The sequence below is a fragment of the Anastrepha obliqua genome, chromosome 1 (assembly GCF_027943255.1).
Source record: "Anastrepha obliqua isolate idAnaObli1 chromosome 1, idAnaObli1_1.0, whole genome shotgun sequence".
Taxonomy (NCBI): domain Eukaryota; kingdom Metazoa; phylum Arthropoda; class Insecta; order Diptera; family Tephritidae; genus Anastrepha; species Anastrepha obliqua.
Genome location: NC_072892.1, coordinates 35030856 through 35102944, shown reverse-complemented (window position 1 = coordinate 35102944; position 72089 = coordinate 35030856). Strand labels below are relative to the sequence as shown.

Sequence of the window (72089 nt, the reverse complement as noted above, 5' to 3'; positions counted from 1 at the left end):
TTTTTGGTGACCAAGTGGATGTACTCCAAGTGCAGTTGAGTAAACTTTTTTCAATTTTTTTTAGTGCATGTGCACACATTTTTATGCGTTTATTGTATGCCACAAATAGCCAGGCACCAATACTCAAATTTTGTTTAAAAAACCCAACGAATTTTACACATTTATAAATTTGCAAGGAAAAATGTGTGAAGTTTTACCATTTCTAAAATTTCAAAAGTTGTTATTGAAAAACCCTATAGGATAAAATATCGCGTTCTGAAATGACACAAAAAAACTGCGAGACACGTAAAATTAATTTTGTGTGATAGATTAAAGATTTGGGTTCCGTTTTTCTGGATCCGGTAATTTTTTCAGGTATTTCGATTTTGAGTTTGCATTTTCTCTCATGACATTCAAAAATCGTTTCGTTGGGAAGAGCATTGCCTCTAGGCTTGCGAATTTCTGTTGGTCGATTGTAACTGAAAAATAAAAATGAAAATATAATGATTTTCCAAGGCAGCTAATTCAAAATATTATATTAATTCAAAAAATCAGATACAAAATATAAAAAAATTTAATACAAAAATTTGGTAAAAATATGTAAAAAAATCACAAAATTGGAATAATTGAAAATCATAACTTTGTAAGCTCCTATGTTAAAATGCTTTTGGGCAATAAATTAATAAATGACTAATTGAAAAGGGGAGTCTTCTAAATGAATGTTGAGTTTTGAAAAAATTTTTGAAAAGAGACTGTAATTTTTTTCGTTAAAATTTGTGTATAAATTGCTTGAGAGGCAGTGCGAAATTCTAATAGAAATATTTTGAGAAAATTAATATATTATAAAAATTTCACACAGATTCGTAACAATAAATTAAAAATTTTTTCCACAAAAACATTTTTAAAAAGTATATTTTTGATTAATTAAAATTAATTAAATATGGCTGGCCTCCAACACCATCACACAGAGGCTACAATCAAAGGCCTCCGCATCATCTGCAGAATGTTCAGGCCGAATAGTGGCAAATCAAACGCACATGCTTAGAAAACCACCAGATAGCATCACCAGAATGGCACTGTACGGGAATCCGCAAGGGAGCAGAGGTCGCGGTTGGCCAAAGATTAATGGGGACCAGTGCATCAAGAGGATTTGTTCTCGTTAGATACCGCATATTTGAGTCAATTGGTGTAAGGGAATGTTGAAGAAACTGAGCCGCGATGGTAAAAAACACGTCTATGACATTGTAATTGCCATGTCGTAGATGTACCACTAGAAAAACTTAAAATAGTCAATTCTCATTAGTACACAACTATTTCTTTGCCACAAGTTCTCGGAGAATTAAGGAAAACAAACCGCCGAAGAGGAGTCATCCTTTACCAAAACTTCATCCTTCACTCCAGAGAGTTTTTGAATATCCAAAACATCGAATTAATAAATCATCCACCCTACAGCTCTGATTTGGCATCTGCTGATTTCTTTTTGTTTCCGAACATCTAAAATAATATGCGAAGTCAAAGTTTTTCAACGCCTGAAGAAGCTATTGAAACCTTCAAACAACTCGCTTTTTATATATCCCTTCTGAGTGGCAAAAGTGCTTTGAAAATTGGTTTAAGCGAATGCAGAAGTGTATTGACTTCCAATAAGAATATTTTGAAAAACAGTAAGGCCATTTTCATTATTATTTTTTCTGTTTTAATTATTGGGCGCTAAATGCAAAAGGGTGGGGTAGGCGGCCGCCGTAGCCGAATGGGTTGGTGCGTGACTACCAATCGGAATTCACAGAGAGAATGTCGGTTCGAATCTCGGTGAAACACCAAAATTAAGAAAAACATTTTTCTAATAGCGGTCGCCCCTCGGCAGGCAATGGCAAACCTCCGAGTGTATTTCTGCCATAAAAAGGCTCCTCATAAAAATATCTGCCGTTCGGAGTCGGCTTGAAACTGTCGGTCCCTCCATTTGTGGAACAAAACATCAAGACGCACACCACAAATAGGAGGAGGAGCTCGGCCAAACACAAAAAGGGTGAACGCGCCAATTACATATATATATGTATATAAATACAAAAGGCAACCCTTGTAAAACAAAGAATAATATTCTTAAAATGCAAGCAATTCGTTTTATTTGTTAAAAAAACAGTGTACAGCAGCTTTAGGTTTATTACCCTGAGGCGAAATGAAACTAATTTACAATGAAAGTACTTGGATCATGCGGTCAATCAGATTCCAAGTTTATTTGAATGAAGCTCAAAATATTTATTTGTTACATTGTGAATTAGATTTAATTGGTTTTAATTAAAAGCATTGTTTTTTTATTTTTATTATTAATTTTTTTTTAAACATTACGAGAATTCAGTTCAAAAGCTCCCTTGAAAGAAATCCTGTTTCCGCGCCTATGTCAAACCTAGTGAAACACTCAAAATTTTTTGCATCATGCAATTGTTTGTATCAAAATTCATTGAATAATTTACCTGAGCGCATTTCAAAAAAGTATAAAAAAGGTTAAATTTCTTATTTGTGTGAAATATCTGATTTGTATTTAGTTGGAAGTGGAATTTTAAAAGGCCGTCCTTTTGGCTCTTTTTTTTGGAAAAGTTTAAAAAAATAATGCATTTGTAAAGTCCCTGGAAGGTTGACTCTATGTTCCTCGAGGATATCAGAACATTAGAAAGTGGAAAAGTTCTGGAAAATCACTTCTTGGAAAATTTCACTAGGGGACTTCTCAGGCACATGAAGTAAAATCTATACTATAAGGGTGAATGTCTGTACGTTGTCCGCGCATCACTACGAAACGACAACACCAAATGACGTAAAAATTTTTATACATTCATATTTTCACCCAATGAAGGTTATAGGCATGTTTTTATGATGGAATTCCCTTCCCACAGCCCCCAGGCCGCGCCACCACCCTCATTCGTCACTAATAATCGAATATTTGCTTAAATTTAATCTAAAAAATCTTGGTTTTTCCTATTTCCCACTATTTATAGCAACTCTAGACTTCATAATCCGCATAAGCTGTTCAACTATGACCCAAAAGCAAAGTTCAAAAACGGTTTGCGATAGAAAATTAATAAAAATAATTTTGCTTGATATTTTTCTGAATGGTTTTTTTGATTTTATTCAACGAGGCATAGCAACGGATGCCGGGTATTGTAATATTATGGTTATTAATAAAAAAATATTTTCTCTGAAATTATTGTTTTTAATTCGTTTATATACATAGACTAAATCCCTCAAAACTACTCCTACGCGAGCGGGGCCGCGGGTTAAAGCTGACTTAAAATATTCCCAGGGAAAATAACACGGTGCTACAAAATAAAAAAAATCGAAAGAACTCTTCAAGTGATATAGTGCACGTTTTAGGTCAAGACCAGTAGAACACAAAAATGTGTTTAGAAAATTCAAAACACCCTCAAATTTTTTATTTATTGTTAAAAAACCGATTTATGGTGTTTTTGATGAAGTTAAAATACATAACTAACCCATTTTTCAACCGATTTTTTATTTCAATATGGGCTTCGGAAGGGGAGTATATGTATGTTATGAGTGTATATAATTTTAAGATTTAACGATTGACGTTCAAAAGAAATTTTCAATAACAAGCTCTGATTTGTGCAATTTTTCCACGTTTTTTTTCAATATGATGCAATTTTTTGGCCACTATTCTCCAACGGGGACCACAAATATATACATATTTTTAAAAAAATTTAATAAAATCTGCTCGAAATAAGTTATTTTACATCTTCATACATTGAAAACTGTAAAAGCTACGATTTTCTTTTTAAAAAGGTTTTTTTCTACATTTTTAAAAATCGAGCTCAACCGAGACTGCGAGAGAATACCGCATGACCGATAGTGCTTTACTGCTCATTGTGGCTAATTTTGAAAGACAGCAATAAGTTTACATAACTATGAATACATCTTACATATCAAAACTCATTATAACCCAAGCTTGCCTAATCCAAATTGACCAACCGCAGCTTGCATGACACTGCAGAACCGTTTGGAATTTGCTGGTAAGCATGTACAATTTAATGAATGTGAAAAATCATCACTCTTGAATGATCAAGACCTATTAAAACTTAGCATAAGTGCATCTAACCTTACCTAACCTTATTTAAATTAAGCTAATATACACATAGAATATGATAGGTAAATTAAGATTAGTTTGGTTTGGGTAAAATCGGGTTAACTTAGGTCAGGCCAGGAAAAGTACTAGGCTAAATTCGATTGAGTTGGGTTAGGGCTAGGTTAGATAACGTTAGGTAAGGTGTAATGTGATCAGGTCAGAAAATTGCAGAAGTAAGCCAGCAAATTGCGTTACTTTTTGTATTATTATTTTTTTTTTGACGTTATAATATTTTTCTACGGTCTCTATTCAACTGGAGAATGTTCTGTTGTTATTTTATTTCTACAAAAACGTTCTTCACTTGGAAAATTTCTTATCAATTTTGATGAAATAATGCTTGCGAAATTCGGAATGGACACAGGTATGAGTAAATGTACTTAATTGTATACGTATTTCGTGAATAATGACGGAGAACCGCATTCAATTTGCAAATATGAAAGTAGTGAACAAAATTTTCAGTTTATTGTTTTTTTTGTTTTACAAAAAAATCCGTTACTTCGACCCATCTTGATCGATTTTTGAAATTAAATGCTTTTTATATTCGGAATAGACACAGCTATAAGACTTTCTACTAATAAATAAACCTTTAATTTCAATATTATCGACAACATCTCGTTAAACTCGCAGAAATTGGAAAAATTGACCACAATTTAAGTTTTGTGTTGAAAAATCAGTGGTTATTTTTGCTTAGCGTGAAAAATAGAAAACATACGTCAGAAGGACTAACATTTACCTCAACAAAACTGTTTCAAGATTGGAAATCGGATAAAATGCAGATGAGCTACGAATTTTTAAGTGTCGGAAAACACCCAAAATCGGTTTTTTAGCGATAAATAAAACATTTGAGGGTGTTAAAAATTTTGTGAAACAACGCAGACTCTGCCAAGATAACATGGCCGCCACAGCCTATCATCGACCCGGAGCGCATGCACTAAACCACAAATAATCAGTTGCAGGTTGCAACCAATTACGAGCGTGGCGAAAAGCCTTTCGCTACCGTGGGTCAGCTACTATATTTAAGCTAAATATGCGTGTTAGCCTAAAATAATAAAATATTGAATTATCCTCATGCTCTAAAACAGCCTTAAGGTACACAAAAACACTTTCCAACCGCAACAGTTACGCGTTAAACATTTCTAAACACTCAGCGTATTAGAAATGTTGAATTTGGGTAAATTGTGCATGACTGTGAAAAGTAAAAGCAGCGACAACCCAAATTAAATCTTGAAATTAGTTTAAAACTTAGCTCAGTTATTACGGCAAACAATTCGCCTCCGTAGAAATGATGTAGGTGCATTTTTAAATGTCTGAGCAATTTTCAACTACACCACAAATTAGGTATGAAAATTAGAAAACACAAATACTTATGCATACCCGTGCATACACTGCTATTTCATAAAACTCTTACGCTCATCAAAAACACATAAAATATTATGAGGCATTGAGTTACAGATTCTATAGACGCAAGTGGCAAGCAAAGCGGCCACGCAGCCGAGGACATTCAAGCGTACCGAAAATTGGAAAAAAGGTGAAGAAGTTCAAGCGCAAGAACAGAAATCATGAAGTCAGTGGCAAAAGTGTGAGAAAGAAATGTTTCCATTTAATAAGCGAAAATTGAGTGCATGGTTTTGGGAAGATTTTACATGTTTGTGTTTACATTTGTAAATATGTATGTGTAAGTGAGTATTTAAATCATGTGGGTGCACTTGTTAGCGAATTGCAATAAGGTGGACGTAGAATTTTCTTAGTGAAAAGTCGTAAAAAGTTGCTTTACTGCCAAAAGTGCGTTTCTATTTTCCTGGCTGACTAGACAGCTGGCGTGCAATTGGTGGCGTCACGGGCTCATGAAAATTTCTCAAGTGGTCAAGTTACGTAAAAAAACCATATTTTCGTATAAACATACAGAAAAGTCATAAAAATCGAAATTAAAACTTTCTATACACACATAAATGTATCCATATGTACATACATATGTATATTTAAATGTTCACATATTGCATGTAGTGGCCAGCATGAAAGGAAATGCGATATTGCATTGTAGTGACGGAAGTTTTATAGCCTTTTTATGTCCTTTTGTCTATGCGCCATGGATTTTCAGTTGGAGTCAATATTTTTGATTATTAAGAAGCAGTCTACCGAAAAGGCGTGGTCTATATACGAAATATCTGCATAGCGCTTAATATGTAACACCATACGAGTAAAGGGTTTTCCAATAAGAGGTGTTATTTTGATAAAAGATCAATGGTTTCGTTACTTGTGTGGCACGTAGCGTCGTCTTGTTGAAAATAAACGTTGTCCAGATCAATACCATCCTATTCCGGACATAATAAATCGTTAATCATCTCTCGATAGCGCAATCCATTCACCGTAACTGTTGCTCGAGCTTTATTTTTGAAAAAGAACGGTAAGTAAAGCGGCCGCCGTAGTCGAATGGGTTGGTGCGTGATCACCATTCGGAATTCACAGAGAGAACGTTGGTTCGAATGTCGGTGAAACCAAAATTAATAAAAACATATTTCTAATAGCGGTCGCCCCTCGGTAGGCAATGGCAAACCTCCGAGTGTATTTCTGCCATGAAAAAGCTCCTCATAAAATATCTGCCGTTCGGAGTCGGCTTGAAAGTGTAGGTCCCTCCATTTGTGGAACAACATCAAGACACACACCACAAATAGGAGGAGGAGCTCGGCCAAACACCCAAAAAGGGTGTACGCGCCAATTATATATATAAGGTCCAACGACTCCGCCGGACCATAAACCGCACCAAACAGTCACACGTTGAAGATTGAGAGGCTTTTCAAAAATAACTCTTGGATTTTCTGAGCCCCAGATCTGACAATTTTGCTTGTTGACGAAGCCACCGAGGTGGAAATGGGTCTCATCGCTCAAAATGATTTTTCGATGGAATTCCGGATAATTTTCATGCATTTCAACAACCCAATCAGCAAAGACACGACTTTGTTGATGATCGGCCGGCTTGAGTTCTTGTGTTAACTGGACTTTATAAGCCTTAAGACCCAAATATTTAGGCAAAATACGGTGTAATGACGTTTGTGGAATGCATAATTCCAAAGAACGACGAGGAATGTACAAACCTGGTGTTTCTTCAACACTTTCGGCTACAACAGCAATATTTTCGGCTGTTCTTGAGCGACGTGCACGGGTTTTATTCCTCACATCACTAGCTTGTCCCAACAGCTCGAATTTTTTGACCAGTTTCTGTATTGCGGTCCGATGCGGTGCTTCACGATGAGCCAAAAATGTTCGAGTTTTACGAACCGTCTCTGCCAAATTTTCACCATTTTTATAGTGAATTTTAGTAATTTCAATGCGTGAATTTTTTTATTTTTATTAATGGCGTAGTTTCTACTTGTCAAATATCAAAAAATGACAGCTTCAAAAGTGACATCTACCGAAATAGCGGGCTATTCAAAATAACACCTGTTATTGGAAGACTCTTTGCTTGCGACAGCGTAACTATACAAAGTAAAAGTATTTAGAGTAAACATTTTTTAGAGCACATGACAGACAATTTTTTTCTTTTTAATTTATATATACTTTTTTTAAAGTCCGGTCACACGTGTATGCACATATAACACTTTTTGGGCCAAAAATCAATCAGTCGCTTTTCACTAATAATGCGTGGAATGCTGGCTTCAGAGTTGTCAATCGCAGTTGGTTTATCAGCACAGATCAGTGAGTACTAGACGTACCAACTAGAGCTCTGTAGACACGGGTATCGAGTAATGGGAGTAGCTCGCTCGAAACTTGTTCACTGCTCAAATGATGCTTGAATGTTTGTTCGAAATTTTCGAGCTCAATAATTTGAGCAACTAAACAAAAAGTTCAATATTTTATTTGTCAGCAGTTGCTTAATTTTCCAATGACGTTAACACTCTGTAAAAATAATTTGTAAAAATTGACGAAAAATATTGGCTGATCTGTAAAAAGATCTCACTTAGACCCCTAGGGTTCATTGTGTTGCCAGTGTCTGGCATATGTCTGGAGTCGAAAATATTATTTTATATAACTCATAATGCAGGTCTTCGCGAGTTTTAACAAGCCGTTCAGTCTTTTGTCAACAATACCCTTCAAGGATGAATCCTAGGCACATTTCTTGAGCCCTACAGAGACCTAAACCCCTTTTTCGGTGCGTGATGTGGGGTGAGACAGTGTCCCATCAGTACGTCAACCAATATTTTACAGACTTTCCTGGACAGTGATAAATTAAAGTTAGCAGTTTTGGTATTCCAAGTCCTTAGCAGTTTTTTAGTGTTGAGTGTTCCCATATCGACTGCGTTTTCAGAGCTAGTTCCTCATTTAGTTCCGTTTTCAGAAAGAAGAGTGTCTGATGTGCTTAATCTCGGCAAGTGAATACCTGTCTTAGCGAGCTCATCAACTCTCTCATTTCCTTCTATTACTTTGCGCCCTGGTATCCAGTAAATAGTGACTTGCCCATTTCCGCAGAGTTCATCTATTTTTGATCTGCATTGTTGAACACATTCCGAGTTAGTGCAAGGAGTTTTAATCGCCACTTGACTATCAATGAAAATATTTGTCTGAGTATTAAGAGCAATTGATGCCAGAGCTAATTTAGCTGCTTTTGTTTGTGGCGGCATAGATTTCAGTTTGAAATGTTTTATAGTAATTTGGGAGTGTCAAAGACTTTTGGAGATCAAATTGCGGACAAAGGACAGCCGCTTCTTTTCCTTTTGCCATTTTGAACCCAGCTGTAAAGAAATTGTGGATGGATTCTAGACCTTTCTGACATCCATTGAGCTCTAGACCTTTTGCCAAATTTAACTTTTGAAATCACGTAATCTGACCTTCCGTTTGAATCTGGTCAGGAAAAACTCCAAATACTCGTAATAAACAATATTGCTGGATTTGGATTGGCGGCTGCTGTAGACGAGAGAACGTAGGTTCGAGTCTCGGTGAAAGACCAAAATGAAGAAAAAGTTTTTTCTAATACCGGTCGTGCCACGGCAGGCTATGGCAAACCTCCGAGCGCATTTATGCCATGAAAAAACTCCTCATAAAAACCATCTGTCGTTCGGAGTCGGCTTAAAACTGTAGCTCCCTCCATTTGTGGAACAACATCAAGACGCACGCTACAAATAGGAGGAGGAGCTCGGCCAATCATCTAACAAAAGTGTAGGCGCCAATTATTTATTTATTTAATTTTATTGCTTGAATTACTGGAAAAAGCTCTATATATTGGAACTCACACTCGACAATTTTCAACTAATGCTCACTTTCCCAGACTCTTCCAAAATATGTCAACAAAATCGAGAGCTCTAGTACCAACTCGAGTTAAATCACCTGACCTAAGGATACCATTAAGAACTCTATTTCTTGCGATGATATGACCGCCTAAAGCTTGTAGGGGAAGTTGTAACGTTTTACTCCAAGTGATAAGCGAGGGAGGCGAGGTGAGGTTCAGCGCACTAGACACGGCTAGAGCCGAGATTCAATGGGAGACTCTCACCACCCTACTAATCTCTCGACCCTCGAACGCTGTTATCGGAGTCCAACCACCACTTATTGCAGACGAAGAGCTTCAACTGCCTCGTAAGACTCGCGTAGTTTTGGTATAATTACGTTCTGGATATTGTAGCAAGTCAAATTCCTACTTATCCTGTTATTGAGTATGTTAAATCAAATCGTCAGTCTATGCCAGTGCCGGTAACTGTCCGGTGTCCCCACTGTGACGGCTCTTTAACGTTTTCAGCTGTCTGCTGCGCCAGTTGTTGTTGTCTGAATTCCGCTTTTCCGGCTCATTCCTCCTCATACTATGCTAAAAGCACACCATTTTTTTTCGTATGAGGTTCACTTCCATTGGGAATTCAGCGAAAGTCTCGAAGAGCTCATTCTTTCATTGTGAAAACGTGGGCGAATAAATAGAAGTGCCTTGCACTTTCTAGTGCGTCAGGACAAACAGGGTCGTTTTTTCAAATGAAATTGGTGCAAATATTCCTTGAAACATCCACGGCTGCTCAGCAATTCCGGTGTATGCGTGTCAAAGTCGTCCTCGTACTCGTAAAAGTCAACCTCTCCGTGCCTTCTACCAAGCCATTTCTCAATGTATGTATATTGTAGGTCCAGCGACCCTTTGTTGAATGCTCTTAGCGCTGTAGACATTATCTCCTGACACTATTTCCTCTTTTTTAACGTCGCAGGAAGTCTTATTTCCTGTTGGGTTATACAACCTCTTCAGATCCTTGATGAGGAGATTAATCGGCATTTTGCTCGATATTATGGCTATGGCATCATCGTGACTCTTAACGCGCTAAGTCTTGATGTCGCTTTTACTTCCTTTATAAACGATTTTTTCACCGTTACGTGAGTTAGACGATGACGATCGGTGACTAAATGAAACTAAATGAAACTTTATTGAACTGCTACAACAAGAACACCAAGTGTAAGTGATACCATTTACCTGTGGGGAGCCAATGTAGAAATCATGTTTTCCCTGTCGACAGTCCTATATGCCTAAAAACACCCGTTATATACATATATACACTCAACTTTTGATTGCTTAACCTTAGTCGCCTTTATACAAATTAAATTTTAAAAATGATTGATAATATTTTTAGCTTGAACTGTGTTCAACTCGCTGAATATTAGAGGCACTCATTTTGTAGAGGCATCAAACAAACACTGATTGTCACTTCGTATGATGACTTGAGCTTTTCACATATATTTCATTGATTTAATTCATTAACAAAAAAAATTGTATGAAATTTTAATGTACCGCAGCAGACGTCATAGTTATTTATTATCTCCGAGTTCAAATTATAATTTTTTTCATATTTTTCAGCAGCCAATTAAACACAAATGCGCTGAATACTTTGTGGGCTAAAGTTTAACTTGTATGTACATAAAACGGGCCTGAAGCTAAAAATATGTTTTTCCAAATTTTTATATAATTGCGTGTATTTTTTTTATATTTTACTAGCATTTGCCCGTGGTTTCACTTGCGTATAAAATGAAATACCTATAAAATACTTAGCAACATAATTTTTGAAAACAATTTTTTTAAAGAGCAAGCCGAACAATTTTTGTTTTTAGTTAACATTTTTTTTTTAATCTGTTTTAATGTAGATACATATTTTATATTATGAGGCAATTCCAAGACTTTGTGAAATGAAAAATAAGTGGCAACGCTATTCAAAAAATACTTGTTAATTCTCAACTAATGTTCTCAACTTAATTTGCGTGACATACACAACCTAATACTTAATTCGTCTGTACTATTATTTACCACCTGTGTCTAAGTGTTAGGTGGCAACGCCACACACAAGTAATTTTAATTAAAGCTTTGTGCATTGTTTTGAACTTTTTTTTTTGATATCCTAACCTAAACTTTTAAATACATATATGACTCAAATGAAGCTAACTACACATTTGCATTGATATAAATATGTACATATGTATGCAATTAATCAATTTCATATAAAAAAAAATTGATGGCAGCACTTGTTAAGAATATTTTTGTTTTGAAGCTTGTTTAAAATCCTTTAATTTGACATTTATATCTTAGTACTCCTTGTGGAAAGGGACTAAATTCAACACAGCGCTACTGTTAAAATTAACGAGAGAAACTGGGCTAAGACAAGCGATCAAAAAGCGAATCTATTTGCTGATCATTTGGAAAACAGCCTTAGCCCTAATGAAGGCACTGATCAAACTGCCCTGAGATCGATGAATATATTATTTTGTTACATCAGAAGAAGTTAGTAAGGAAATGAACAAAATGATGCTTTAAAAGGCACCTGGATTTGATTTAAAGTCCTGAAGTCCTTCGTAATCTGCAAAAAAATTGTATTCTAAAGGGTGGTTAAGTTTTAAGGGCCGATGTTGAATGTGAACCACACTTAAACATTAAGCTTTTTCTGCATTTCATTTGGCATTCAATTTCAGACCAACTCAATTTCAACTATGGAAAGATACACAATCGAGCAACACGTTAAAGTTATTCAGGCTTATGGCAGAAAATGGCAAAAGTGAATGAGCAATTTTCGAAGAAAATCATCTTCAGTGATGAGGCACATTTTCACTTCAGTGGATTCGTCAATAAGCAGAATTGCCGCATTTGGGCGAATGATAGTCCAAGACTGATTGCCGAAAAACCAATGCACCCACAAAGAGTGACTGTTTGGTGCGGTTTATGGGCCGGCGGCATCATTGGGCCGTATTTTTTCCAAAATGAGGCCGGTCAGGCAGTTACTGTGAATAGTGTTCGCTATCGTGAGAAGATAACGAACTTTTTATGGCCCGAATTGGAAGATATGGATGTGCACGATATGTGGTTTCCACAGGACGGTGCCACTTGTCACACAGCTAACGAAACAATGGCTCTTTTGTGCGAAAAATTTGTTGACCGAATAATCTCACGTCGAGGCAAGATCATGTGATTTGACACAGTTGGAGTTCTTTCTTTGGGGTTATTTGAAAGAAAAGCCAGCAACAATTCAAGAGCTAAAGGGTGAGATAATTCGGCATAGAAAATCAATTATGTCTCAGCGTCATCGAAAATTTGCACCATCGGATGGAGGTGTGCCGCCAAAGTTTCGGCGGCTATTTGGCCAATATTTTGTTCTATACATAATTGAGCTATACCAGTATTGTCATAATAAAGAGAAATGACAATAATTTCTTAAAAAAATTGTATTTTATTCAAATCAATACCGGCCCTTGAAACTTAACCACCCTTTATATTCATATAAAGGGTTTTTCAATTGGCGCGGGTCGATTTTGGCGCCCTGTGACAGCCATTTTGTTTTCTTGACATCTGTCAAATCTTTTGTTTATTATTTAGTTGCTTATGCCAAATAATTATGGCGAGTTACACGATTGAACAGCACGTTCAAATTATAAAACTTTATTATCAAAATGAGTGTTCATTAACGCAAACGTTGCGCTCATTGCGCTCATTTTTCGGTAGACGTGGTGGCCCTTCAAAGTCGACTCTTCAACGTTTGGTGGCCAAATTTGAGACGATCGGGTCAGTAAACAATCAGCCAACACCCGTACGGAATGCCAAGGAACGCAAGATCAGCTGAGAACATTGCCGCGGTCCGTGAAAGTGTACAGCAGAACCCGAGGCAGTCTATTCCTCGCCGTGCACAAGAACTTGCCCTTTCGCAGACTTCAACTTGGCGAATTTCGCATCGGGACTTGGGCCTACACCCGTACAAGATCCAACTGACCCAGGAGACAACGCCGTTGGTTCGCTGACTGGGCTTCGAATCGTTTGGAAGAGAACCCCAGTTTTGGGCGAAAAATCATCTTTAGTGACGAGGCGCATTTTTGGATGAATGGCTGTGTTAACAAACAAAATTGCCGTATATGGGACGACACCAATCCACACGAGGTTCACCAGGTGATAATGCATCCTCAAAAAGTTACCGTTTGGTGTGGATTTTGGGCCGGCGGCGTCATTGGTCCGTACTTTTTTGAAAACAACGTTGGTGAGGCGGTCACCGTCAACAGCGAGCGCTACACAACGATGATAACCAATTTCTTATGGCCCATATTGAACCATATGGACCTAGACGACATGTGGTTCCAGTAGGACGGCGTAACGTGCCATTTATTTTATTCCATTTCAACATTTACCCGCCCTTATTGAAAAACCCTTTATAACCACGAATAAAGTGTGATCAGATTTGAAGTGCTTTTCCCAATAGGGTTTTTTGACAGATCACGCGTGACAACTGACACAATTTCATGGAAAGACTTCCGCCTCAACAACGTTTACAAATCGTACAAGTGGAAAATTTCCGTATTTCGGCTGAAGAGCAACCCTAAGGCATTCAAGAAGAGCCATTACATCTATTGAAAACAACGAAAACAATCGTTTGGTGCGGCCTATGGGTTGAAGGAATCATTGGCCCATATTACTTCAAAGACGTGGCTGGCGCCTATGTAACAGTGAATGGCGAAGGCTATTGCGTCATGAGAAACGACTTTTTGATACCGTGGTGCCGAAAATTGAAGGCCGTGATCTCCACAGCACTTGGTTCCAACAAGGCGGCGCGACTTGCCATACAGCCCATGAAACAATAGATTTACTGCGTCCAAGTTTCGGTGAATAATTTATCTCTCGTCTTGGACCAATGGATTGACCACCAAGATCGTGCGATATCACACCTTTAGACTTTTATTTGTGGGGTGTATAAAGTTTAAATGCTTTGTGGATAAATCAGCTTGAAATCACGCGTTGGAAACCCGCGATTTTAACGTAAATTTTGCATTGGACACAGCGGTTCCTTTAACTGACTTTCTCAATACAACATTCAATTTAAAAATGTGTAACAATCGCACTGAATCGACAACACGATCAAAAACAACAATTGACAGGGTATTTCAAAGATATGTTGACAACATCGAAACCAACGCATTTGTATCATATTTTAGCTATCATAAGCCACTCGTATCATTTGTTGAAATTAAAAACATTGAGGATGAATAATAATAAAATGAAGAAAATAAAATATGAACTTTATAGCAATATTATAATGAGCCTATAATTATCCCGCTCCTAATGCTGCTTTCGTCTCATTCTCTCTCAGTTTGTTTTACGGAAGGTTTCACTTCTATCGCGTCTAACCGTTAGACTGGTATTTTTTTTTTATTACATGACAATTACATAAAATTTTGTGGCTAAGTAAAAGCTAAAGTAATGATTTAGCATCGTGCCTTTTTCAGTTACTTCAGAAATTTTACCCTTATTGTTATAAAAAAAATACTTTCAACTTTTAAATTCTTCTTAAATTATAGAGTAACGGATTACTTTACTTCTCAACAATCTGATTTTAGATACATACATACATACACATAAAACCGTCCCATCGTATGATTGTTTGGGTTCATCTGTCATCTTAAAATGATTTTTAACTGGATGTTAAATGTTTACTACAACACAACAATGACTCATATCGTTAGACAACGGATTTAAAAAAACCCTGACGTCATCGAAATTTTATCTTTTTTTGTGATAGTTTGGCACTTTAAGAGCAGCTGAAGACTCAAATGCTTGGATTTGTTTCCTAAATCACACCCAAATGCTACGCTAATTTAGACACAGAAAAAACTAAATAAAATATATTAAAAACACAATCAATTTGTATTTGAACTTTTAGTACTCCTACTCTAATGCTTCCTATAATCAGTACTTATTGTCATACATTTGTACGCTCTGGACATTTATCTGCTTTAATATGATAGACAAAGACCTCATGTTGTTAAGCTATTATTGAAATAAAAGGCATTTAACTGCCTCTGCATTGTTTAGTTAACTCAGTTTACTTACACTGTCACGCTTACTGTTGAGACTTTCTTCGGTAGCAAAAACAAAAGTTATTAGTGCTGAACAAAAGTTGTTGGTGTGAAGATATTCGATCGAAATAACAATGAAATTTACATTTTCTTAACTTTAGTCCTTAAACTGCCACGCCCATTTCCATGTTCTTATCAGCCAAAGCAGAAATCTTCCCGAACAACATTTTTGCTGGATGGGTATTCGACCGGAGTCTGCAACAAAATTTAACACCCGGCTAAGCATACTTGGAGATATTCAATTATTGTCTCTCTTCAAAAAGCGGAAAGGGGTCGGAAAGGGGTCACATTCCACTCCGTTTTCCCTTTGAAAATGGAGCTGACATACAGGGTTTGATTGAAAAGTAATGAGCCTTATATTTTTAACAGGTTTTATTAAACCTTTTGGCTTATCAACTAATATTCTTCAAAATAGGACCCTTGAGCGTCAATACACCGCTGATAGCGGTCCTTCCACTGCAGCAAAAATTAGCAAATACGTCTATATTAGCAAATACGACTGGCGAAAGAGTCACAGTTTGGTGTGGATTTTGGAGCGCATTTTTCATTTAAAATGATGCTGGAAACGTCATTTCGGTCAACAATGAGCGCTACAGAGGGATGGTAAATGATTTTTTGTGACTGGGAATTTGGTGATCTTTAGTTTCAGTAGAATGGTGCGCTGTGTCACATCAAGCTTTAGCGCACCAAGTGAGGTAATCGTGTCACCAGCCATTTCGGCGATGCCAATTCGTTACCTTGGAGCTACAACTGAACGTCGTTACACTTTTTTTGTAGGATGCCGTGAAAGACCGATGTTATGCGAATAATCCATTAACGACGTAAATCCTTAAAACGAAAATCCTTAAGATGAAAATCAAATCCTATCGAGCAAACAAATCCAGATAATATTAAACAGGGTCTGGAAAAACTGAATTAACAAGATGCGCTACTGAAAAGCCAACCGAGGCAGTCACATGAATTAAATGGCATTCCATAAATAATGGGAATGTTTGCTCTGCATATGATTTTTGAACCTTTGTACGTTGGTGACAGTAAGTATCGCAGCCGATGGAACGATGAACTGTATGAGCTTTACGACGACATAGACAGGATCCAGGGGTCATGTCGTCCGGATGGATACAAACGCTCCAGCTCTGAAAGTACTCGATATAATATCAGCTGGTGGTAGCAGAGGATAGAAGATTGGATAGAGAAAGTCTGCGTTTCACTTGGTGGCTGGTGGGCTTTGTGAATCTCGGCCAAAATCGCGCAAACGGTTAACGCGCCATTCAATTAGAAGAAGTTTGTTCTTACGAATAAAACAGTAACAAATTGAAAAAAAAAATGTATTAATGTTTTTGAATTATTAAAAATAAAGGGTGATGCAAGTTTTTGTGTTTGGAAAATATTTGCGTTATGGAAAATTGTTTTGAATTTTTTTTTTAACCATTTGGTATCATAGGTTTTGTCAAGGTTAGTCATGTAGCGAAATTCCATACTCTTTATGAAAATGGTCGTTTTGGAAGAGATGCAATTCACGCACTGCCTGATTTTTCATCATGAGCATTGAGGCAAGTTTTCATCTAAACGGATACATACAAGCAAAATTGTCGCATTCGTGTACTTAAAATCCACATATCTTTCAAGAAAATTATGCACCCACAACGAGTTACGGTTTGGTGCGGTTTTTGAGCTGGCGTACTCATCGGCCCGCACTTTTGCCAAAGTGACACCGGGAATGCAGCTACGGTGTACAGATAACTAACTTCTTATGGCCTCAATCGGATAGCATGGACCTGGATTGAATGGTTTCAGCAGAAAAGCGCCACTTGCCAGACATCGCATGAAACAACGTCCCGTTGCGAGCGAAGTTCTCCCGATGCATTGCCTCATGAAAAAACGAGGTAAAATGGCAGCCAAGATCTTGCGGTTTGACATCATTGGACTTCTTCTTCTGAAGCTTCGTGAGAAGTATGATTTACGTGAATAAGTCCGAAATGATTTCAGTGCAGAATAACGAAGTGATAAATGATATCCAGCCCGAACTTTGATTAAAAGTACATATAAAGAAATATTATTTTCTTATGGGATTAGGGGTAGTCAGAGGCCCGAAAAATTATGATTTTAAATACTTATTTTGCTAGTCAGTTGCTTTAGTTTACAAAAATAAAAACATAGCATTAATACACCATGTTTGGACTTGACTTTAGCAAAACTTCAGCAAAAAAAAAAAAAATTGTAAAAGTTATCGCTGTTTGTGTGGAGCTCGTTTCTACAGAAGTCCCTTGCGGTGATCATCACAAATCCTTGGAGATTCATCTAAAATCAATCGGACAAGAGAAATTATATTAGTTTTATTAATAGATAATCTCTCTTCGATCATGCGCGAGATTTTTATGTTTTTCAAAAGCAGTACAAATTTTATTGAAATATACCAAGTGGTAGAACTTTTTTGAAAGTTCTGACTACCCCTAACCCCTTATGCACTGGGTTGCCAGAGAAGTTATGGTGAACATTTAGAGTAAATGCCACAGACTAAAAAGTATGATAAAATAAAAAGAATTATTTTGACAAATATTGTTCTGGCTTATTTATAAAAGAAAATCTGCGCCCTTATTGTATCAAATTGTAATTGTATGTATTTACATCGCTTTTCGTAGGTAATGGGACCAACACAAGAAAGGCTTCAGACTCTTTTCGAAACTCCTCGAAATTCGTTTAAATGGTTTAAGGGGACAGATACCTGTAAAATTTCAAAAGAAAGAACATTTTTTTTTCATAAAATTTTAATATAATCCTTTAAGAATATGTCAAAAAATTTTTAGAATGTAAATTTAAGTATTTCTTATATTATAGATCGTCATCCGTAACGACTCTATTCTTTGCGTTCGAGCGCTGGGAGAGGTATAAGTTGTTACGTTGTCGACTTTAGGCGCGTTATTTAGGGCACTGATCCCGATGAGAAGCCCCGCTGCGACCTTTCTGGAAGAATTGATTGTACATCCGCCATTTTAAAAAAATGTATATTATTTTAATGTATAAATAAACAGTATGCCAACTTTGAAAAAAATATATTGACTTCTCCATTTTAAATAATTTCAATGAAAATCAGAGAAAATATGGCCTATTACAGGTTTCTGTCCCCTTAAAGGCATAAAGACTTCTAACTTAAAACGCTAACGAAGCTTCTACAAGGTGGCACAAAATTAATCACCCTATCGCAAGATTTATTATTTATTTGGAAACGACGTCGTACGTCAATCACATTCGACGCTTGTGAACTAGACAGCCGTAGTATACAAATAAACAAGCAGTGAAGCGCGCAAAGGTCAAAATAAAGATTTCCATCACTCAAATCTATTTTTTTAATTTATTTAGCGAAAAGATTATCCAAAAACCAAATCGCATGATTAATTTTGGTGCCACCTTCTGCCAGTGTAAGAATTTTGTTTCCATATGACGTAAGAAAGTCACATGAAATTTATTTATGTAATATTTACGAGGAGGTACCTACTTATTCCGTATTTGTTATTTGCTTTCGAAACCCAACCGAGTAAACACATAAATGCACTAAGTAAACAAATAATATTTTCGATATTTCTTAAACTTGTCCTTGAATGGTGAAATGGAATGTAAAGCAACGAGAACACTTAAGAAATCAATCGTTTAGAAAGCTGGACAAAAACCGCAGGTAATGATCCTTTCAACACGTGCCGTGCAGGATGTTTCATGAAAACAAATTTGATCAGTCTACCTGGTGAACAATAATAATAAATTGAATGAGCAAAGGGCCAGCTCAACACGCTTACGAAAATATAAAATGCCATTTATGTACACACATACGTGCATGTACCTGTATTTGTGCTGTTTGAAGGATTGCCAAAATATTTTTGTAGACGATCCTTTTTGTATTTGCTTATTATTTATTTGTAGTTGTCGAAATGAGTAAAATGAGTAAACAACAAATGGCAGACACAAGACATACCGTCGGACTAAATAGAAAACAAAGAAAGGAAAAGTAGATGGACACAGTGAATATGGCAATGATGTGGAACGTAGGCCGGGTAATGTAAAAAACATATTTTTTTTAAAAGCATAGATTTTGTAAACAATGAGTGGAAGGTAAAATATTTTGACTTTGAAAATAATTTTCACTGGGCTGACCTTTAGACTAGCATAGGTACGTATGTATGTATGTATGTACTTGAAATTTTTTATACCCGCGAGTTACATATTCAATTCCAAAGACAAGTTCATATTTTAAGACAGACGAAATTGATGAATTTGTAACTAAAATAATAAATAATAATTAAAAGTAATTTGAAACGCATTTTCTGTTTTGCAACAATTTAACTTACTTAACAAAATATAAGAAAGGAAATGCTGAACAAGGCATTAACAATAATTTTTTTAAATTAAAATAAATATTAAATGCCAAATAAGCAATTACATATGTATGTACATTAGTTTAAGTCTGAATGTAATGATTGAACAAGTAATAAATCAGTTGTTGAGAAGCCCTTCAAGGCAAAAGTTATTCTATTATTTTTTAAAAATTCTCCTGCTTGAGAAAGTTATAAAATTCGCGCGCACCTCAGCACAAGGGTATAATATTGGTATAATTGGGCATCATTTTTTCCCATAATGGTGGTTAGAAATATTGTGTGTAAACTTGAAGTGAATCCGACAAATAATTTTCGAGTTGTTCAACAAGTATCTGCGATCAGGCATAAGATTATCTATTAATAAAACAAATTTTTTTTGGACTTGTGATGATCACTGCAAGGGACTTCTGAAGAAACAGGCTCCACACAAACAGCGATAACTTTTACAATTATTAATTTTTTTTTTTGAAATTTATGTTTTTATTTTTATGAAATAAAGCAATTGATTAGCAAAAAAAAAAAATATTGAAAATAATCATTTTTTCGGGCCTCTGACTACCCCTAACGCCTTAAAATAAGTCGATGCGGAAGGCAGCAGATTAATCAAATTGTATTGTCACTCGAAAAATTTGCTTGCAGTAGTCTGGTCGGGCCTAATTTAATGAAGTCGAGACTAGATTAATGCAACTCAGGAAAATGAAATTAGTCGTTCGAGTCAACTTTCGCAAAAAGGTTTCAGCTAAACCAAATGTTGAAACCGAAATAATCTTTGGCGTATTGACAGTCTGTCTAATAGAAGCGTGACTTACAGAATTCAAACTTAGAATACCGTTACAAAGAAAAAATATTTAACCAGCATATTTGAAGAACTGTCCTGCAATCGTCAACTGACCATGATTCTTTTGCTATCTATATACATATATAAAAATTAAGCCGAAAAAAATGTGCATTTGTCCGGAGTAATCTCAGCAACGCGTGTAAGGAAAACAATGAAAGTTTCACACATTGTTGGTGCTGCTTTGGCAAAGGTTTCTGTGAAGTTAGGTTGAAATCCGATAACGCGTGTGTGTGCGGTGCGTCGGTTAAGTGAGTGTGTTTTTGCTATTTGCCGCACGTATTTTTTGTACCGCACATAGCATTCATTAGAATTGAATACATTTTGGTCGTGTGTGTCTGGGCCGATTATTATGAAATTTGGTATATATATATATTTTCCACGGTGAAGGTTAGTATAATATGCTTATTGATTCCACTCGCCACCAGGTGGCGCTGCCGAAGGCCAAAACGAGGACCCGGGTAACCCTAGGATGTGTTTTTACATTGTGGGTATCAAATCAAAGCTACTGATGAGTGCTTTAATACAGGGTATTTTTTAGATCTCTGAGTGACCAGGATCTCGAGATATAGCCGAAAAGGTGGACCAAGGTGCCCTTGGATGTGTTTGTACAATATGGGTATCAGATGGAAGCTGTTGTCGAAAGCTTTTAAGTGAAGTAATTTTTACTGCCCGTTTCCGGGATAAAGAAAGGAGATGGAGCTGGAGATGGAAGAGGAAAAGGAATAGCTACAGGAAGAGGAAGAGGAAGACCACTCATTATTAAAAATTAAAAAAAAATTCTAAACAAATTTTAAAATTTTACATATACGCTTATTATATAAACGTTAATCTGAAGTCAGTTATGGTGAAAAATTCATTGTATCATTGCCGGCGTGATTGGTGATCGTTTCCTTAATTTTTTGCAGAAAGGTTATGCTAATATGAGATATTACCTACATATATCATTCATATATTTACGTATTACCTGTGTACTCACAAATATACGGTTGAAGCAAATATATGTCGGTTTTTTTACTTCGCCTGGAAAAGTTTATATAAATTTAAGAAGAGTAAATAGAACTTATTTTATATTAGACTTCACGCAAAAAAGTCATTTGCACCTGAACACATTACTGGGTTAAAGCGGAGGGGAATAGAACAGTTCTCTTCTCCTTCTCCGCTTTTTCGTACACGACGAAGTGTATGTCTCATACAATTGATGTTGTTGTTTATGTGTAAAGGGGAGCGCATCTATGCACATGCTAAACTTGAAAATAGGAGAACCGATTATTATGTTGAGAAACATAAATCAACCACGACTATGTAATGGCACTCGATTAACAGTTAAGAGATTGCTGAATAACGTCATTGAAGCAACAATTTTGAATGGAAAATACTCTGGCGAAGACGTTCTAATACCGCGAATACCAATGATACCATCGGATATGCCGTTTGAATTCAAACGTCTTCAATTTCCTGTTCGCCTTGCATTCGCGATTACTATTAATAAGTCAAAAGGCCAAATTTTATCAATTGATTTAGAATACCCATGTTTTTCTCATGGCCAACTTTATGTTTCATGCTCAAGAGTTGGTAAGCCATCGGTATTGTCCATTTATTCAACAACGCATGGAAAAACGAAGAATATTGTATACCAAAGAGCATTACAATAAAAAAAGTAATCAACTAAATCAAATCAAACGTTTTTTAATTGCTACTACTATTTAAAACTTCTTTCATTACTATTCATGCGCGAGAATTTTTATAAAATACACACAGTATTTTTCGGCGTAATTTAATTAATTAATCTAGATTTTTTCAAAAACGACCAGCGGAACGGGCGGGTTTTCGCTAGTATCCTAATAAAAATCCTTCATAATAAGTAATAAGAATGCTTACGAGAAATAGCGGTGCATATCTCTAGGATACCGGTTTCTTAAAGAAAACAATAGAAACAAGTTTAGGGAATTTTAAGCAAACAAATTTTCTTTAAGAAATCATCGACTTACATATTTGCCCTAATTTATAGGGTTTTTTTTATAATTGACGCACACATCCCTGTTGTGCCACAAATGGAAGAGCCCAGAATTTCATCTTAAGTCCTTTACTAGCGCACCTCCACTTCTAGACAGCGTCCGCAAAAGGGACTCGAAGTAGTCTCAACGCATTGACGACTTGCGGGCAGTGCCTGGTAGGGGTGCTTTCAACCAAATCGAAAGCTGAGATCTTGCCAGCCTTGGAAAATTCTGATCGACGTGTGTCCAGAGGCATCTCAATATTACAAGTTGGTGTACTGGACCATAAATAGTGAAGGGGACCTCAATTTTCACCTAGCAAACAGTCCTTTAGACTATCTTCAGCTGATTAACTAATGTTTTTCTTCACCATAAAAATATTGTAGAGCCAACAACGCTACAGCTACAGACGAGAGGCACACTTTTTATCAATGGTACCACCACAGCTATGCATTGCAGTTGTTGCTTCTCAATTTTGGGCTTCCCCGTTAACTTTTTGTAAAGTCTTAGATCTTAGAGGTGCTGGACCCTGCAGAAAGTCTCAACGAAGCACCCCCTATTGAGGGAATTGAGCTCTGAATATCTTATAACACAGTAGCCGGACACAGTCAATGGACCACTTAGTAGATACATTTGGCCAGGCAGGGATGCCAAATCGTACAGGGTACCCAAAAACTTTCCTCTTACAATAAGTACCAGGTCAAAAGGCACCACCATATAGAGTGAAATGTGCAGTTATTCAAATTTCTCTACAAGGAAAATTTGGTCAAGGAAGTTTTTTATTTGTATATTTGTATTTTCATTAAAGTTTCTTGTTGAACTCCTATTGAATATCACACATTTCTTGGGGTGAAGCCCTCACTTTTTTTTATATTCTCTTTTGGTGATATTATTTTTCACATATAATTCTTAAGAGCCGTATTTCGCACAAAAATAGTGAAACCTGAAAGAATCCACATTTTTATATGTCTTCTAAAAAACCTATTAGAAATGCACCGCGAATCGAATCTAAAATTATTATTGCTCGTACGCCTCAATGATAAAAAAATTATTTATTATATTTATTTTGTAGAAATAATAAGACATATAATTAAATATTTTTTACTTACAATATTTTAATTAAATATAAAAATTGGAACTTTTTAATGAAACAAAAATTTTCTTATAAAATATATTTTAATATCGTTTGTAATCCTTTCCTTCCTTGCGGTTAAACTGTCTTCCGCAATAATTTATAAAAATATTATATATGTATATATATAATATAATTTAATAAATAATATGCTTACTTTTTAGTAAAATTTGAACTTTAATCTTTGCCAAAAAATATTTATTATCTAAAAACAATAATAACATACTAATACTTATTCTACTTTACAAACAAAATACCCCTAGTTCATAATAAACGTATCCCGTTACTCTTTTCTATTTGCATATATGTAAATATTACTATTTTGTCATGCCTTTAGTACCTCAATATATACTCCAATAAAGGGTACTTACAAATACACTAAAGTGGGCGTAGTTTAAGCAGTCACCCTCGCCAACGACATTTGTAGAAGCGAGATAGCACATTGAAAGCTGCAAAATCACTGTGTGCAAAGCAGACCAAGCGAATGACAGAAGCCATCAATAAATCTGTGAAGTGGTGAGTTCCACTGTCAACATAGTGCTGCGCTCTTAGTGCTGCGGTTTTAGTAATGGCTGAGGTGGATTGAAAAGTGTGGATACAAAAGCAAAAATCAACAAGTAGCCTACTACTTAAATGCTTGGTTGAGTGAGGAGAAAAGTTTTGCGTTTGGCTAAGAGAGAGCGAGAGAGAGAGCATGGCACCCAAATTTTGTGTACTGTGCGCATACGCTTGTGGTTAATGAGCGGCATTTGCTAGTGGTTTCAAATGTGCCAGTGAGTTGCGGTGGGAGAGTAAATGAAGCTACTTTGTTTGGCAGCTAATACGTGTGTAAATGCTTTGGTATATGTGTGTGAGAATGCTTTATGTGATTGTTTGTTTGTTCGCTGGCTAATGCTGATTCCTACGAGAATTGAAGTGACTTGTGGTTTTTGTCTGAAGTTGCCTGTGCTCTGCTTTTTGTGCGATGGTATGGTGTGGTGTGATGTTATGGAAGCTGGATGTGCTACACAATTACATCGGTTTTGTTGTTTTCAATAAGAATTTCAACGCTCTTCACATTTGCTGCTGTCGTTTTTATATACAATAAATTCATGCATATGTATGTATGTACATACATTTCCTTTATTTATTTTGTAAAAAAAAAACATTCATTTCAGATTTTTTCGTATGAATGTGCGGCAGCTTTTGATTAACAGCAGTTTAAGTAAAAAACGCGAACGAATCGCTAGGCGCGGCGCGTGCATTTTCGGAAAGTGGAACCAAACAATTCTAATAAAAATTAAATTTGGTATACCGATTAGTATGTGACGTGTGATAAAAGGGCGTTTTTTTGTTAAGTCCTCACTAACTGAAAGTTCTTGTAGTAATTCGTACAGGTCTTGTATAAAATTTTATTTTCATAAAAATAAACAAACACGGAAATAATTGTGATAATAATTGTAAAAACTTGCAAGAAAAACTAAAAAGTGCTCAAATGCGCACGGACAGCGTAAAACAATGAAATTTCCTGGGCGCAACAACAACAAAAGCTTCACAACAATAGCCGCAGCTCATAGTGCTGGCGTCAGTAGTGGCATGCGCTCCTCAAAATATGCAAACTCCAATAAGGACAACAACAAGGATACTGGCAAAGATCGACGTATGCCAAGTTTGTTGTCGAATGCGGTAAAAATGAAAATTACGAAGTGCAATGCCACCAAGTTGGCGAATGCAGCCAATGGAAATAAGGGATCAACAGCAACAACAACTGCTACACCATCAACATCATTCAATAATAATATCGGCATATTGCTGAGCGAGAATCATATAAAGCAGAGTGCACCAGGCGCACCAGACCCACAAGGATTGCAATTATTGAGCAAGCTCTATCGACCCACGCAAGGAGGTGGTGGAGAGTGTGGGGAGTTGAATGCCAGGGGATCATATATGTTGAATGTGTCTGGTATTGGTGGTGTAGACAGTGCATTGTTACGCGCGCAAATGCAACAGCAACCGCTCTACTCGCGGCAGCAGGATAAGCTATTGACTGAAGACACAACAATAACAACTCCAACATTAGTGGAAAATCGCTATGCGCTCGATGTTGCAGTGCCTATGGACACAGGAGTGACAGTGAGCAACGCTATGCGAAAAGAAGAACAACGCAGTTCGCCACAGCCAATGCTATCCGGGCTGCCAAGGACAACAAAGACGTTCACAGGGCCTGAGGCGAGCTCGGCAGAGCAGTCAACTGTGCAACAACAACGACAATGTATGCGCAGCACAGACGAGAATGGTGAGCAGGGAAGAAATATCCACTCTCATGAAACGACGCCAACAGTGTCTTCGTCATGCACATATGCGTTCTCGCACTCGGATACTCGATCGTCATCACCACCACCACCACTACCAAAAACACAATCGAAACCAGAACACACACAAGCAGAACAACAACAACAACCACCTTCGTCGTCATCTTCGTCCGCACTGCCTACGAATTCGCCATCGCATTTGGCTTCGTTGCTTGCGCTGCCTGCCAGTTCGCCGTCGCCGTCAGCGTCTTCTGCGGCAGTGACAGCGGCAGGGGCAGCGGCAGTGTCCGTGTCGTCGTTAAGGTCCGCGACACCACAACTTATATCAGTTGTCAACGAAACATCAAACCAAACGGTGTTACGTACGATCGGTGAAGCCCGAACAACAGCAAATGCAACAGCAACATATATAGTAACGTCAATTGACACAAAAACAAAAACTCCCACAACATTTGCAACGAATGCAAATTTCGAAGTGAAATTAGAGAATAACGAAGACGTCGAAACGGATAACCAACACCAGCAACGACAAAGTAGTGACGTCGTTGTTCGAGATGGTGTCGGCAACACGGATCAACAACAATCGCAACAACAGTTAGCGTCGCGAGATAAAAATGCCAAAAAAACTGATAAGTGTCGAAATGCGATAACAACGTCTACGACGATAACAACAACAAAAATCATAACACCGACAGCAACAGTGCCGCCGCTTGAAACGACAAATGTCGCACAAATATCGGTTATCAACAACAATAACAACAATAGTAATAACAATAATAGCAAAATAGGTGTTAGTGTGAACAACACAAATTCAAGTGAAATTAAAAGTGTAAAAATTAGTGATGAACAAAAAAAACAAGAGGAAATTCGTAAAGCAACGGTAGATCAGCAACAAAGCGATTTATTGCCGTTGCACTATCGCGGGGCGAACAATTCAGTGATTATAGCTAACTTTAGCTGCAACAACAGCAACAATAATAACAATACCACGACTAGCGCTGAACACTACGAACAAGAAGAGGAGCAATCAGCTGCAGTACAAGAGCAACAGCAACAACAACAGATTTTGCAACACGAGCAGCAGCAGCAGCAAGATCAACATTTTGCCGAGTCGCACTATCTGCGATACGCCCAAACACTAGTGCAGGATAACATCACCGAACAACAACAACAGCAACAACAATTGCTGCAACTCACCTCGAATATACTCAACGGCACCGATCCCAATTTAAATTTGGTCGTTGCTGCGGAGTTGCAACAGCAACAGCAGCATCATCAACAGCAGCAGCAACAACAGCAACAGCATCACCCACATTGGTTGTCCGCCTACAATAGCTGTGCCTACGATCTATCGCGACATCACCAACAACTGCAACAGCAGCACCATCAGCAACATTTACTACAACTGGAGCAACAACAACATCAGCAACACCAACAACAACAGTCCAAAGAGCTGCTCGATAAAACCGATTTAATTGCCTTACATCCATCACATCTGTTATTTCCTTCACATTTGACTTCAACAGCGCCTTACGTACACTCACCTCCGCCCCATCTGCATCCGCACACACACCCGCATCATTCACAATTTATCGACGACAATATGCGCAACAATTTTAGTTTGTACGCGCCTTACGGTAGCAATCCACACGAACATCTGCAACACCACGCGAACACCGGCGCTGCGCCCAGCAGCATCGATGAAGTCATACAGGATACACTCAAAGATGAGTGTCTCGAGGATCATCATACGGGCGTCAGCTACTGCACACTCACGACAGTGCCCGACCTAAAGGACGCCTACCATCATCAGCATATGTTGGCGGCGGCGGAGCAGCAAGTGTTGACACCCACCCAACTGCATCAGTTGCATGTGGCCACACATCTTCACAACAATTCGGTTAGTTCGGGTGGAGGTTCACCTTCGCCTACGTCACTTTCACATGGCGGTGCGGCAGATGTCTCCAGCTTTACACAACTCACAAATGCGACTACCTATCGTGATGTCTACGGTAGTTTTACACCTGACCATACAGTCATGTCGCTTTTTCCGTCCTCGCTGAGTCCGGTTTTGTCTGGGTGAGTGAATATATTTTTTTAAATTTATTATTTTTTTTTTGCTTATTAAAATTAAGGGATACGAAAGAATTACAAAGTGAAGTGAAGTTTGTGAAAAGAAGAAACCGTTAATACTGCTTAAAAAGTTCTATAGACATAAATGATATATGAAGCCCTAGATTGCGTGCCCAACTCAGCTCTATCTTAAATTGAATAAGGGAACTCGGGTTGGCTGAGGTATTGTGATAAATAGAGGGCACAAAAGGCCATGAGGTTGAAGTGAAAACCTCAAAGAGAATTTAATCAATACATCTTAGGCACTTAATCCCCGACGAATTAAAGCATCTCTCATTTGAATTTACTATCAACTTTTAGTCGCATTGTTTTGAGACGCTTTGAAGTTGAGCTCCAGAAAATAGTTGCTTTCTTGCATATCTTAATTTTGACTTTAGCCACGTCCAAGCTTTGTTTGGCTTATTCAAATCTAAAACCTTTGTTGGATAGTCCTTTGCAGAGTCGAGCAGAGTTTGTTAAGGCAACTCCTACAACGTGGCGCAGAATTAAGCATTTAATTTTGTTTTTGAATAACTTTATTTGCTAAATGGAAAAAAATATTTTGAGTGATGGACATCTCTATTTTGACCTTTATGCGCTCCCTTGCTTGTATGTTTTTATAGTGTAGCTGTTCAGTTAACAGGTGCCAAATTTGATTGACGTAAAACGCTTTTTGCCAAGATTATAAAACTTGCTATAGGGTGATTAATTTTGCGCGGTAAAAGTAATGCATATTTTTAATTAAGAAATTCGATCATTTATTGAAAAAAAATTAAAGGTCTGTCTTTAAAAAACGCTTTGAATTAAACACTAACCAGAAAAGTTCATATTTGACGAGGTGTAAACATAAATTTAAGAAAAATACGCGCCCTTCAATGTACGCATAGCTGCGATTAGTGGTGCCTGTGAAATACTTTAGATTTGTTTTGATATTTGCGATAAAAATTTGAATATTGGAAATGAATGACGAAAAATTAATTGACTTAGTCGAAAATTATCTGTGTTTTTACGACAAACCGCAAATGTTATCAATAATTCTACTTCAATATCAGCTGTTTATGGTTACGACACCACTAATTGTAGCTTAACGGTTGCATATCTATATACATATATATACGTAGTAGTTACATCACAAGTAACCACGTAACAAAATCTTCTAACGATCACACAACAATCAAATTGTGCTCTAAAAAAGTGGTTGTTGCCTGACGGTGGCACCAAGTATTTAAGGATTAATAATGTGGAACGAATTCACCATGGCTAATAAAAAACAGTAGAGTGGTGAATAGAACCCGCACCCCTCATAATAGAGGTCTCTTCTATTCGCCACTTATCTATTCAGGCTTACTAGGCGAACAATTTGCATGCGAAAGCAAGAACAAAGTAATCGCTAGCGAGTACGCCTGTACCTCATAAAACTGGTATAATTCACCATTTTATAAACAAATGTAATTTTAGGCAGCTCTATTCTAGCGCTGCCAAGATATGTTTATTTATACCAGTAGCTTCATCTATTCGCCAATTGCTAACGCTTGGCTAAGAGAAGAGACCCAGGCAGATTTTACCCCATAGTACGACTAGCAACAAAGACGCAGAAGATAAGAACATACTTAAGTTTGTGGAGATTAGCTTCAAAAAGAGATTTTAATCAACATAATTCGTCAACATGACTTGACACGTCTCTGCTAGGCGAAAAATTTGCATGCAAAGGCAACAACAAAGTTATCGAGCAAGATTCGCCACTGGCGGGTACGGCTGTACGTCAGAACTCAACTGTCAACTGATAATGAACTTTCTGATATTAGGCAAGTTTCATTAATAATACTCGTTATATGCTTCCAAGCAATTGTCATTTTTGGTAGCTCGTTTCTAGTGCTGCCATCTATTTATTTATTTATTTTTTTCATTTTCGTCTTTTTCAAGTCTAAAACATAATAATAGTTTTTACAGACCACTAAGAGCTAATATGAGCTTAAATTACTACAGGTAGTTAAATAAATTAATCCAAAATAAGTGCAGATATGAAAGGACATTTATAGATTTTAGAAGACTTCCGACATACTCCTGTTTCTTCTTTATCACAACTTATTCGATACTCGCTAACATATGGTGAATCGAAGATGGCTTATGTCATATAATAGTCAAAAATAACTTCTCGCAAGAATTTTAGAGCAATTTTTCATCAAAATGAGTTCGCAGAAAAAAGGTTAACTTATAAGATATTTTACTTGTTACTTAGCATAAGCTGAGAAACGGTATTTACCAAGCAAATAAAACGAATATTCTAAACTTCAATGATATATATGAGCATACATATATACGAGTGTATATATATAAAGGATAAAGCCATAAAATAAGAGCTCTTGATTTATTCCATTTGTTCACAAAAAAGTGCAGAATGGCTGCGCTGTTTCCATTTTTTGAGAAGCAGTGAAAACTTCAAAAACAAAAGTCGATTTAAAGACATTTGAAGTGGTGATTCATACACAATCCAACTAGCGCTTCTGTGAGAATATATATCTACTCCAACACCAAAATCCATTTTAGACCCACCTGTATAGACTGTAATGTCGAAGTTGTTTAGTCAGAGTACCTTAATGGATTGTTCATTAAAATTTTTATATAAATTTTCTAATTATATTTAAATGAAATATGAATTAACAAATTTTTGTTTAATGCAAAATTTTGATTTCATACCATTTTTGGGTCCGTTTATTTATTATTTAAATTCAGTTTGTGCTCCTTTTCTGAATTGAATTGCGAAAAACTGCCATACAAAAATTGGATGATGGGAAGTAGTACAAGAAAAGTATTTTTACTAATATATAAGCAAATTTTTACAATATTTTTGGTTTGGTTATAAACTAGAAGGGCGGTCTCCTCTGCATAATCTTGTTTTACATTCAAAAAATTTATTGCATATGAAATAGTAAAATAAAATAATACCAGAACTCAAAAAGTTATTTACATAAAGGGTGGTTAAGTTTCAAGGGCCGGTGTTGATTTTGAATAAAATACAATTTTTTTAGGAAATTATTGTCATTTCTCTTTATTATGAAAATAATAATATTATGATAATATTAATAATATAATATATGGCTCAATTACGTATGGAATATCGGCCAAATGACCGCCGCGTCATCGGCGGCACACCTCCATCCGATGGTACAAATTTTCGATGACGCTGAGGCATAATTGAGGTTCTATGCCATTAATGTGCCTCATCCTTTAGCTCTTAAATTGTTGCTTATCGACGTACACCTTTTCTTTTAAATAACCCTAAAGAAAGAAGTCCAACGGTGTCGTTGACGTTTAGGTGTGATTCACATTCAACATCGGCCATGGAAATTTAACCACCCTCACTGTTCTTGTGCTGATGTATTTATCTAGTTAGTTCAGTAACTATAAGTATCATTTGAGCCATCCTATTGTATTATTATTATTGGGTAATAGTGCACAGCGTCATCTAATGTGGTCTATTCTCTTGACAGCTAGCTTATATTTGGGGGCTTCTAATGAATTTAATCTCTTCTTTAGGTTTTGTTCCATATCACCAATAGATTTGTAGTCAGACCTCCTACTTAAGTGTGCGAGTGTTCGTCTTGCGAGAGCCCAAACATTCGCAAAATATGTGCTCTGATGCTTCATTGTCCAGCGCGGAAAACGATAGACGTTATTAGTTTTTACTAATCTTAGTTTACCTCTCTATATAGCTTTAGCAGCCTACTTGATGCTCTCCTAGAACAAAAGTTAAACTATTTTTCCCAATTCCGTCCTAGACTTTCCATCCAGTGTTGTATGAACTCCGTGACTTTCTGGTATAACCAAATGTAATTTCATTTGTTTTTTAATGCATTTACTTTAAGGTGATATTAATTTTCATGACAAAGTGGAATTTACCCTTGTTAATTTTATTGTGAAAAGCTTTAAGTTGTGGTACTCTACTTCTTAATTGACGCTTTTCTTTTCTACTTCATTGCACTCATTCCTAGATAGTCATTTTTTCATTTTTCAGAAAAATTAATTTGCATTTTAAAAATCCCCGTTTTCATGTGAATATACATATATATCATGTGAAAATTACATATATTTTACAATACTATTATGAATGCTGTGTATGTATGTATATACAGTGGCGCGCTTGACTGAGTGAAAGATGATTTCGTTTTAATATTCACAATGTTTTTTGGGTTAAAATTACTTGTTAAATTTGTCTTTTAATACAATTCTCCGTTCTTTAACCAAAACCATACAAATCAAGCTTTCAAACTTTATATAAGAATTAGAAAAATTCAAAAAAAATTTATTTAAATTTTGAAATTTTTGCTTTGGATTTTTTTTTAATTTTCGGGTACTCAAAAAGATGGCTCATGAAATATTAGTGAAACAAGTTTAAGTTTTAAGCGGCTAAAAATTTGCTTGGAATTTTATTAATTTTTGCTCTGACGCCTTTCTAAACTTTTCCCATATAAAACTTAATATCTTTTGAAAGGAAATGCACAAGGCCATTTGCAATGGAAATGTAGAAGGAAAAATCAACTGTAGGGCCTTTCCAAAGTGACGCCTAGATGTCAGTAGTGAATAATTCCTAGACTGTATCGTTTTTTTATGTCAACTTCGACATTTGTCAAGTAAGCAGATGTAAAATTTTACACGATAGAACGAGGCGTTGAAATTATTGGAAATTATTATGGAAGTGATCGATCTTTAAAAAAAAAACGCAAATTTGAGTTTTTTTTTGGTGTTAATAATCGTACGAATGAGTCGACAATTCAAAGGTTGGTGAAAAAATATGCAGAAACTGCTTCTGTCGAGCATAAAAAAAGGACTGGCAGACCAAAAACTGTGCGTTCTGTTGAGAATATTGCTGCCGTAGCGTAAAGTGTTGCTGATCCACCTGCAACATTGCCTTCAACATCAATAACTCGACGTTCTCAACAATTAGACATTCATGAATCGACTGTTTGGCGGTGAACATTTAAAAGATGTCAGAAGATTAATCACATATAATATACAATTAAAGAATCATATTTTTAATAAATTGAATATTTTGAAACCAGAAAGAATCTAAATTTGTACATATTTTAGTTGAAAACAACATTTGGGCGCAACGTTTGAAAGACCTTTTATGAGAAAACTGCAAACCAAAGAATTTTTGTTAGATCAACGCGATTTCGTGGCGCTGAAAATTTGAAGTTTATTACACAAAAATTCTTTGTGCTACAAAACTGCTTACTTAAAATTTTTCAAAAACTCGATTTAAAAATTCAAAATTTAGATGAAAAATTAAAATTTTTTTTTTTTAATTCTATGGTATATTAAGTTTGAAAGTTTGAAGAATGAGCACCATTAAAAAATATAAAAAACTTTAACTTTTTTAATTTTTTTTAATTATTTTTTTAACTTTTTTAATTTTTTTTAATTATTTTTTTAACTTTTTTAATTTTTTTTAATTCTATATAAAGTTTAAAGAATGAGCAAGAAATTTAACTCGAAAAAATATAAAAAAAAATACATATACAAGGTGGCGCAAAATTGACCCTATCGGAAGGTTTACGTAGTCGAATGGGTTGCTGCGTGACTACCATTCGGGAGTACCTAGGTTCGAATCTACTTGCAGGAAGTAGCAAAATCATAAAACAAGTTTTTTCCAATACCGCTCGCCCCTCGGCAGCCAATGGCAAACCTCCGAGTGTACGGCTGCCATTTCCATGCGAAAAATTGCGTTCGGAGTCAGTTAGGGCGAGGAGGAGGAATTCGGCACCTAACCGAAGTGTAATCGCCAATTGTTTTACTTTTTCGGAAGATTTATAATTTTTGCAAATGACGTCATTCGTCAGCTGCAACATAAAAACAGACAAACAATAGAGCGCGTAAAAATCAAAACAAAGATTTCCATCACTCAAAAATTTTTTTTATTTTGTAAAAAATTGTTAAAAAACAAAATTGAATGATTAATTTTGCGCCAGTCTGTATGTACATACATACACACAAATACATATTTAAGGTATTTCAATCTATTTTCTAATTAGTCAGTTATATGTAGTGAAGTGTGTAATGCCTGAAACAGGTGTAGTTTCACCTGCCAACATATTCACATACATACACACATATGTAGATATATATTTAAATAGAGCACAACGCAAACTTTCAGACAACTCAGTTTAGTTGTACTAATAAACATAACTTATGACAATTAGGAATTTCCGGAAAACCTACTGAATTTCGTATTTGTTTTTTTCATGAGTGATTGATGAAATCATTAAATGTTTGCACTTTGAAGCAGAAGTCTGGCGAAAACGCAAAAAAGGCGCTGAAATGCAAAGTACACGTGATACACAGGCACTTACATATGTACATATGTACGTGTGCATGTATCAGTGTGTGACACTAAAATATAAATGAAAGGTAGCAGTTGAAAAATTAAGTTACATTTGCCACTACGTAAAATACTATGCGAGTGCATACAAGTTTTGTTGAAGAAAGGTACATTTTGTTTTTGTGACGCCTCAAATAAGTGCAGTGCCAATTTTTTAGGTTCCGAGCAAAAGGCGCGTGCTTTTTTACCCATTTCAAGCGACGAGTTGTAATTTGATTTTTTTGCTTTACGCGACAAGTGACAAGTCAATCTGTGCCAGTGTAAACGTCATACGATTCACATTCACCTGTGCTCACAGAAACATATGCACATACTTACATATGCATGAGTATGTATACATGAATGTATGTATAAGTATGTACAGCAAAGCACTCCTCCGCCACATTTTACACAACGGTTTTTTTTTCGTCGCGCTGATGACTAACTGTATCGTGATTGACAATTGATTTTCAATTTTATTATTGTCATGCAGAAAGTAAGAACTCCACAAACACATATGCTTATGTTCTATACGAGTATTCACACATATACATATATGTATCTCAATTTATTAACGTGTCTGCAAATGTGTAGTTTTTCCTTAGAGCCCACCGTCTTCCCTTATACTCTGCTTACATAAAAACATAACTCAATGCTCCTCTACAGCAAATCTTTTGCATTCATTGAGCAGACCAGCCGGGCTGTAGAATGTGTTTGTAACGAGCGTACGCGGCTTTGTCGCCTTCACATAAACATATTCATTATTACCGTGCGCATATCGTGTTTCCATAAAATAATATAATAATGTCATAACAATGGTGAGTAAGTTGGGTGAGGAAGGAGTAGAGGTGTAAAAATAAAATATACAGCAGAGTAGCTTTGAAAACAAAATATTTACGCTTAGGTACCTGCATACATACATACACATACACATATATACATCCATATACATATATACATGCATATGTATGTGTATCCCTGTGCGTTGTGTGCGAAAAAAAACGTTAGTAACTTAAGGAAAATATAAAGCCGAGCAGCCGCGAAAACATGCATCATTTTCTATGCAAACATGCCAACTCAGGTGTTTTCTGTGCCACCGCGTGCTCTTGCCACGTCCCCCACCCTTGCAGCAACCACCTGTTGCTGTAATTGCTGCTGTGGCGTATGCGCAGCGGTTTAGCGTAGTTCCAAATGCGACGTGCGGCAACTCTGATTCTCAGCAGAAGGTGTCAAGAGGCAGCAGCAAGCAGCAATTCTACTCCCAACGGCCACTTGCTCGTAATTTTAGTATTTCAACAGCAAGGTTTGTGGCTGGTGATTTGCACGCAGATACATATACATATACACAAGCTCAGATATACATACATACATATGTGAAGTATGTCTACAATCGCTAAACAGAATTTTGAGGCAGGTTGCTTTTCATATGCAAAATTTTGCACTGATTCTATTTTCTGTGTCATTTCTTGCTTTTGCGTACGCTAATACTCAGATGTGCATAAAAGTGGAGTAGTTTTATAGGGGCGTATACTGTTTACCTTCAAGCTTCACTTGTTTTCATCAAAAGTATACACAAAAAAAGGTTATAAAAATATACAAAATAGCAAATGATCACTCAACCGCGTTCTAAATATGTACACATTCCCGTTAAACCAAGTACATGCGCGTAGTTTTTTATATGGAAGAAAAAGCTAAGCATCGGAAAAAAGTGCCAAAACTCAACGATATTTTGTAGCTACTTGACACTTGCCCTTTGTTATAATAAAATTTAATGGCCTATAAAACTGCATACCCAGAAAAATTCTAAAAATATCGGCCTCGGCGGCATACCTCCATCCGATGGTCCAAATTTTCGATGACGCTGAGGCATAATTGAGGTTCTATGCCATTAATGTGCCGAATTATCTCATTCTTTAGCTCTTGAATTGTTACTGGCTTATCGACGTACACCTTTTCTTTCAAATAACCCCAAAGAAAGAAGTCCAACGGTGTCGTTGACGTTTAGGTGTGGTTCACATTCAACATCGGCCCTTGAAATTTAACCACCCTTTCGATTACGTCCTGGTGGTAGTTGGACCAACTCACTTTGACCTTACAGTTCCGTTGTGATACCACTGTGAGCCACGGAAACCTCATTTATTTATCTTCATGAAACCATTTTGGGGTTGTTATGAAGCGCATGATTGGTCCAATCCCCACGCCGGACAGTTCCGTAAGATAATTGAAAAAGTATCTACCTAGAAAACCTGCGCTGCTTTTAGCTATGGCTGGACAATTGTAGAGGAAGTGCTGAGCTGATTCTTGCTCTTCCTCATCTCTACAACTTCTGCAATATTCATGGGAGAAAACTGCCAAATGGCCAATGACCGGTTATACAAGCCACGACCTTCGAGATATCACCTCGTGAGAGGCTAAGCAATTCTTTTGTCTTTTTTTTTTGTTTATTCGCGGCTATAGTATCCCAGCTGTTATGCAAGTGTCTTCAGCTCTCACCTCTTGGATTATGCGGTTTTTAATTATTATGGAAATTCGGAGAGTCGCTCATTGCAGTTTTAACTTTTATTTTATTTATTAAGGAAATTAGTGCACTTTCCCCAGCACGTGGAGAGGAGGATGAGACAGTGGACCACTTTCTGTGCATCTGCCCCGCCTACGCTCGAATCAGGCTTGAGGTTTTTGGCACTGATGTGTTAAGAAGCGACCACCTGGGCTCCTTGGCACCACAAGATCTACGCAGATTTCTTCGGAGGTCGAGTAGATTTAAAGAAAATTAAAAAGGGAATCCGAGTGCAGTACAGGGGATTTATTTGCGTCTGAGTGCTGCATTGCTAGTCTGTCCCGACAAAAAACAAAAAAAAAAAAAAAACAAAAAAGGAAATGAGGCTCTATCTGTATACAAGAATTTTCAAGAAATTGTATCTTCTATTGCCTCAAACACAATTAAAATTCACTCGGATATTAAAAATATGTACGAAGAAAATATTCTCACTTGATTGTAAATACAAATAATTTATATTTTTTATTTATATATATTTTAAGCCTCTCGATCAGTACAGCATGACTATTTTCGACCAGAGAGAATTATTTTTTAATGCAGATCTTATTTTTAAAAACATGGTTTACTCAAAAATAGGCGGGAGCGAAAAAAATGATATTTCACACTTGGGGCTCTAATAAATACCAGAGTGAATGAAATCTTTTTTGTATGGAGAAATTCATAAGGAAAAAAATTATAAAAAACCAATGAGATTTTCAAACAACATGAAGCTTGCACTTTATGACACTAAAATTTAATATGCATTTCAAAAATCTTTCTAGAAATTCAGAAATTCTAGTTAAAAACCGAGGAATTCAGATGAAAATTTTGTGGAATTTTTCTAATTTCTGCATAAAATTTGAAAATTGGTTTATATGAATTTTGTTAGGCTATCAGCTTTACTTTTATACACAAATAATGGACATTAAAGAAAAACTAGATAAATAGTCAAAACTGGTCAAATTGCTGATTAGCACCAATTTCTCGCGGGGAGTTTGCATGAAAGTACTAACAAAGATTTTTCTACAGTACCGCAATGCAGTGTAATTATAGAGCGTGAATCTGTACTTATAATGGGAGTTTCTTGGTTTTTAATTTGAGTCATCGAGAATGGAGTAAAGCCCATCGCCTATCAAAAGCTATAAAACCCATCTTTCAAATTGTATGCAAAAATAGGAAAATTCCACGGTTTTTGACTAGAATTTTTAAAAAGATTTTTGATGTGCCGTTATATAAATTAGTACATTACGTACCATAAAGTTTGGGTTTGAAGTTACTGAAAAGTCCCATTGATTTTTTATAACTTTTTCCTCATGATTTTCTCAATAACTTCAACAGCTTCGAAATTCACAACATCTGAACACATTAAGCGTTCCAAGCGCTATGGATAAGAAGTTATATGATAGCTTTAGATCAGCCACTTTCATGAATCAAATATGGAACTTCGGATCATTAACTGTATATAAATTAAACGCTTTCTTATTCAAAAATATTTTTAAATATTTTTTCAAAGTAATTGCCATCGCGCAAATTTTCCTCGTTTTGTGAATGGCGCGTGAAAAAAAGTTTCACCTTTCTGCTAATCATCGGGCAATTTTTTTGGAGATTCGGCAACTGAGTGTCATGAGAAATCCGCATGGCGCTGTGCTTCTCAGTTAGGCGCCTCTTACATTTCCCTAGCCCGCGTTGCTCGTCGTGAAGATTAATTCGCATTAGGGAACATCAATTCGTATGCAATTTTTTATATTCTGGTGGGTTTTTGGATCGAAAAATGGTTTAATCCTACTAATTGTTGTCGATAGCTTTTAATTGTTCAAGTTTTAACGGATTTTAAAACTCATATCATATTATAATTACAATTAAAAAAACTGTTGCTGTCCGCATATCGTAGTTTAGAAGCAGAAAACTCGATAAAATTAGCAGTGGAAGAAATTAGTTGTTGGTGTAGGGGGATATACCTACATTTGTATTGGTGTGTGTGTATATGTAAATTCTGGCTTCATGGGTACTATACACTGGATAAATTAACTATTCGTGCAAGAAATTCACTGAATAAGCGAATTATGCGGGCTTATAATAAAATTGAGGCGAAATACCTACATGCACGTAAACACCCATACAACCGAATAAAGACAGGACAGTAAGCAACTGGTGCACACGTGTAACACGTGCCTGTGCCGAGCGCTGAAGTGTGACCAACTTCCGGTTAGGAAGGGTTAAATGCAGTTGAGCTTAATAGGATACCCAGGGTAGGCATCATTGCAGTACTTACACACATAAGTGCATATGTGATCTGTAGAATTGGAAGTTTTGGCCATAAAGCAGATAACTGTGTAGCTTAATACACACGCCGTAACAAAAACTACGATAAATATCTTCTTGGACAGCCAGGTGGCCATCAAATCAATGGAAGCAGTTATACTACGATCAAAGGTTGCACAGGAACGCCTGGTGGCTCTAAATGATATAAGCAACGTTTTAAAGGTCAGCCTTATATGGGTTTCCGTTTCATAGAGATATTGAAGGAAATTGCAAAGCCGAAGAGCTAACGGTAAAGCGTACTAATCTTCTACTACTTGAAAACAGAGGCAATATTAGAATTCCTATGGCAAGTTGCAAATTAAGGATAAAAAATGATATTCTCCAATAGGCCATGGAAAGAAGAAAATGCTTGTGTTACAACCAGGCTAATTTGGCCGAAAATAGATAAGAAAAGGACAAGAGAATTGCTCAATGTCTCAAGAGAGAACATCTTGAAGGTTATGCTTGTGTCATCGGTCATTGGCTGTTAGGTAGGCATTTCTTGAGACTAGAAGTTTTCCCCCATGATATTGTAGAAGTTCTAGAGATGAGAAAGTGGAAGAAACAGTTCAGCACTTCCTTTGCAATTATCCAGCCTTAGCTAGGAGTAAGGCAAGGTTGTTAGGCTGAAAATAGCATTTTGACTCTCTTACGGAACGATCTAAGTGAGTTGGCTTAAGCCGACTGCCACAAAAGCTTAACCTAACCTTAGATTCGGAGTACATTGGGATAAATTTCACTTCCAATTCGGTAATATTTAGAAAATATGCTAAGTCAAGAGTTATTAGCCAAGCCTAGTTGGGCGAGGAATATCTTTCATTACGCTGCAATTTTCTCAAGCAGAACTGTAACACCGGGTACACACACACACCCTTCACGTCCCAGTTTCCTTTCCTCCATGCATTTGTAGAAAAATATTGCATATGTATTTGTTACATGCACACATGCACGACTATATAAATACTTGTGTGTGGGTGCTGTATGTTTTTTATGGTTTTCGTAATGAGCGCCCGCACCATTATTATGAGGCATTTGTCGCTGCCGAACAGTAGTTCACACAATTTGTGCGAACTTGAGTAGCTAAATTTAACTAACATTTTCCTTGTATTCACATTTGAACTACATTTTTTACCATTTTCCTATTCTCCCTTTTTGTCTCTCTATTCTGCGCTTGCACTACAAATTTAAGTATTTATTGAGGCTTTTGCATTTTCCTTGTACGAGTAATTTTAATTGGAAACGTGTTTTGCATAGTGAATAATTGTTTGGCGTTTTCGTCGTCAAATTTCAGGGCGAACGACAACATTGAAGATTTAACACTCAATGTATTGCAATATGGTAATATAAGTTTGTATATGTGTGTGTGCTTTTTTTTCATAGGTGTATGTATGCGTAGTGCAGTGTTTAAAAATTTGCTTTGACCCAAAGGTGTTTTTGTCTTGAGAGCTTTAGTGCTCTCCGTCACAGCCGAGTGCGTTTGCTCAGAGCAGCTGTTAATCCGCAGTGCTGTGGGTGGAACTTCTCTTTGGACATATAACAACAAAATAACGGAAACAATAATTTTTCTAACGATCATTCTTCGTTAGGCAATAAAATGGCTGCTCATAAAATTCATTTGATGTTCAACGCCGGCTTAAATATCTGGGAGACTTGATTTGCAGAGAAAAGTTAAAACTGTATTTTAGATCGAATTCAAAATCAGCAAGAAATGAAAAATATTTAAATTATCGACCAAAAAACTTCGAATTCATAAATTATCGCTCATTGAAGACGCGTACACAGAAGACTTTTTTCTAATTCTGTCTATAATAGGAGTTCAAGTGCGGGGAAAAATTGTAGTTGTGAACTAGCAAAAAGGATTTTTCAAAGGTGACACCCACTTGGGAGTAGTGAATCATTCCTAGAAGATATCTTAACAACGCATTAAAATTATCGAAACTTATTATCGTGATTTTTCTGATCGATATAATCATTCGAATGAGTCGACAATTCAAAGGTTGGTGAAAAAATTTCAAGAAACTGGCTGTGTCGAGGATAGAAAAAGGACTGGCAGATCAAAGACTGGACGTTCTGTTAAGAATATTGCTGCCGTAGCGCAAAGTGTTGCTGAACAACCTTCAACATCGATATCTGGACGTTCTTAACTATCAGGCATTCGTGCATCGACTGTTTGGTAGCCATTTAAATAATGTAATTTTTCACATATGTTTTACTAAATTGTTAAGATCGTATTTGGAATGAAAATAGTGAAATCTGAAAGTGTCTAAATTTTTACATACATATTTTGTTTTAAAACAACATGTAGGCTCGACTTTTGAAATATCCTTTGCTACCATTTCAGTTTTCGTGTTCTATCTTTTTCCATATGAGCAAGAGATATTAATAACACGACAATGTCCTACGAAATATCAATTGTCTTCTTCTTCTTCCTTGCTTTTGTCCCATTTTACTTGGGTTCAGCAATCCTAGTTCATAATCGCCAATTTTTTTGATCTTTGTTCGTTTCGGTGTTTAAATTCGCGCGTTTCATATCGCTTTCGATCTGTTTCGTCCATGTACTTTATATTGGGGTCGCCCTGGCTTCCTCGGCGCCGTAGCGATGTTCAGTGAAGACGGCTCTCTTGTATTTTTTGCTCAATTGCCATGATTTTAAGCCTTCCACGAATGTATCAGTTTGGTACTTTGTCCAATGTTGTGACCCATGTCAGCCATCTCAGCATTTCCATTTCTGCTGTTTGAAGTTTTCTTTCGTGGGTGTTTTCTTGTTTAACGATGCTGAGTTTGCCCTATGCTGTACATCTTCATTGACTTCTCCGACATTTGTTACAACGTAGCTCAAGTACTTAAAAATGGGGCCTTGTTTGGTGAGCTGCCATCCAGCAGGATCGATGATCTGTTCTACTTATATCCGGCCAAGGACTGGTACTCCAGCAGCATTGCTCGTCCATGTATGGGAAATGTTTATGCTGCTACAACAACAACAACAACCCTTATTGATGTTGAATTGGTGGAAAACTTGCAGCGCATGACCTCTATCTTTTCCCTACTTATTTTCAGCCCATGCGACTAGTTAATGGCGATCATTCGGTGGGCTATCCGTAGGGAGCAATAATTGATAAGCGGCCAATGAGATGGCAGATGGTTCCTGAAATTCTAAAGTCGGGTGATATTGTAGTGACAGGTTTTATTTACTGTCGCACTTGCGTTAAAGCCCTGAAGTATACCAGAAGCCAAACATTTGAATCGCCACAATTGCTGCAAAAGCATTCAGGAATCGTTAGTTTTGACATCTGTCGGAGTATTGGACAAAAATGAGGCCTTTGAGCAATGCATGCTTTGGGCCCTTTTCGGCAGTAAATGGTATAGACTCGCCATCACCACGGTGGCACGAGCCACTCGAGATTTGAGACCTTCGATTGATTCGAATGGAGCTGGTGACTTGCAACCAGCTTTTGGTTTGGTAATCGTATTTGAAGTATTTTTTGTTTCGAAATATTAAAAAAAAAATTTCTATTTGTTTAAATTTTTCGTTGAACATAATTTAATATATTTGTTGCATTTTCTATATACACAAACAAGTTTTGTTGTACTTCATTTGCAGATACTTCTTCGCAGTAAAACTTCTTTAATACGAATCGCAGCATGTGAAAAATCAAAATTTCCAGACTGAGATTTCAAACTAAGTCGAAACAGCCATTAATTTCAAACAGAAAGGGACGCGAATAAGATATTCTGCCTCGTTCTAGGCTGAAGTAAAATTTTAGGAGCGCCAAAAAGATTTTAATTCATTGTTAAATTTTTAAAGAATAGAACTCCAATAAACTGGAAAAATTGTTTTCAATTGTACACAAATTCTATTAAAATTTCTAAAAAGAAAATGAAATTAATTCTTTTTAACTTTAAAATTTTTACGAATTTTTATTTTGTGAGCTCAAGTCAAGCAGACGCAAGAGTTTCAGAAGATTACTTCTAATCGAGATCGCAATACGACAAATTTTTTTATTTTTGTATTGAATTTTTTTTATTTTACAAAAATTTGTTTGCAGTATTTTTATTTTGTGAGCTCAAGTCAAGCAAACGCAGGAGTTCTAGAAGCCGACAAGTATTTTTAATTTAACGAATTTTTTTTATTTTATAAAAATTGCTTAGCGGCACTAGTAACAGAAGCCTTCGGCTTGATAACAATAATTTATTTGGTTGTTTTATTGCAAGTTATTTGAAGCCCTTAGAATAGTTGGAATCATGTAAATTGTAATTCTAAAACACATAAAAAAACAATTTTACATTAAAAAAGGCTTTTATGTACCATTTGTTTTCTTTGAGAGGCCCTATGCTTTCGAGAAGAGTGAAAAAAGGAGAAAAATTCTTTGCGATTTAAATGATTATATTTTTATCCGAATATTTCGTTTCATGTTTCATTCAAGTAATTATTTATTTGGCCTGTTATGATAATGAAAAAATAAAATATTTTTAATTCATATCTTCTTCTTTTCTTTTTTTCTTGCTTTAATTCATATCGACTCAATACTGCTTGGCTAAAAGAGGTTGTACTGTACTTATAATATATATATATTTTGTATATATATAATCAGATATGTACATACATATATATCAATTGTTATGACAATTAATTGTTGTTTTTGTTTGGCTGCATAAATTTGATCCATCACAACAATAACAATATTACCCACAAAAGCACAGAAAAAAAACATGCAAAAATCAACTAAATAGCAACATCACCAACAGTGTGAATGTGTGTATGTATGTAGGTATGCATGTAAGTAGTTTTGTTACTGTTCATAACTTCCTATATAACGCTGAGTAAGAATCGGCGCGTACACGTACAACTCGACAAAATATTATATCAGCAGTGGCGAAAAACGCTTACATACATACATGCATGCATTCTCATCTATACATACTTACGTACATACGTTTTGCGATACCAACATTGCATATGTCCAAGAAAAGAATACTAAATATTTGTGTATTTGCACTAACGATGAGATAATTTCCAGCGCACGTTCAAGTGACCCACCACCTACTCACCCATCAATTGCACCAGCGATCCAAACCACTGACCACCACAGTTCCAATGCAAGAAACGCGTCAACCATGCAGCGGAATTGATGGAGCTCACTTTGTGTGCGCTGGGATGGCTTTGGGTGTGTGGTACGCTATCCAGCTACACCTGCTTATCACGCAAAGACGCTGCGCTGGCATGCACTCGATGTGACACTTTGTCGACTGCTTAGATTTGGAAATTTGATTGTGTCCAATGCTGGTCGGGCAGAGTCGAGAAAATATTGCATTTTGACGCGTTCACCAGCAACACAGCGCCCATAGTTCCATTCTGCAGTGGCAAAGAATTTTCGTTGTACTGCTTTATACTTAAAGTGCAATACCAATTCGCTTTTGGCCAGCTATCATTATTATTAGTGTTGTTGGTGTTTGTTGGTACTGTTGCTGCTGTTATTGCTACCAACTTTCTTGCTTTGCTTTGTTTGGCTTATGGGCAGTATAAGATTTTTGTTTTTCCGCGTTTGCAGCTTCATTATGCAAAGACGCGTGCCGTGCGACAGACGTTCCGCTTTGACTTTTTCAACTCGTTTCTCAGTTTTATTTGCTTTTTGTTTGGTTTTATTATTTTTAGTGTTCCACTAAGTCGTTTTATGTTTGCCATTGTTAATATTTTGCGACTCAGCCAACAGTAGTGACAATTTTCCCACTGAAGTGAAACGTGTTCGAACGAAATTAGCGACGCGCAGGCAATGCTTCTAATGTGACTTTCTTCGTTTTTTCAACCAATTTGTTTGTGCGCGTGGAAAGAATTTATATGGGAAATAGCGGATGAACAATAAAAAAGTGATTGTGCAGACATTTATGTAAAATAATGAATAAAAAACGATGGCTTTGAGAAATTGAAATTTTCTAAAAGTTTAAAAAGAAAATTCGAATGCGAGTTTTATTTAAACAACAGTTAAATATATAAAAATATTTTCATTTGATTTGTAGAAAAATATGAAAAAATATAAATAAAATAATGAAAATAATACAAAATGAATATCAAATAAAAAAAATATATATATAAAAAAGTAAAATAATACAAAATGAATGAAATGAATAAAATAATATTAGGAAAAACAAAAATAAATATTGTAAAATGAAATAATATATAAAATAAAAAAATATAAATAATAAAATATAAAATGAATGAAATAAAATATGAAATTAAAAATAAAAATGTGACTTAAATTAAATATTATAAAATAATGAAAAAGTTTTAAAATATATGAAATAGATAAAATAATATAAAACAAGCCAAAATAAATAAAATAAAATATATTGTACAAAAAAATAAATATAAAGTGAGTGAAAAAATAAAAAAATATAAAATAAATAAAATAATATGAAATAAATGAAATAATATAAAATAATAATAAAATGAACAAAAAATAGAAAATATATTAAATAATATAAGAAAAAAATAAAATGGATAAAACATAAAAGAAAAAAATAAATATAACATAATATACATAAAGTTTTTCAAAATAAAATAATGTTAAATAAAGGAAACAATACAAAATAATATTAAATTCAGAAAAAAATATAAAATAAATAAAGTTAAATAAAATAGCACAAAATAAAAAATAAAATAACATAAAATAAATAAATTTAAATAAAATGTCTTTGTCATAATTTTGCAAGGGATACTTCGTTTGATAGCCTGCTTAATATTTATATCTACAAATGATGAAATAAAATAAAATATAAAGTAAAAAAATATAAAATAAAAATAATATAATATAAATAAAATTACATAAAATAAATGAGGCAATACAAAATAAAATAATATAAAATAAAGATAACGATACAAAATAATATTAAATAAAGAAAAAAATTTTTAAATCAATAAAGTGAATTACAAAACACAAAATAAATTGAAAAAAAAAAAATAAAATACAATAGTACAAAATAAAAAAATTAAAATAATATAAAGTCAAATAAAAAAAATTGTTTCTTTGTTATAATAAAATAGTACAAAATAAAAAAATTAAAATAATATAAAGTCAAAAACAAAAAAATTTGTTTCTTTGTTATAATTTTGCAAGTTTTATTTAAGGATACTTCGTTTGATAGCCTGCTTAATAATTATATCCACAAATGTCGCAAAATATCAAAAATCAAAATCAAAAAAATCCGTCCCAGCACCCAAATTAATGCGATGGCTTGCGTGATAATCGATGGGCAAGGCTAACCCCAGACCCATTGATGACATTTCTTGCCTCCATTTTGACCGGAACATCTAGGCGCTCCTATAGTGCGCTTCTGTTTGCTTCTTCTTTCTCGTCAATGATACTCATCTTAAGGCCGCTATGGAGATTAGTGTTCCTGATGTTTTCTAGTGCCTTAATAATACCTCTAAGAACCTAGTCGTATGATTTTAATTTTTCCATTATTGGCTTTGTAGCATCATACCAGGTTTCATTATCTGCTTATGTGGGAGTATTATTTTATTTTATTTATTTTAATAATTTTCAAATTGCAGCCTTTGCAGCTTTGGCTGCTATGGCCTTAAAGTTTAATGAATGCTAAAATATCAAATAAAAATCGGTGAAATATCTTTTTATTGAAATTGTATATTATTTACAGGTTCTTCATCTTCCAAACAACTTGTTTTGTGTAGAATACATCCACATACGATTATTTTAGCGATTGAGTCCAAGTCTGTATTTTCCTTGAAATGAAGTAATCGCCCGAATATTCCTTTGCATATCCCGCTCATATTCAGATACCTTTGAAGATATTCCATATTTTATGCCCCCGTTCTAGGAACCCTTTGCATACTTTCAGCATACCAAATTTTTCATTCACAAATTTTTCCTTCCAAGCAAAACTGTTGCAGTTCAACAATTGAAATAACTATCGAATGCATTTGAAGAGCGAGCATGAAATGAAGCAAAACAACAACAGAGTTGTAAATAATAGCAAATATGCACAGCATTCCCTTTTAAAGCAATAAAGCAATAAACGAAACGCGATGACTGTTTGTACAAAACGCCATTGAAGCCACTCTTCTGTTGACTACCCAGCCAAAAGTGTGGCCAGCAAAAGATCCCTTTTTGTCTTCGCTTTGCCCGCTGCCGCTTTTTTATACTTTTATTGATTGTGAATAGGAAAATATTGAATTTGACTACCAGTCTTTTCATTCGAAACGAGTTGTAGCGGGGAATAAGTGCCTACTCGCATAAACAAAACAACAAATATCCATTGAGCTACTGACTTGGCTGCTGCAGATCAATGATCAGCGTTCAAATGCAGCGCACAGCACATAATTTTGAATGACTGCCGAGTGTTTTTTGCTTTTTTTTATTTTTGTTGTTTTTTTTTGTGTTTGTAGATCTGTACAAACGAATTTCACTTATTTGAGGCCTTATATTTCTCTAAACAAAAAAACTGTATTATTTGTGATGCAATTGTTGTTGTCGTCATCACTTAAAAATTTGCAAGTTTTGCGTTTTTTTGCGCTCACATCCCAGAAATTTGTTTATAATTTTGTGGAGTTATTCCACTTATTGCAGTTATTTTTGTTTTTGGGCGCACTGACAAATTTTTATTAAGTTGCGTTGTGCATAAAAGCGGATTTAGTTGAATCATTTGAGAGCTGTGTAAAATTTTGCGCTTTTGCTCGTCTCTTTGCAACCCTTTGAAGGTTTTTATTTTCGGTAAGTGTCTCGTGATGTTTCATGCACTGCTGTATTGGTTGTGTTTACTAGCCTGTTACGAGTGGTTTGTTTGTTCGTGGGTGGTCGGATTCTCTCACTAGAGTGTCGTATTGCAGATGCTGGAGGAGTTGAGGAGTTGTGCGAAAGTACACCAAAGAAGTGTCGCAGATGGGCAGTTTTCACGTTGTGCATTTTTCCCAAATACGGTTATATAAATATAATGGCAAAAGTAGGTCAGGAGCATCAACATAATTTGATTTTTTTTTACTATTGGCAGACTACAGTAGAGATGAACACTTATTTTAGGACAAATTGAAACTGATTATGACGCGTAAATACGTACACCTATGGCCCAAATAATAGAAACGCGTTATTTTGATCAGTTTTTTTAAATTGTATTTTCATTAATTTTTTTTACAAAAATATTATAGCTTATTCTACAATACAAGAAATTTAATACAAATTAAAATTTCAAACGTATAAAATTTATAAGAACTCGATAAATTGTTATTAAAATTTTTTGGTACGCAGGTACCTCATTAAATTCTAGTGGCGCAAAACTAATCATCAATTTTGGTTTTGAATAACTTTTTTAGTATTTGAGGGTATTGAGTATTTTCTCCTTATAAAAATTTGAAAAAAAAATTTTATACTAAAATTTAATGGGCTATAAAACTGCGTATCCAAAAAATTTAAAAAAGAATTACAAAAAAACAATGAGAAAATTCATGGAAAATACTTGACAAAACTCAATGAGAAAATTCAGCACAAAATTAACAAAAATCAATAAGAGAATTCGGGTGAAAAAATTAATAAAAATCAATGAGAAAATTCAGGAAAATAATTAACCAAAATTAATGAGAAGATTCAGGGAAAGCAATTAACAAAAATCAATGAGAAAATTCAGCGGAAAAAATTAACAAAAGTCAATGAGAAAATTCAAGAAAAAAAATTAACAAAAACCAACGAGAATTTTGAGCCACTTCGAACTTACACTCAGTTGTACTAGATTCTAATGGCCTATAAAACTGCGTACCCAATTTTTGTTTGAAAATTCTGATTAAAAAGTGTCAAATTTTTATGACAATTTGCTCGAATTTTAGTGCAAATTAAAAAAAAACAGAGACTAGTCAAAATCAGTGAAAATACCGCGATACTATTATTTTGACCATGGACGTATGCACATATGTATACCGACAAAAATGCGAAATTAGAAAAAATTCAAACGAAAGGATGTTACCCACTCAACAAATAATTAATTTTTGTGAGCAGTATTCAGAAAAGTGAACTATTTTAAAAAGTGTATATTCGAACTATCTCAGGCATCGTTTTTTTCGATTCCACTGCACAAAGCCGACGACAGTTATTGAGTAGAGTTGCGTTATGGATCTGATTCTTCTTCTTGTCTTACAAAATTTTAAGCTTATGCTTCCATGAGGGAAGTCTTGAAACTGCATTAATTAGTTTTTTTTTTTCATTATGTTCTGTTTCTCTGTTATACTGGTAGAACTGAAGTTCTTTGCCTTTAGTTTTTGTTAAAATTACGAAATTGGAAAGTGTACCTCGTTTATTTTACAAAATTTGCTAGATGACAGAAAGAAAATTTTTTTTAAATATTGTTTTTTTTTATACATTTTAAAACAAATATTTTTCTTATATTATAAAATACTTTTAATAATAGAAGTATTTTTTACGACAGAGCATTTCAAACAATTGCAGGAAAGGATATATTAACAAAAAATAAAAAATAAAATTAAATGAAAATGTCATCAAATGAATAAAATTATCCAAGAAAACTAAAATGAAAAAATAATTAAATTCAATACTTTTTTTAATTTTTCGCACTCAAATAAAACGTTTCGCTAATAGCTTTAAAAAGTTGCTGGACTTTCGATTTTCAAGTGAAAATGTCAACGCTGTTTACTAAGTGATAATTTTTTTCACAAAAGTAACTCAATCCAAAGGAAAAACATTAAATTTTAAAATGTTTTTTCCCAACTACAACAACATGTATTTCAAGAGCTATTGTTATAGGTAAACATCATTCAAATTACTTATTTTATAAATTTAATTTTATTACATTATTTTTATTAAATTATTTATATATCAAAAACTAATACAACTATGAATCAAAAAGTAATTGAGACATTCACAATAATTTATTGAAAGATTGAGATCAATCCAGAAGGATTCACAAGTTCATACAAACTTGTCAAAGAACTAACTTTCCTGCGAGCTGAACTGTCAGAGCTTTAATATAGTTTCACAGTTCTTAGAAGATGCAGCTGCTTCAATAACTGCAGCTGCTCTTCCTGAAGTTCCTCATAATACAATTTGGTCTCCTCCACAATTCTTGAGGTTTTCAGCAACCAGCACTACATACTAATTTTTTCTTGCTTACTTACTTAATTGACCGAAATAACGGTAAGGCCGAATAATTTCTCGCCAACTGTCTCTGTTTGTTAAGCCAAGAGTAGCCAGATTATCTTCAGTTTGGTTCTTTCACCGGAAACGAGGACGTCTTCTTTGCCAACGACTGCCAATTACCGTTTCAAATACATACCTTCTTTGCGGGGAGAAGTTCATAACATATTTTTTTGCTGCCATTATAAAAAACTAACTTTTTCTGATCATCGTTCACGGTTTATCTATTAATTTCATTTAGTTTACCTTTTCCGTTTGATTTGACAGCTAATTTCGATAAATTTCTGATAGAAATTAGGGTATACAACAATTTGTTCGTAATTCGCAAGGTAATTCGGACTGCTCTCAAAATTGTGTATGGCGAATTACGTAATTCGAAGGGTAATTGGGAAGTGAATTACGAAAGAGAGAAAAACTTTTGGAAATGGATGAAGCTGTGTAAAAAAGGCAGCCCTAGGCTGTTAAGCTTTCCTGCAACATTTTTCCAAAATCTGTCCTCCTCGTCTTTTTTTGGTATTTGGTGTAATTCTATCCGACTTCTGGATTTTCTTGGAATATTTCCAGCAACCCCGCGTATTAACGACGTGTTGCTAAAGCTTTTTTACCTCCAACGAAAGCTCATATACTATACAAGCAAATTTCTCAACAAAAAAAAAACCAAAAACTGAACAAAACTTTTATTTAATTTAATATTCATATTTTACTAATTTACTGTTTTTTGTAAACTGGTAAAATAGAAGCGTTTATTCCTTCCTGAATTTTATTTTGAAACTTTTCTCCGACAACCAAAACAAGGCGTTATAAATTGTCTTGAAATTGCGCGCCGAATGAACTCAATGATGCCACTTAACGAATCTCGCATTTGCGACGTAACTATTCGAACTGAGTAAAGCCTTTTTCGTAGAATTTAATTACCAAAGCCTTACCTACGAGTACTTACTACTTTTCACAAAAGTCTTACTACGATGGATTGAGTGATAGAGCAGAATACCTTTTACTTTTGTGTTAAAAATGCTGTTTTAAATTTCCATGTTTTTTACATATAATTCTGATTTTAGAACTGCAAACCGGTATTTCTTTCTTATTTTACAAATGTTACCTATTACTCTCACTGAACAGTATCTGGGAGTCATTCATTCCAATGAGTATAAATAGAAGAGAAGATAGAGAGAAAAAAAATATTGTCGAAAATCAGTGCGAGCTTTTAGCGACTTTGAACATGCACTTTATTAAGTTTCGAACTTGGAATAAAATTTGTAAAAACTCGCCAAATTTTCATTTCAAACAATTAAATCAGTTTTATAGATCATTGAATTTTGGTATAAATAAATGCAAGTTTCAATTGGCTCCAAAATCGCGTTGATTTTTGACAATTTTTACTGCTGAGTCAAGTGGTTTCTTCCATATACAAAAAATGTAGAATAGGCGTTAAATGGGAAAAATGCACAAGACCGCATCCAAAAAAAATTCTCAAAAAAAAGTGTGATTTTTGATCACTTGAAACTTGCACTTTATTACAACAAAATTAAATGACCTATAAAATTGCATAGCCGAAAGTTTCCTAAAAATTCTTAATGAAATGTTTGAAATTTGGATGAGAATTTGACAAATTTTTACAAATTTTATAAAAGGCTCGAAACTTTGCTTATATGGTAGTTGTTGTAGAATGAACTATATTTAAAAAAAAAAATAACTGAAACTACAAAATAAATAAATAATCAAAACGTATCAATATGTGATGTACACGCAAAAATTCACTATTTTTTTTTTTGCTGTCGGGACAAACTAGCAATTACAGCACTCAGGCATGACATAAAAAATTTACTAACTGCAATACCTAAAATTATTCAAAGACTTATGTCTGTATAGAGTGATGGTTCCATGTGTAGAAGTCCACGCAAGTGGGGAAAGTTACTGATCGCCATTCACTTGGGAATGGCCAGGACGATTCTTCTGCATATGGTTCAAGCAGCTCACAACGGCCGGGATTAGCCCACGTATCCTCTGGGTAGCTTCCGAACACCCGTTCGGGAGTGAGCTAAAGTGAGAAGGCGAAACATTCCAGGATAGCTGGTTGTGCGTTGGGTTTGGGACCCGCCACTTAAAAATCCCCCCCAATGAAAACTTTAAAAAAGCCTCGGATGAGACCTCCCTATACTGATGACGACCCCTGCAAACGAACTAAGGATTATGATTTGAGGGCATGCACCTGGAATGTCCGGTCCCTTAATGGGGAAGGTGCCTCTGCCCGGCTGGTTGATGTCCTCGTGAGAGTAAAGGCTGACATCACTGCCATCCAAGAGATGCGATGGACGGGGCAAGGAAAGAAAACCATAGGACCTTGCGATGTCTACTACAGCTGCCATGTAAAGGAGCGCAAATTCGGTGTCGGATTTGTTGTGGGAGAGAGACTTCGTCGCCAAGTACTGTCGTTCACTCCGGTGGACGAGCGTCTCGCAACAATCCGCATCAAAGCACGTTTTTTTAACGTATCGCTAATTTGCGCCCACGCCCCGACGGAAGAGAAGGACGATGCGACCAAAGATTCTTTCTATGAGCGCCTGGAACGTTCCTATGAGCGCTGCCCCCGCCACGACATAAAAATCGTGCTTGGCGACTTCAACGCCAGGGTGGGCAAGGAGGGAATTTTTGGTCCCACAGTCGGAAAATTCAGCCTGCACAACGAAACATCCGGTAACGGACAGAGGCTGATCGACTTCGCCGGGGCCCGAAACATGGTAGTCTGCAGCACCAGATTCCAGCATAAGAAGATTCACCAAGCCACCTGGCTGTCTCCTGATCGAAAAACACGAAACCAGATCGATCATGTTGTGATAGATGGAAGACACGCTTCTAGTGTATTAGATGTACGTACGATCCGAGGACCCAACATTGACTCGGATCACTACCTTGTTGCAGCCAAACTGCGCACACGCCTCTGTGCAGCAAAAAACGTGCATCTACCTACGCAAAGAATGTTCGACATCGAAAAGCTGCAATCACAACAGACAGCCAGAAGATTCGCCACTCGACTCTCACTCCTGCTCTCGGAGAGCACTGCCCAACAAACCGGCATCCACGAACAATGGAGCAACATTTCTCGTTCTCTACGTACCGCCGCCGAAGAAGAAATCGGATTCCGGCGAGCCCGAAAAAACAATTGGTACGACGAGGAATGTCATGCTGCCGCAGAAAGAAAGGATGCCGCCTATAGAGCCACGCTGCGATCGGGCGCAACGCGAGCCATGTGGGATCGCTACAGAGAGCTGAAAAAGGAAGAGAGACGTATTATCCGAAAGAAGAAATGAGAGGCCGAAATACGTGAGTGCGAAGAGCTTGAGATGCTGGCCAACAGGAACAACGCCCGAAAATTCTACCAGAAAGTTCGGCGGCTTACAGAAGGTTTCAAGACCGGGGCGTTTTCCTGTAAGAACAAAGACGGCGAACTGGTGACTGACGTACAGAGCAATCTTAAATTATGGAGGGAACACTTCTCGAACCTACTGAACAGTGACAGCTGCGCATGTCACCGAGAAAGTGAAGATCCCGATACCCCAATCGTTGACGACGGAATTGTCGTTCCGCTACCCGATCATGACGAGGTGAGAATAGCGATAATGCGGCTAAAAAACAACAAAGCCGCGGGCGCCGACGGACTACCGGGTGAGCTATTCAAACATGGCGGCGAGGAGCTGGTAAGGTGCATGCATCAGCTTCTATGCAAAATATGGTCGGATGAAAACATGCCTGCCGATTGGAATTTAAGTGTGCTCTGCCCAATCCATAAGAAGGGCGATCCTGCAATTTGTGCCAATTACCGCGGGATTAGTCTTCTAAATATCGCCTATAAGGTTCTAGCGAGCGTATTGTGTGAAAGGCTGAAGCCCACCGTCAACCAACTGATTGGACCTTATCAGTGTGGCTTCAGACCTGGAAAGTCTACCATCGACCAAATATTCACAATACGCCAAATCTTGGAAAAGACCCATGAAAGGAGAATCGACACACACCATCTTTTCGTCGACTTCAAAGCTGCATTCGACAGTACGGAAAGGAGTTACCTGTATGCCGCTATGTCTGAATTTGGTATCCCCGCAAAACTAATACGGCTATGTAAGATGACGTTGCTCAACACCAGCAGCGCCGTCAGAATTGGGAAGGACCTCTCCGAGCCGTTTGATACCAAACGAGGTTTCAGACAGGGTGACTCACTGTCATGTGACTTCTTTAACCTGATGTTGGAGAGCATCGTACGAGCCGCAGAACTTAATCGCTCAGGCACAATATTTTATAAGAGCGTACAATTGTTGGCGTATGCCGATGATATTGATATCATCGGCCTTAACAACCGCGCTGTTAGTTCTGCCTTCTCCAAACTGGATAAAGAGGCAAAGCGAATGGGTTTGGTGGTGAACGAGGACAAAACGAAGTACCTCCTGTCTTCAAACAAACAGTCGGCGCACTCGCGTATCGGCACCCACGTCACTGTAGACAGTTATAATTTCGAGGTTGTAAAAGACTTCGTTTATTTAGGAACCAGCATTAACACCGATAACAATGTCAGCCTTGAAATCCAACGTAGAATCTCTCTTGCCAACAAGTGCTACTTTGGACTAAGTAGGCAACTGAGCAGTAAAGTCCTCTCTCGACGAACAAAACTAACACTCTACAAGACTCTCATCATGCCCGTCCTAACGTATGGCGCAGAAGCTTGGACGATGACAACATCCGATGAAGCGACGCTTGGAGTGTTCGAGAGAAAGATTCTGCGTAAGATTTTTGGACCTTTGCACGTTGGCAATGGCGAGTATCGCAGGCGATGGAACGATGAGCTGTATGAGCTTTACGGCGACATAGACATAGCGCAGCGAATAAAGATCCAGCGGCTTCGTTGGCTGGGTCATGTCGTCCGAATGGATACAAACGCTCCGGCTTTAAAAGTATTCGATGCGGTACCAGCTGGTGGTAGCAGAGGAAGAGGAAGACCTCCTCTGCGTTGGAAAGATCAGGTGGAGAAGGACTTGGCTTCACTTGGTGTGTCCAACTGGCGCCGGTTAGCACGAGAAAGAAACGACTGGCGCGCTTTGTTAAACTCGGCCAAAATCGCGTAAGCGGTTATCGCGCCAATTAAGAAGAAGAAGATGTCTGTATATATTGAAAAATTCAATCAGAAGAAATACGAGTCTCACAAATTCACAATTTTCGAATGTCTCTATGTTTATTCCATAATTTATGAGTTTTTTTTGCGGTGATAAAGAATTAATAAAACACATTTTATATGCGATATTTGAAATATAAGTATATATGTACATACATATGTATTTTAGTACATATAAACACGTATACATCCACACACTTGCATTTCAAGCGATTTATAATCAAGTATTTTCTTTGTTTCTTCCTTCTCATGTTTTTTATGCCATCTGCATTGATGATGATCATCCTCCGCCTGATTCTCGCCAAAAATCGCATTATTATACGGCATATTGGCGCATTTTAGCTCAGTCTACCCCGGATCGCTGTTAACACCGGCCACCAATGGCATGCAACAGTATGGCATGCAGCCAAGCAACGCAATTTCAGCAGCATCAGTCACTAACGTCTCATCTGGATCCCCATCCCATCAGCCAGTGCATTCGGCTGCCTCCACGCCTGGTGCGCATTCAACAAATTCTATCATAGCAGCGGCTACCACAGCACTGGCCACCGGTTCCGGTTCAAACTCCATCAGTAATGATGACTACGGCTCACCGAAGAGCAACAACAGTAGTAATGGTGGTGGTGGCGGTGGTGGTAGTGGAGCGAACAACAACAACACTGCTGGTAGTGGTAGCAGTGGGCCGTTGCCAGCATTTCAACGCATCTCCAGTTATGGTGGTGGTGCGGGCGGCGCAGCTGGGGTTGTTGGTGTGGCGAATGTCAGCGGCAGCGCAACAACGGTTGGCAGCGGCGCCGATCGTTACACATCGTTGACAAATTATCGCACAGTGAGTATAGTCGTAAAGGAGCGAGCGAGCTTATAAGGTTGTTATACATTTTGTATGTATGTATGTATGTATGTATGTATGTATGTGTATGTATGTATATATACGTGCATGCATATGTAAATGTATGCAGTTGTTTGTGAAATGTATGCAGTAAGCCGCAAGCCGTTGCACTCAATGTTATTTTATTTATTAGTTTATTTTTATTTTGTTTTTTATTTTATTTTTTATTCTTTGCATATTTTCGTAACTGTTAATAGGAATAGTAATATATTCTATTTTTCGTTTTTTTTTGTTTATTGTATTTGTGTTTGTGTTTTTTTCTCGACACAGAACGACACATGGTCAGGTCATTATGAGGCAATTAGCTACGCGCCCACATCGGTCGTAACGAGCGCTGCCGGCCTGGTTGGGAATACGAATGTAATACGCAGCTGCAATGGGCGTGCGGGCCCAGGCGTTGGGGTGGTTGGCGTTGGTGTGGAGGGCTCTGCTTCAGCCAACTTGGCCGCACATTTGAGTGCATCCGCATCGTTGACAGCAAGTGAGTAGTCAGTCAAAAACAAGTAAACGAAATTCCCGTTTTTCTTTTTATCAAGAATTTATAATTTATTTTGAAGCTTACTAGAAATAAAAAAAAAAAACAAAAACAAGTAGAAAGGTAATTCGTAACTAGCAAATTTACTTTATTTTTGTTTTGTGAACGTAAAATAATTTAAATAACAACATTTTTTTGGAGTAGATTTTCGTAATACCAGTAGTTTTTATTTTTGCTTATAAGGGCTTGAATCCTATTTTTCATACATACATATGTATACACATTGCATTTTACTTTTTACTTTCCAACTATTGTAAGTTTAGCTCGATATTCTCATACTTTCGAGCGTAATTATTTATGGCTTATTATATTATAGGCAACTCATTTTTCGGACAGAAAGCTCTACTTATTTCTTTAAAGCTTATCACTAATATTTATATGTGTACGTGGACAATATTAATTGCTTATTCTTTAGAATTTTTGTTTATTTAACTTAAGTATAATACATTTGTAGATATTTTATGTGACGGGCAAATAAAAAAATCGTGTGACCTCTCTCAGGTGAAACTGATAAAAATCATTTAGAAGCATATACCTAGGCGCCCTTGTCAATATTTCAATATGGTTTATTAAAATATTTGATTAGCCAATTATATTTAGGCCCCATGCGGTTGGACTATTTCAAAATACATAACTAATGTACTCCATATGGCATCGCATGGACCAAATCGTCTGTACGTGACTGCTAGTCAACCAGTTCAACCTAACCTAACCTACAAGTATATTTAGGTGACTCTCAAATAATACTGCCTATTTGATAGCTTAGTTTTTAACTTAAAGTATCATAGTTTAACAAAGGTCTCATTTCTTGTCATGACCCATCAGTACCATTTTGTGCAACATAGATAACCGGATCGGAAAGTGCAAAGTCTAATTAAATTGTTTTTCCAGAAGTCCACAGATATACAGAATCACTGCTCTGTTAGCCAAGACTTAGATTTTACTTGGTTTTCATAAAAATTTAGTGGTGGTTATCTAGACCGTCATCTGCGATTATTTTTGCAATATTTTCCATCGTCCATGTTTTCAATGTTCCACAGAAGTGGAGAGATTACCCTATCCTGGGGGTGCCCCTGTTTTGACATTTCTTTCATTCGTGCAACCGTGGTTTTTGTGGTTTTTATAAAGTGAAGAAAATATTTTTTTGAATCTAGCGCAAAAAAGTGATACTGCATGTAATTCCGTGAATTTTAAGTTAAGTAGATATTTATACATGAAGTATTTTTACTTCAATTTTTTTATATTCAAGTACAAAAACTGAATAAACTGTTGACGAACGTACTCCGCTTTACATTTTCGCGAATTGTAGAATATATCCAAACCAGTTTTGCGGTTATTGTTTAAATGCAGTTTCACGTTTTTTTTGTGCTTGGGTATCTAGAAGTGCAAAACAAAAATATTTTAATTCAACGTCAACATATCTCATAAGTGGTTTAAATCATACCTACTTTACTAGCAAGAATCAACGTGTATTACTCAAGCAGCGTTCTGAGGTTTATCATCGTTGATTTCTTCCATTTGATTGGAAACCAACTCAAACCTCAAAACTTTCTCCCACAAAAGCAGAAAACGAATGAAGCAACCGTTAAAAAGTGTTTTGCAGCCACTTCAAGTTTGACAATACAAATAAGAAGCACAGAGTCGCCTTCCTCGCCCGTCCTTCTCCAACAAACAAATGCTTCTCCCTTCCAAATGTTTCTCTGTGTGAATAGTGCCCAGGTAATAGGTAAAATTATGTCTAAATCTTGGCTAACAGAGCTTTTAGAAAAATATTTCCACAACATTTAGAATTTAGCAGTGGTGCAAGATGCAGAAAGCAGTATTTATCCCGGCGTTTGTACTCCACAATATTCTATTTTAGAAAGGAAGTTGACAGATTTAGGTTTTAGTGAAAAAAAATCAATTCCAGAGAAACAGCGCAACATTTGCAGATATTTTGTGGGTTAAAATATTTGAGATTATACAAAAGTAATGCCTTTAGATACTTACGTGAATATGTATGTATGTATGTATGTACGAATGTATGTATGTACATATATAGTTCTTCCAAACCAAAAAGCAAAAACCACACAAATATGTACATATGTGAAGGAATTCACACTCCAGCTGAAATTTTACCCAGGTTACGCAAATATATGTACAGACTTACAATTTTTCCATCCCCATCCATACGCATGAGCTTTAGGCTACATAGGGACATAGGTACATACATACACATGCACATAAATATATGTAATGACCACATTATATGCGAAATGACCACATTTGTTCACGTCTGTAAATCGTGCATGCATGCATACATACATTCATAATTATGTATGTAAATATGGCATGTCCGTATTAATAGCTGCATGTATTTACATATGTACATATGCAGCTATGCAAGGGCACTAAGCATACACTGATCCTAACTAAACGAGCGCTAATGTTTTCTTAAAAATATAGCAAGCGGCTGTTATTAGTAAGATTCAGAAAGAAAAGTTTTTACGTCAGAAAGTAATGTGATTGATAGCAAACAAACGTGCACATGTACATACAGACATATGTTGGAACATAAATATTTAAAGTAAACTACCCATATACGTACATATGTATGTATGCAGCAAAATGTTAGTGATGAGTGGAAAAAGTTAGAACACTAGAAAATAGTTCCACAGTTCCACAGTTCATTTTCAAGATGAACTAAAATATTGAGAGGCATGGAAGGAATCTTGCTATATTTCAAGCTATAGAAAACTACAAGCACATTGCACAGCTGCCCGCTAATCCAATATTATTTGATGCACTTTTATGATACTAATCAATCCCTCTCCATCAATTGCTCATTCTAACCCGAGTTATGATAACCTTCAGTAGTCACACTGGAGTGTGAGCCACCCCACAAAATGTTTGATGGGTTGGCGTTATGCATCTGGTGGTCTCTAACATCTGGAAATATACCGTTAGCTGTATTTCAGCAACTCCGATTTTACTCTTTGAATCAAAGTAGTATTTCCTCAGTAATTGGTACACATCGAATTTATTTACGTAGATTTAAAAAAGTGATTGTGTGAAATTTAACTCAGTGTGTAGTTCGCGTACTTTTTTGCATATACAGTGAACGTCAAAAGAAAGTGTACACCATATATTGACAAGTCTAGGACACTATCATCGCCAACAAAATTAATTATTTCATCATCCAAATCAGATAAAAAAATCTCCACCTCGCTTTCTTAGAAGCCGACTCCTAGACCACATTGCCATCACTCTTTATAGAAATGGAATTAAAAAAGCTAAAAATTCGCCATTGACAAAACTAAGCTAAATATTATATAGGTATGCAGGTACTCTCAGCGTCTTATGTTTAGAAAAGTGTGCATCACATTTTGGCTATTTATTTATTTTCAAATTTTAATTAATTTTATACAAAGATGTAGTTCATACTACTACAGAAAACATATAAAACAAATAACTAACTAACTAAAAATTCACTAATTTCTATGTATTTGCTATTTTTCGTATTCTCACCACTTTATTATTAGTTTATGTAGTTTTCTGAAGTCCAAGATAATTTTGAGATACATTGATTTTGTTTAGAATGCAAAGCTTATTTCTAATAAAAATTTGAATAAATTTCAAGAATTATTATATTATTTGATACCTTCAAATACTTGAACTTGTTTTTTGTATCTTTAAATAAATTAAATTAAACAATTCATTTAAAATCTATTTTCTCTAAATATTTACAAAAAAAGTGTAAATAAAAATGTTAGCTCTATTTGTGGAAAAAAGTTTATGAATTCCAGTAAAACTTACCCCAGTGAGTCGTTTACGATAAAAAATTAAAAAGTAAAAAAACAGGTGTGTCTACCGAAGGTTAAAGAAATTTACTGCTACTAATCTACTTTAATTCACAACTCAAATCTCAACCAGACTTAGAGAAAAGTGTTACACCATAAATAATGTGGTTAGTTGGTCCAACATAAATGATATGCCATTGAATGATACGCCAAGAAATTTGATAGCGCTTCCTTTTCTCGAAACAATTTCATGAAGTACCGACATTTCGAAAAAATTGCCATACGACCTGCTATAGTTTTGCATATTTCATGTGAGGAAAGAACAAGAAAAACTCAACTCTTGTACAAATTATATATTTCATACAATAGAATATAGAGAAAGGGTCTTTCGAAAGACGCGTCTAGATGTTGTTTTAAAAGAAAACATGTAAAAATTTAGATTCTTTCAGATTTTATTATATTCAAAATTTTTTATTTTTTATTCGAAATTTTATTTTTGTTAAAAGTACGGCTCTTACCAATTATATGTGGAAAATGACATCATTGAAATGTCTCTTATGAGCACGTCTACAGTTAAAATCCTAAAAGCCTAATTGTTGAGAACGTCGATATATCGGGCATCGATGTTGAAGATTGCAAGTCCTTTTCCGATCCGCGACGGAAATAGTTTCTTCAAATTATTTCACCAACCTTTGAATTGTTAACACATTCGAACGATTATTTCCCACAAAAAAGTAACGAATTTTGCGATATGTTGTTCTTCTTAAAGATCGACTATTTTCATAATAAGTTACAATAAGTTAAAAGCGTTGTTCTATTGTGCAAAATTATACATCTGCCTATTAGACAAGTGTCAAAGCACACATAAAAAAACAGGTACCGCCTAGAAATACTTCACTACTGACATCAAGGCATCACTTCTGAAATAAGTACTCTTTAATACATTTAGCACCAGTATCTAACGTATACATACATACATTTGTAAACCTATTAAGTTTCGTGGGTCTGTAAAGAAAAAAAAAATTTTTTCCTAACATTACAATAAAATACAATATTATTCGTTTTTGAGACGCATTTTTTCAAAGGAATAAGCATGCGGTTTAACCAACATTAGAGTTATCATTGGCATTACATTCAATGTTATTTGTAACATAACTGAGAGGTGGGTGTATAAATGTTAGTCAATGTTTGGTAATGTAGAATAGCAGAGTATGTTAATGAACTTTTAGGGTGAACAACTGATGGAGAGGGATTGAATAGATCAATTGATGTTAACGAACATTCTCTGGTAGAAAAAAAAAACAAAAGAATAAGCATGTGGTTTCGGCAACAGTAGAGTTATCATTGACATTACATTCAATGTCATTTGTAACATAACTGAGAGGTGGGTGTATAAATGTGAGTCAGTGCAATGCTATAATATAGTAGAGTAAAGTATTTATATTGTAAGTATAGTAGAGGATGTTAAGGAACATTCCCTGGTAGCAATACTAAACTTGTCTGCTTCGTATATTTTTGAGGTAATGTAAAATAAGTTCTCAGATACAGTTTTATGAATTAATGTAAACAAATTGGTATATCATATTTACTTATCGTTAATGAAATCCTACAATGTCTTACTCAATAACTTAAAAACAAAAAAACTTGTTTGTATAATGTAAAAATGTGATAACATTTTATACAGTCATCAAGTCCCTAAGGTATATATTCACAATTTTAGGCTTAAAAAAATAGTGAACAATATATGTAAACAATTTCCTTAATTTAATTTTAATTACCTACTTAAGTAGAAAAATGTCCACACTGAGAAAAAACAAGTATTTTTTTGATGTTTTGTGCTTTCTTCATTTGTGCTTTCTTTTTCATGCATAACATAAGAGAAGGCTCAATAGAATGCAAAAACATATTTTATTCTTAATACATACATACATATGTACATACAAACGTTACAAAATATTTTAAATACTTAGCATTCGATTAATTTTTACACATTTTGCATTTATATATGAATTTATTGAAGCATTTTACGATGCCGATTTTATCACCGATGGGCGAGAATGTGTCAATTGTGGTGCGGTTTCAACTCCATTGTGGCGCCGTGATAATACCGGACATTATTTGTGCAATGCGTGCGGTCTCTATAATAAAACGAACGGCATGAATCGTCCATTAATAAAACAGCCTAGAAGATTGGTAAAATAAAAATAAAAAATTCAAGTGAAACAAATTCACACTATTTACACTTTTCATTCATTACACATATTAAACAAGCAAATTAAAAACAAATCTGAGAAATAGATGTTGATAGAAATATATTTCAAACTCTGAGAAAGTGAGCAAAAACTTGTGAAGTAAAATTAAAGTTCATATATTTGCTTTTTTCTTGTACATAAAAAAAAACAGAATTAAATAAATCTTATAGAAATCCGCCTCCGCTTTTGCCTCCGTCGCCATTCACCATCACCATCGTTGCCGTTGTACATAGTTGTTGTTGCGTGAACGTTCTCGCTTCATTTGTTGATGAAATCTGTTTCGATTAACTGAAAAGAAAACAAACAAAAAAAAGAATATTTTTTAAATCATAACTTTAAATTACGCATTTAATTTAATTTTATATAAATGCTAAAAAATCATGGAAAGATGCACGTTTTACTTTAGATGCATTACTAACTTAGGTTGCCTTGCTTCGAACTTTTCGCCCAATTTTATTTGTTTCGTTAGTTTTCGTTGTAAACAAAAAAAAAATGAAATGAAAAACATAATAAATTATAAACAATGCAAAAAACTAATTTTTTGTCTGCTAAAAAAAATTTTCTCATAAATAATTCATAATTATTGCAGTGGCCGCTGAGTCAAGCGGGGATTTCTATAAGAGCTATCCGTTTAATGTGCCGAGTCGGACGGCAACAGCGTCTGCCGAGGAGCATGTTAGTCGTTCGCGCCGGATGGTAGGTGACACAAACCAACATACTTACAATACATACATACATACATTGTTACATTACATGTCAGAAACAAAAAACAAAAAATAATAATAAAAAAATTCAAAAATAACAACAGCAATATTTAAAGTAGAATTTAGCCAAAAAAAATGCAAATATCTTTCATACAATAATGAATTTCAATTAATAGAAACGCACTTTAAAACATTTCGAGTGCAATTTTTTGTTCCTCAATTTGCAAATGTTTAATATATGCAATGATAATTTAACTATTCGTCTGTAATTTATTTTATGTCTATATACTAATTACTTTTTTCCATATTTAGAGTAATTCCCGTCGTGTCGGTCTCTCCTGCTCAAATTGCCTCACAACGCATACTTCTTTGTGGCGTCGCAACCCCAACGGTGAACCCGTCTGCAATGCTTGCGGACTCTACTTCAAATTGCATAGCGTGAAACGTCCATTGACCATGAAGAAGGACACCATACAAGTAGGTTTTTACACTGCAATTTGTAGTCTTTTAAAAAGGCGAACATATAAAATAAGGAATTTTAGGAACATTCATTTATCATATTACATACATACATACATATATGCATGTCATTAGAATGTTAATAAATACAATGCGCTGACTATGATATTCGACGCAAAAGACGCAACTATTTAATTTTAGGGTGAAGAGCTCACTTTGAAGCAAGTAATGCCACGTAATGTTAAATCTAACATTTACCGAAAAAGGACAATCGTTTCTGTTGAATCAATTCTGTTTATTACCGTTTATACAATTATCAAAAAAAATATCGTTTTTAACGTAATCGCAATCTAACCGCTTACATTAAAATGTAAATTGTAATGTTACATTGGCTTCGCTCTAACAGAGAATGTTAATGAATGCTCATTCATGTTAATGTGCTCATGGTAATGAAGATTTATTAACATTCTCTGGCTCTTATGAGTGACCAACTTGTTTATGCACGCATACGAAGGCAGCCACAGCATTGTCCGCAAACGATGTACAGCTTCGTGTGTTTGAATACGAATGTTAATGAAAATGTAAAATACTTAACAGTAACATTTGCGCTCTCATTAACATTCTCTGGCACTAATGAGTGACAGGCCTGGCATCTTCTGCAAACGAAGTAAAACTTCGCACTAATAAGCTCGAGTTATCTAGGTTAAAGAAAGCTCCTTCGCGGCACTAATGCTCCCTATGGTCGCTCCTATTTTACTATTATTTGAAGTTTGCCACGGTTCGCTTCGTTCTCTAGACCAACTCGCCGACGATTGTTGCTTTGACTTTGGCTGTTACTGATTGTTAACAAAACTAAAAAATTTGTATTCCACAAAATTTTCGTAAAAAAGTTTCGAAAAAAAAAAATCAATTATATAATATATTATTAGTCAAAAATAAAATATTATCCTCAAATTAATCGTTCCTCACCGTTTCAGACTCGAAAGCGCAAAGCGAAGGGCACCAAAAGCGAAAAGCCCAGCAAAATCAGCAAATTACATGCAAACTCCAATCCATCCACAAATACCAACAATGGTAAGTTTTCGAATGATTTAAAATTATTATTATTATTATGTTTTTTTGTTTTATAAATTATTCTCTTTGCCCGAAGCATGCGAAATTAATTGTTTTGTTTTGTCTCCTTTGCTTCTTCCTCTCTTTCACACGCGCGCTTCATCGTCCATCGTCCATCGCTCTATCTCGCTTTCTCACTGTATCTGTGTTTCTGTGTTCCTTTCGGTGGTATTACTCATCAACTGAATTCATCACCTCAACTAACTCAAACTAAAACTAAAACAAAAACAAAAACAAAAACATACAATCAGAACTAAAACATCTAACAACTAACTTGCAACAGCAACAACAACAACAGCAGCAGCAGCAACAAATGCAAACGACGCAATTGTTGCAACTGAAACAGGAACCGCAGATGAACAACACTGTAGTGCAACACACGACGCTGATGTCGCCAACAACAAATGATGGTAGCATTTCACCGACGGACACCAAATCACCGCTCATGGGCTTGCTGCCTTCCTCACCGCTAACGCCACAGCAGCAACAGCAGTTGGAAGAGGTGGCTGCAATGCAAGAGCAACAACAGCAGCTGCAGCACTCATACAATCAGAAAATGTCACCAATGACACACATACACTCACCAATAATGTTCTCATCCTCATCACCCACACATAATGGGCATTTGAATAACAGCAATAACAATAACAACAATAATAATAATACAACATATAGCAATAATAATAATAATAATAACAACAACAGCAATCATATTATAAATAACAACAACAATCATATTATTAATAACAACAACACTTTAAAGCTTATGCAGAAACAGCTGCACACTCACCAGCAACAAATGCAGACACAGCAACAGCTCGCGTCATCCTCACCGAGTCAACAGCAGCAGCACCAACAGCAACAACAACATCAATTAATGGCACAGCAACTTATGCATCTGATGCCGCCACACTCTTCCCCCTCAGCATCGGTATCAATGCCACCAACACCGGCCACACAATCCACACCGACGACAACACTGCAACAACACCAACAGCAACAGCATCACCATCAATCGACGCAGCAACAGATATTTCAACAATTGACACACCAACATCAGTTGCAACATGGACAACAGCCGACACATTTATCTAATCTTTGCAACTCTCTGCACTATCATCAGCATTACCTGCAGCAGCAGCAGCAGCAAATACAGAAACAACAACATCTTGATCCACAAAGTCCAGCCGGTTCGGTGTCGCCAGCGCACTCGAACTTCGGCGAATTGGTGCCGATACATGAAGATTCCATTAAAATCGAGCAACTGCAGCAACATCACCGGCAGCATCAACACCAGCATTCACATTTGCTGCAACAAGATGTGGCACTCAGCCGCAGTCCATCGTTAGAGGAGGATGAAATGCTGTTTGAGCTTCAACAACAACAACAACAAGGTAATACACAATCAATTGCACTGCACATGCAACACCACCAAGAGTTGCATCAACATCACCAGCCAAGTCTATTCGAGTTGCACGAATTCGAACGCAAGTACGAACGTGAGACTGTGGTGAAAACCGAGTAAGCGAGCTGCAAGTAGAGAGAAGTAGAGGGAGTGAAAAAATGGTGATAGCAGAAACCAAAGTATGCATTTTTCACACACAAATTATGCGTGGGTGTGTTTTTTGTAAGATGTGAGTGGCAATAGATTAAGTTTTTTATTTTTTAATTTAAGTTTTTTTCTTTTTTTAAGAAATTTCAATTCATGTGGCAATAGACTAGGCAATAAAATACTATACTATTGTAAGTAATTGTAAATAAATATTCATTGTGACGTAGACGTACCGCATTCATTTCATGTGGACAAAAATTTTGGTATAAAAGAAGAGGAAAAATAGTTGTAAAAAATAACAAAAAAATACAAAAAGTTTAGCATATTTTCACCCATTCAACCCCAATGTTGCCTGAGAGCCTTATCGCATGTTTTTCGGCTTCCCAACGCAATAATGATAAATTACAAGATTGCCACATGCGTGAGATTATGTCTAGCTGTTATGTAGCAAGTGGAAAAGCGAAGGAGAACGGCTTAGAACGGATTAATCCGCTCGTGAATAACAATAATAATGAAATATTTTTTCTTTATTTGCATGTTCATTTCCGAACATAAGCGATGGCACAATTGAAGTTTCAATACAACTCAATTACAATATACAATTTAAAGTTTCCAAAAAAATATTGTTGGTGAGTTCGTTAAAAGCTTGACTGTCTCTTGCCACATTCCCCAACTCTCTGACGTTTCCTATGCCTGTCCAGTGTGTAATATTACGCAACCAGGATATTTATTTTCTTCCAATACTTCGTCTTCCTTTTATTGTACCATCCAGGATGAGCTGCACCATTTGGCACTTGCGGTTTCATAGAGTATGCCCTAAGTAAGCTGCCTTCCTTCGCTTCACCGCGATGAGAAGCTGCCTACTTCGAAGAACTTCACTGTTGGAAACGTGATAAGTCCCTGAGATTTTCAACATTCGTCTGTCTGTATATTCACATTTTAAAGGCTTCTATTCCGTTCATGTCAGCCACTTTTAGGGTCCATATCTCCTGACCACACGTAGCATTTGACATAACGAACTGCATGTTAATTTCATGATTGCAGAGCACTTTTTTAAGGTTAAATTATTGTAAATATTTTTTCTACAGGCAGCCATGAATTTAGTTTTAGTTGATTCTTTATTGATCTTGAGGCCGTATTTATTGGCGTATTCACCAACCTTCTGTAAACGGCGCTGTAGATCTTTCATACTCTCCGCAATAAGTGTTGTGTCATCAGCGTACCTGATGTTGTTAATAATCACAGGATTGACAAACAATACAACAACAAAATTTAAACAAATACCCACTTATTGCGTCAGTTCAATAACTGACTCTGTTAAATTCACTGAGAGCGGGATAGCGGTTCGCGGGCATTGCAAATTCCTGCATTCTCTTCATCGTGTTACCAGCAGCGCTCTTTTTATTTTTGTTTGATTAACCGTCCTGATGACAGTAGTTGTATGTGTCTGCACAAAGTGTGATTAAATAATTGGACTTTTTTCGACCAATGAGCATAAGAACGAAATACGCTCTCAATAGAGCATAAACAGCCCATAAGTACTGGAACACAAAAACACAATTCTTGTACGAAAATAAAGTAAAATTTAGTTGTTGCTGCTTATTGATATTTTTAATGCCTCTTCTTACACAAAACAGTTGACTACTCAATTTGAGAGTTTTAACCAAAACGTCCGAGCGGGATTTTCCGGCGAGTGAGAAACGCAAGTTACTCTCTCAAAGTGACTCTCAACAGCCCGAGAACCGACAAAAAAAAAAACACAAAATGGGCAGAAACACAAAGATTTGGGAGACAATTGGCAAATTGGGTTTGAAGGGTTAATAATAATTTAATTGTAGGTAGTATTAAAATATCGTTAAGAATATAACTATACATACATATATAGATACGTACATACAAACATACATACATATGTTTATATTGTAAAGCAATCTCAACTAATTTAAATTTATTTTCAAATTCTTCAGTGTTAGCCCAACAAAGTGTAAAAGTAGAAGTTTGATGTAGGACTAATTGTACGTTATTGCTAAGCTTCAACTTTTTATTTAAGCAATACACACCAAAAAAACAAATACTATTTAATCTATGTAAATGCAAATCTATAAGTAATTAAACGAATGATTAGTTGATAAGGAACTCCAACAAATTCTATGTCTTGAGATTTATTTTGTATTGCATGGAAAGCGAAATTGTTTTTTTTAATAAAAGACAGTCGATGAATTTAGTAAATATTTTAGTTATCAATATGCTAAATTTTACATCTATACATAAATATATAAATAAATATTTCTTTATTTAACATATAATATAATATGTCGCTTTCTCCACACTAGTTTGTAAAATAATGTACGAAAATCTCATTTACAGTAATATAATATCCGCTAATAAAAACTTTTTAGTTATTTTGTTAGATGTTGACTTTTATTTAAAGTAAAATGTATTTGTCAAGTGGGCAAGGATGGTAATTTGCAAAAAACAAAAAACAGAAAAGCTTTCATACGCACTGAGCTTTTGGCCACAGGAACTCAGAAATTATCACCAGCAATGCGTGAGTACAGGCTGTGTAACCTTTTTGCATTATTTTGAAGCTTCTTTTGCGGCGATTTTTATTAACTCAATAAGCCAACAACTTTTAATTGAACCTTGCAGGCGAAAGTAATTTTTTTTTTTCAAATGGCCAAATTAATTATTTTGCTTAGGGGCAAAATTAGAATTATACAGGGTGTCCTAAAAGTGCGGGAGTTGTAAAATAATGAAATTTTCATCTTTGCTTCGCGTTGCTTTGCTTTGCTTAGTGGCTGCCAACGGAATCGTTTCCAAATGGTAAAAATTACCACTTTGACATTTTCACTGCGTTACTAAGAACTTGCTAATGGAACGGATCATTAGTAGGAAAGTTGGCGATTGAATCAACGCAGTCATGAACGAATGCAATCAAATTTTCCAATAATATCAAAAAAAGTAAAATTAACTTTAAATATTATAAGCAAACATTCAACCAGTAAAAGTAGTCACACAGGAAAAATTAAATTTTTTAAATAAATTCATGATCACTATTATTCTATACATTCCACTAAATTTGTCTTAACATCTGTTAAAATTTTATTTTCCAATTGGCATCGAGAATGTTGGATCGTTGTATTCGCACGCAAATGCCGCGGTAAAATGAAAATTGAGTTGTCAAAATACGAAATGGCAAGTGGTGTTAAGATTGTGATAAGGTAAGGAATTCGGTAATTTAATTTAAGCTTCGGCGAAGGAATATTCAATAGAGACACAGCAATTTTGTATTCAAACGAAACAGAGAATGATTGAGAGCTTGTGTAATAACTGCGAGTACATCGGCAGCGATCGTCTCTTTAGAGCCAATCGTTCATTGTAGTGCTCACATTCACCAACGTTACGTACACCCGTATTATGTTGGTGAGTGCGAGCACCATAACTCTTCAACACATAACGGTCGGAACTTAGGCACTTTCTCGTTCAAATTTCGGTGCTTCAAATGTTGAAGATGCTGCTTGATTCTTACGTAAACAGGAAGCAGTCTGAAAATTGTGACTACCAACTAGAGTTGCCAGATGTGAAAATTAATTTCCAAAATATTTTTTTTTTTTTCAAAACTATTAATTTCCAAATTTTTTTTTTTCAAAATAATTAATTTACAAAAATTAATGAAAATTAATTTCCAAAATATTTTTTTTTTCGAAATTATTAATTTCCAAAAACTAATGAATATTAATATCCTAAATAATTTTTTTTTCAAAATTATTAATTTCCAAAAATTAATGAAAATTAATTTCCAAAAATTTTTTTTATTTTCAAAATTATTTATTTCCAAAAATTTATGAAAATTAATTTTCAAAATTATTATTTTTATGTTTTCAAAATTAATCAGAAACATCTTAAAATTATATTATATAGATGTTTTCAAAGAGACAATAAAAAAAACAAATTTTTTTCTAGGTTTTGTATTAGCTTTTGTTGCACGATTTTATATTCACTTTATTGATTTTTAGCAACTTTTTGCTTACAATATTGCTAATGGCTTAGAATTTCGGTATAATTTTCATTTAATTTTCAAAAGTTGCTCGCTCTTGAGCATCACTATTCATCTGTTTTTATGCTAATATGACCAAAATTTGACCAGCATCGAAGCATTAAATATAAGTTAGGGTACAGTTATTATTTCGAGGGGGTTGAGCACTGCGATCTGAAAGATCTATTGTGCCCTTTCTTGGACTCAGAGTATTCCTCTGTGAGCAATTTATTGAATATTTTTTAGTATTTGTGGCATTTTATTGAGTTTATTTCCTCTTCTGCTAAAATATGTTTACGCAGGTGTTTGTGCCGCTGATGCATCAGACTTGGGCATGATGCCGTCGCAAGTTTGGTGATTTCCTCCCCCACCTTACAAAATCTGCTATATGTAAAATAAGATGATAATTTAATCTATAATGCTAGAATTGCTGTGATGATCCTTAAACTGTTCGTATTTAATGCCATGCAGTCCTTAAAACGGTTTTGGTTAAAGTTAACTCTCATTGATTTTGCTGGCGATAAGCCCCGTAGATTGCCCTAATATGATGATCTTCACTGTCTTTTCTCTACTTCCCGAATAACAGAACGATTACCTTTTCCTGGGCCAGAAAATGGGTCCGGGCCTATAAATGGGGAGGCCGCCTCTTTTTTGGCTAATTTATGGTAACTGCTATTGCAGTCCCATTTTTGCGAAGTCTGTAAAAGCAAGTCAAGTGTCGACAACAAAGTGTATATACAGTACTATCTCGATAATCCGGACACGCGGTAGTCCGGTCACATCTATAATCCGGACGACTGTTAAATTCGGACAGTTTAACATTTTTTACTCTATAATCCGGACATTTTTCAAATTTGCTTCGCAATATGTACATACATATGTATTTTAATTTTTAGTTTGCTTTGTGAGTTTTTCGTAAAATAGCGGTACTTTAACAACAATATATGTATACGAAATGCAACAGCATAAATCACGCGTTGTGTTTATTCTTTAGTGACAAACTGAATTGAGTGGACATTATTATTATGAAAATAATAATATAGAAGAAGCTGATTCTGATTGAACCATAGTTGAAGCGGTAAATA

At 35.6% G+C, this 72089-nt stretch overlaps 1 protein-coding gene across 3 annotated transcripts; it reads left to right on the top strand.

Moving 5' to 3' along the window:
* Positions 1-24983: 24983 nt before the first annotated feature.
* Positions 24984-67830, top strand: LOC129236307 (box A-binding factor). Of its 3 annotated transcripts, none has more exons than XM_054870618.1 (7): positions 24984-28149; positions 56028-56514; positions 56845-57055; positions 62909-63081; positions 64157-64321; positions 65281-65377; positions 66180-66511. In XM_054870618.1, the coding sequence occupies exons 1-7, from the start codon at positions 25277-25279 to the stop codon at positions 66509-66511; spliced, it is 4338 nt and encodes a 1445-aa protein (XP_054726593.1). In that variant the 5' UTR covers positions 24984-25276. The 3 variants fall into 3 exon arrangements, with proteins under 3 accessions (XP_054726593.1, XP_054726591.1, XP_054726592.1); XM_054870616.1 differs by having other exon boundaries at positions 24987-28149; positions 65668-67830; XM_054870617.1 differs by lacking the exon at positions 62909-63081 and adding an exon at positions 63730-63836 and having other exon boundaries at positions 24988-28149; positions 65668-67830.
* The last annotated feature ends 4259 nt before the right edge of the window (positions 67831-72089 follow it).

Coding starts and splice junctions, on each gene's coding strand:
- LOC129236307 (XM_054870616.1), top strand. CDS start 25,277: ATGAAATTTCCTGGGCGCAACAACAACAAAAGCTTCACAACAATAGCC. Junction 56,515..56,844: donor CGTTGACAAATTATCGCACA/GTGAGTATAGTC, acceptor TTCTCGACACAG/AACGACACATGGTCAGGTCA. Junction 65,378..65,667: donor ATCCACAAATACCAACAATG/GTAAGTTTTCGA, acceptor ACATACAATCAG/AACTAAAACATCTAACAACT.